The 72,089-nt window shown below is 43.6% G+C and overlaps 1 long non-coding RNA gene across 1 annotated transcript; it reads right to left on the reverse strand.

Annotated features, from left to right (window-relative positions):
- Positions 1 to 28,779: 28,779 nt before the first annotated feature.
- On the reverse strand, positions 28,780 to 31,826 carry LOC125520025 (uncharacterized). Its single transcript, XR_007288395.2, has 4 exons — positions 31,420 to 31,826; positions 30,233 to 30,336; positions 29,542 to 29,880; positions 28,780 to 29,424 (listed from the first exon to the last, which is right to left on the reverse strand). It is a non-coding gene; the product is annotated as an uncharacterized LOC125520025 (long non-coding RNA).
- Between the last annotated feature and the right edge of the window lie 40,263 nt (positions 31,827 to 72,089).

Here is a 72,089-nt window from a genome sequence, read left to right on the forward strand (position 1 = left end):
CCTTCTATCACAGATCTGAAGGCAAGATGATAGAGGCGAGGGTGTCCTGATCTTTCGATGAGATGATAACTATCGATTTGGTGGAGATGACTTTGACGATCCGACTACAAACGTGCACGACGTTGCGCCTTAGTAATCGCTAAACCAATCTCTTGAGGTTACTGACGATGCCGGAAGCATGATCAGCCTGACCACGAAGGTCTCTTCCTGTAAGCAATTGAAGAACGAGCAAGAATATGGTAAAAGCAATATGAATATTGCGAATATATATATGAAGTATTGATAATGGTGGGGATCCGTAAGCGGTCTTAGTCTGGTCGTTGGACACAAACGAAGTACACGAAGTTGCAATGGCTAACTTTTAACTAAACAAATCCCAAGGAAAAAGCTACTAGATGGATCAACTTATATAGGAGCAAGGGGTGGCGTCCAAGGAGGTGGGAGGACGTCCCAAGGCAGCGTAAAACCAACCCTAGGTCGTACAAGGCTCATGGGCCCAAGTGGAGGTGATGCAACACCTTTGGACTTGTTGTTTGACTCGGATTCTACTGAAGTGTCAGATTGTTTCGTCCATATCTCAACGCTCCGGACGAATTTAAAGGTGAATCCAATTGGGTTGGAAAGAGGACGAAATCTACTTTCCAACAAAAAAAGAATCACCCAATTCGGAGTCCGTATGAAAAAGTTGTTGGCGTTTTAATTCAGGTATGTTTGTGCAGTCCGAATCTGAATCCAGAACGTAAGAGACATGGACTCTATCTTCTCTTGGCCCAAAAGTGAAGTGAGAGGACTTTTTGAACAGAACCTAAACTTCTCCTTTTGCCTTATCTTCATATGTGGATTGTACAAATGTCCCATACACCTGCAATTAGACAAAACACAAAAGTGTGTGAAGTATTTTTGTTCTGGATAACATAAATAGATTATTGAATAGTTTGCACTAGAGATCACCTGACAAATATGCATGTATGCAATATTTTTGGTCGTATCCAAGGTAGTCATGTCCTCATCATCCTCCCCTTCTTGAAAATAAATCCGTCCTCGGCGTTGCTTAATCTGAAATGTGGCTAACAAAAGAGACAAGGTGTACATGTTGTATATGTATATGTCATCCATTTTTACTTCCCGTGGATTTTGCACATATGACACATTTATACATGAGTAACTTTCATAGTTAATAAAATATGAAGTCAAAATATTATCACAAGAAGTAGAAGGCATGAAAGTATTGCAACTCAGTGTGCACATATAAGTGAAGCTCTTATTCATATGAAAAGATTGACAATATTCATCATTAAACCATCCCAACATTGGTGAATAAACCTTACTTGCATCAAATTTACATGCTACAACATGCTTAAATAAGCAAACATGCAATAAGTCATTTGACACAGAATCATCACCAAGATTAGAGGTCATATCAAAATGATTAAACATTGGTTCTTTTGCATCAACAGTTAATTCATTGGGTGCACTCAAAATTGTTGGTATTTCAGTTGTTTGATCACATGATGCATTCATGATAGTAACATGATTCTCTAAAATAGGTGATGCGCTCAAATCAACAGGTAACTCAACACATGACGTATTCAAGTTAACTAGGCATGCATCATTCTCATGTGAAGTTATATCATCAATACCTTTACAGTTACCTTGTCGCAAAGATGTAGCTGATGTAGGTACGGATGACGGCAATGTACCATACTCTTGAGATGATGTCACGCACACAATCTGAGGTGTGGCTGCTCTAGTAGGTGCAACGGTGGAGGAACCAAGCGGTGGTGGTGAGCATGAACTAGAATAGTAGTTGTTGTAGTCACCCAATGCATCCTCCTATAACTGTCTCTCAAAGGTACAAGCACGAACATACATACCAGTAATGCAACGAGGAATATACTAAAATCATGCCTGAATATCATGGTTCAAACCACCAAAAAATCTATTCATTATATCATCCTCAGATTCTTCTATGTCACAATGATGTACATAAGATTTGAACTCTTGGTAGTAAGCATGAACAGTGTTGTTGCCTTGTTTAAATTGTTCAAATTTGCGAAGCAATTCACGACGATAGTAAGGAGGGAAAAATTGTTGTCTCATTACATCTTTCAAATCTTTCCAAGTTGTGGGTTGGTTATCAATGTTTTTCTTACAATGCACACTCCACCAAACAGAAGCAAAACCAGTAAATACTCTAGTGGCAGCTCGTACTCGCTCAAGTTCAGAAAAGTCATGGTGACTAAAAACTTGTTTTACTTCAAGATCCCAAGCTAGATAAATAGCAGGATTAAATCTACCCTCAAATGACGGTAAAGAGATAACCTAGACATGTGCTTGTGTGTGTTGTCCCAACTCTCGTGATGGTGATAATGTGTCCGTCGTCCAAGAACTTTTATCTCCGGAACCTGTCATGATTAGTAGAAACAAGAAACAAAATTCGAGAATAATGTTCTGATGAACTACTAGGATGTGGTTGTAAAGTGCTGACAATAAAGCAAATATCAATATCTTACAAGTTCTTACCATGCGGCAGGTGGTGACAGGCAACCAAGGGTGTCAAATAACTCCAAAGATTGTGCAAAGCGATTGCCAGGAGAACGTACGTATACATGGTGTATAAATATGTGGAGCTGGGTTCCCTATATATGGTAGCAAAATATTAGCAATAATCAATTCAAGGATGCAATGTTGAATAAACGCGCAACGACGGTACTGTGCTGGTCTTAGGCTAGACCCGAACTAGAGACGCGGGCCTAGAACACTAATAAGGTCACGGCGTAGCACAACTAGCATCAATAAAGGATATGAAGTAGCTCTGAACAGCAAGATATAAGTGAAGATCACAACGGCGGTAAAGATAATGATGAAAAACAACTGCCAAGCAGGATATACAACAACTCTCTCTCCAACTTTCCTCTTGAAAAGTTTGAGCCAATTTTCTGCTAACTTTTCTCAAATAATGCTACTAACATTAGCTTTCCAATGCAAAAAGAATCACTCAATTCCGAATTGATATGAGGAGTCAAAGAATTCTAAAACTGGCCTGAAAAACTGGAATAAGCTGTGTCCACGAACTTCGGAGGGCAAAAAGACCTATTTAGAAGACGATTTTGAGGTGTCAAATATTGAACAAGCCTCTGCAACTATTTATATGCGGCTTGTCGTTAGCTTTCTTTTGAGTACTCGCGGAGCCAAAACGGACTTCGTATGAGGAAGTTATGCCTGTTTTACTGAACAGTGCACAAAACAGATTCCAATCCGCATTCAACTATGAGATTGAGTCTAGATAGATCCGAATTTTTTTTTCTTCTCTTTTTTTTCTCACACTTTTTTTCTTTTTCTTTCTCTTTTTTTTCTCTGACTTTTTCTTTCTTTTTTCCTCTCTTCTTTTCTCTGCCTCTTTCCAAGACAAACTAGATAAGATGCAGATTGGATCAAGCGAAGATGTGAACGACCTCAACTATGATTATGATAATGAACTATGGGTAGCACGTGGTGGTGATGGATGGTGTGATGGACAGCGGAAGGGATAACGATGCAGCGCCGACGTGACTAATGTGAACAGAACTCGAAACTCTAAACGAACTAAACACTAAGACCAGCAACTCGACACGACGATGCAACCGATAATTCAATAATGCAAACAATGAAAAGAAAATTGCAAAGGCTCAGACTGGCTTGGACAAAAGGATGAATAGATCTAACTTTTTGTGGTTTTTCTTGGACAATAGGTAAGAAATAAATCTAATCTTGGGGAAACTGGAAATTCTCACCGAGCAACCTGAAAACTGATACCACTTGATAGAGGCAAAGGCGTCCCGATCTTTCGATGAGATGATAACTATCGATTTGGTGGAGATGACTTTGACGATCCGACTACAAACATGCATGATGTTGCGCCTTAGCAATCGCTAAACCAATCTCCTAAGGTCACTCACGATGCCGGAAGCACGATCAGCCTGACCACGAAGGTCTCTTCCTGCAAGCGATCGAAGAACGAGCAAGAATATGATAAAGCAATCTAAATATTGCGAATATGGATGAAGTGTTGATAAAAGTGGGGTTTCATAAGCGGTCTTGGTCTGGTTTTTGGACACAAACGAAGTACACGAAGTTGCAGCGATGGCTAACTTTTAACTAAATAAAACCCAAGGAAAAAGCTACTAGATGGATCTACTTATATAGGAGCAAGGGGTGGCGGCCAAGGAGGTGGGAGGACGTCCCAAGGCAACCTAAAACCAACCCCAGGTCGTACAAGGCTCATGGGCCCAAGTGGAGGTGATGCAACACCTTTGGACTTGTTGTTTGACTCAGATTCTACTGTAGCATCAGATTGTTTCGTCCATATCTCAACGCTCCGGATGAATTTAAAGGTGAATCCAATTGGGTTGGAAAGAGGGCGAAATCTACTTTCCAACAAAAAAAAGAATCACCCAATTCGGAGTTCGTAGAAAAAGTTGTTGGCGTTTTAAGTCAGGTATGTTTGTGTAGTCCGAATCTGAATCCAGAACGTAAGAGACTTGGACTCTATCTTCTCTTGGCCCAAAAGTGAAGTGAGATGACTTTTTGAACAGAACCTAAACTTCTCCTTTTGCCTTATCTTCATATGTGGATTGTACAAACGTCCCATACACCTGCAATTAGACAAAACACAAAAGTGTGTGAAGTATTTTTGTTCTGGATAACGTAAATAGATTATTGAATAGTTTGCACTAGAGATCACCTGACAAATATGCATGTATGCAATATTTTTGGTCGTATCCAAGGTAGTCATGTCCTCATCACAAGACTTTTGTTGCTAAATTCAGAACATTTCTAGAGAAGGAGTTTCTCTCGAAAGAAGTGAGTGGGAGGAAAGTAGAACTTGATGAGGTAACCATACCTGCTCCCTTATTGGAAAGTAGTTCATCGTAGAAAACGGTTTCTACGACACCTACACATATTAGTGAGGAAGTTAATGATGATGATCATGAAACTTCAGATCAAGTTGTTACTGAACCTTGTAGATCAACCAGAGTGGTACGGTAATCCTGTTCTGGAAGTCATGCTACTAGGTCATGATGAACCTACGAACTATGAAGAAGCGATGGTGATCCCAGATTCCGCAAAATGGCTTGAGGCCATGAAATCTGAGATGGGATCCATGTATGAGAACAAAGTATGGACTTTGGTTGACTTGCCCGTTGATCGGCAAGCAATTGAGAATAAATGGATCTTCAAGAAGAAGACTGATGTTGACGGTAATGTTACTGTCTACAAAGCTCGACTTGTTGCGAAAGGTTTTCGACAAGTTCAAGGGATTGACTACGATGAGACTTTCTCACCCGTAGCGATGCTTAAGTCTGTCCAAATCATGTTAGCAATTACCACATTTTATTATTATGAAATTTGGTAAATGGATGTAAAAACTGCATTCCTGAATGGATTTCTGGAAGAAGAGTTGTATATGATGCAACCGGAAGGTTTTGTTGATCCAAAGGGAGCTAACAAAGTGTGCAAGCTCCAGCGATCCATTTATGGACTGGTGCAAGCCTCTCGGAGTTGGAATAAACGCTTTGATAGTGTGATCAAAGCATTTGGTTTTGTACAGACTTTTGGAGAAGCCTGTATTTACAAGAAAGTGAGTGGGAGCTCTATAGCATTTCTGATATTATATGTGGATGACATATTGCTGATTGGAAATGATATAGAATTTCTGGATAGCATAAAGGGATACTTGAATAAGAGTTTTTCAATGAAAGACCTCGATGAAGCTGCTTACATATTGGGCATCAAGATCTATAGAGATAGATCAAGACGCTTAATTGGACTTTCACAAAGCGCATACCTTGACAATGTTTTGAAGAAGTTCAAAATGGATCAAGCAAAGAAAGGGTTCTTGCCTGTGTTACAAGGTGTGAAGTTGAGTAAGACTCAATGCCCGACCACTGCAGAAGATAGAAATAAAATGAAAGATGTTCCCTATGCTTCAGCCATAGGCTCTATCATGTATGCAATGCTGTGTACCAGACCTGATGTGTGCCTTGCTATAAGTCTAGCAGGGAGGTACCAAAGTAATCCAGGAGTGGATCACTAGACAGCGGTCAAGAACATCCTAAAATACCTGAAAAGGACTAAGGATATGTTTCTCGTTTATGGAGGTGACAAAGAGCTCATCATAAACGGTTACGTTGATGCAAGCTTTGACACTGATCTGGACGATTCTAAATCGCAAACTGGATACGTGTTTACATTGAACGATGGAGCTGTCAGTTGGTGCAGTTCTAAACAAAGCGTTGTGGCGGATCTACATGTGAAGCGGAGTACATAGCTGCTTCGGAAGCAGCAAATGAAGGAGTCTGGATGAAGGAGTTCATATCCGATCTAGGTGTCATACCTAGTGCATCGGGTCCAATGAAAATCTTTTGTGACAATACTAGATCTATTATGTAACTCCCTCGATGCGGCTATATCTCCCACGTGTCGAAGCACGACTTAGAGGCATAATCGCATTGAAAGCAATGTCGCAAGCGAGGTAATCTTCACACAACCCATGTAATACATAAGGGAAAGAGATACATAGTTGGCTTACAATCGCCACTTCACACAATACATGAATAAAGCATTACATCATCCAAATACAATCAAGGTCCGACTATGGAACCAAAATAAAAGAAGAACCCCAAATGCGACAAAGGTCCCCGATCGACCCCAACTGGGCTCCACTACTGATCAGCTAGAACGAAACAACACAAGGGACAAGATCTTCATCGAGCTCCTCCTAAGCTTGGTTGCGTCACCTGCTCGGTTCAACGGCAGCTGCAAACTGGTTTTGGAAGTATCTGTGAGTCACGGGGACTCAGCAATCTCGCACCCTCGCGATCAAGACTATTTAAGCTTATGGGTAAGGTAAAGGTATGAGGTGGAGCTGCAGCAAGCGACTAGCATATATGGTGGCTAAACATTCGCAAATGAGAGCGAGAAGAGAAGGCAAAGCACGATCGATAAACTATGATCAAGAAGTGATCCTAGAACAACCTACGTCAAACATAACTCCAACACTGTGTTCACTTCCCGGACTCCGCCGGAAAGAGACCATCACGGTTACACACGCGGCTGATACATTTTAATTAAGGTCAACTTCAGGTTTTCTACAACCGGACATTAACAAATTCCCATCTGCCCATAACCGCGGGCACGGCATTTGAAAGTTCAAATCCCTGCAGGGGTGTCCCAACTTAGCCCATGACAAGCTCTCACGGTCAACGAAGGAATAGACCTCCTCCCGAGACATTTCGATCAGACTCGGTATCCCAGTTCTACAAGACATCCTCGACAATGGTAAAACAAGTCCAGCAAGACCACCCGATGCGCCGACATCCCGATAGGAGCTGCACATATCTCGTTCTCAGGGCAACACCGGATAAGCAATCCGTACAACTAAAACCAGCCCTCGAGTTTCCCCGAGGTGGCGCTGCAAGGGGCTCTAGTTTGGACCAACACTTAGACAAGCACTGGCCCGCGGGGGTTTAAAATAAAGATGACCCTTGGGCTGGCCTAACCCGAGGGAAAAAAGGCTAGGCGGCAAATTGTAAAACCAATGTTGGGCCTTGCTGGAGGAGTTTTATTCAAAGCGAACTGTCAAGGGGTTCCCATTATAACCCAACCGCGTAAGGAACGCAAAATCCGGGAACATAACACCGATATGACGGAAACTAGGGCGGCAAGAGTGGAACAAAACACCAGGCATAAGGCCGAGCCTTCCACCCTTTACCAAGTATATAGATGCATTAATTAAATAAGATATATTGTGATATCCCAACAAAAAAAATATCCATGTTCCAACATGGAACAAGCTTCAATCTTCACCTGCAACTAACAACGCTATAAGAGGGGCTGAGCAAAGCGGTAACATAGCCAATCAACGGTTTGCTAGGACAAGGTGGGTTAGAGGCTTGGTTTAACATTATGGGAGGCATGATAAGCAAGTGGTAGGTATCGCAGCATAGGCATAGCAAAAGAGCGAGCAACTAAGCAAGCAAAGATAGAAGTGATTTCGAGGGTATGGTCATCTTGCCTGAAATCCTGCAAGGAAGAAGAACGAGTCCATGAAGAAGGCAAATGGACGTAGTCGAACGAATCCTCACAACCGTGACGTTACCGAAACCAACCCGATGAAGCAAACAACGGAAATAAGCACACAACATAGTAAACAACCAACACAAGAACATGGTATGATATGCGGGATGCGGTATGCAATGCATATGCATGATTTGACAAGGAATGAATGAAGCTGGCCTCAAATTGGAAATCCAAGTGTGCCACTGGAAAGGCGAGATGAAATCTCTTGAAAACGATATAAAGATCACCGGAATCGGAGTTACGGTTTGGAAATGGCAAGCAATTCAAATATGGCACCGGTCTGCGATATACAGCAAGTGACCATCTAAATGCAACAAGAAGAACATGCTACAGCACTCAAACATGGCAAAAAAATGCATGGCAGGGATCCATTCATGAAGCTTAACAAAAGATGAACAGTGAGCTACGGCCAATTCATCCATTAACAGGTTCAAACAAGCATGGCAAAAATGCATTTGGTAAACAGATTTCAGACTTAGTAAAATTAACACTTGTCTGGAATTTCAGATCAGGTAGCACACTTTGGAGCATGAAAACAATATCTACAGGACCTAAACATGGTAAAGTAAAGCATGGCATGGAGCTACTCAAAGAGCTTAACAAAAGTCCCTTAGTGACCTTGAGCCAAAAGGGATCAGAAAATACATTTGCAAGCATGTGAACATGGCAAAAACATAATCAGTTCTCAGACTTAGTGAAAACCGGAGCATGCTGAAACAGATATCAAGTAGGCATGTTTACGAGCTCGATGCACTCACTACAGAGCAAGTCATGACAATCTAAGCATACACCCATCAAGAATACATATTATACCAGCTAGACATGGCAAGAACAATAACATAGCATGCACGGATCAACTACAACATCCTCGGCAAAATCGCTAACAAGTAGACAATCTGCCCAGATTCACGAAATGGCAAAAGTAGAGCTCGATTGACTCAAGCTAGGGTGCTCCATAATTGCAAACAAAGACATGGATGGATAGAGCACTACAAGATTAACAAAACATCCTTACTGATCATCCTCAAAAGAGGCACGGATCACTAGGAAACAACATGAACATATGGCATATTGAGATAAACAGATCAAGAACTTAGTGGAAATGCTAAGTCCCTGAAATCAGCATTAACAAATGCCTCACTTTACAAGTTTGTGCTAGTCACCACACACATCACAAAAATACATGGGTTGCACCTCTAGAAAGATGGCAAAACATATAACAAAACACATGTAGAGCTCATGGGCATATCATGCACACAATAATCATGGCAAAAATGACAAATATCTAAATGGAGCAGCAGATCTGACAAATAACTCAAGTAGCACTCTTCCAACAGCATTTCGGGCATCAAGATGAACTCAAATGAAAATGATGCAATGAGATGAAATGATGTGCTCGCTGAGATGAACATTTTCATATGCTATATGCCCAAAACGGATCTACGGATGATGAGTTATGGCATGATGAACATGGGCATTTGAAACGTGGGAAACTCGAGGTAAAAGTCAACGGCGCGGAAACCGAGGTTCACCAGCACGGTTCTCGCCGGAGACGGTGGGGAGAGAGATGGGCCTCGCCGGAGATGGCAGATCCAGGACGGATCTCGCCGGATCCGGCCGGATCCCGGCGCGGGCGGCGTAGGAAGGTCGGCGGCGGCCGGTTGGCGATGGCGCGCGGCGACGGCGACCTGGGGCGAGCGGGGCGTCGTGGAGGAGCCCGCCGGCGGGGCGAGGTTGCAGGAGCAGCGGCTCCGTGGCGGAGCGACGATGAGACGGCCGGGCGGAGCGCTCCGCGGGCGGCGCGTGTCTCGGGAGGCCGCGGGCAGGCGGCGGCGACGGATGGGCCCGCGCGGGCCTGCGATGGGCTCGGCGGGCCGCGCGGTGGAGAGGCGGGGCGCCGGGACGACGTGGCGGTGCGCGATAGGTGGAGGGAGGCGGCGGCGCTGAGGTGGAAGCCGGCGATTGGCCGGGGTGAGGTGGAGGCTGGACGCGTCCGGCGGCGGAGTGGGAAGAAGCTAGGGTTTGGACTGCGCGAAAAATCGGGGAGAGCCACATATATATAGGTAGAGGGAGCTAGGAGAGTCCAAATGAGGTGCGGTTTTTGGCCACGCGATCGTGATCGAACGCTCTAGATGATGGAGAAGGTTTTGGTGGGTTTTGGGCCAAATTGGAAGGGTGTTGGGATGCAACACACGCGAGGCCTTTTCGGTCCCTCGGTTAACCGTTGGAGTATCAAACGAAGTCCAAATGGTACGAAACTTGACAGGCGGTCTACCCGTAGTAAACCAAGGCCGCTTGTCAAGTCTCGGTCCAATCTGGAAATGTTTAATACCCGCACACGAAAGAAAGGTAGAAATGGCCACCGGAGGAGAACGAAGCGCCGGAATGCAAAACGGACAACGGGGAAAATGCTCGGATGCATGAGACGATCACGTATGCAAATGAAATGCACATGATGAAATGATATGCAATGCATGACACGCAAGCAATGATAAGGCAACAACAGCGAATAACTGGAGGACACCTGGCACATCAGTCTCGGGCCGTTACATATTGCCTTGGCGAAGGAATCCAGATTTCACAAGAGAACCAGGCACATCAAGAGACGCTTCAATTTCATCCGGGATTTAGTCCAGGTGGGAGACATAGAAATTTGCAAGATACATACGGATCTGAATGTTGCAGACCCGTTGGTTAAGCCTCTTCCACGAGCAAAACATGATCAGCACCAAGGCTCCATGGGTGTTAGAATCATTACTGTGTAATCTACATTATTGACACTAGTGCAAGTGGGAGACTGAAGGAAATATGCCCTAGAGGCAATAATAAAGTTATTATTTATTTCCTTATATCATGATAAATGTTTATTATTCATGCTAGAATTGTATCAGCTAGAAACATAATACATGTGTGAACACATAGACAAACAGAGTGTCACTAGTATGCCTCTACTTGACTAGCTCGTTGATCAAAGATGGTTAAGTTTCCTAACCATTGACATGGGTTGTCATTTGATTAACGGGATCACATCATTAGGAGAATGATGTGATTGACTTTACCCATTCCGGTAGCTTAGCACTTGATCGTTTAGTTTATTGATATTGCTTTCTTCATGACTTATACATGTTCCTATGACTATGAGATTATGCAACTCCCGTTTACTGGAGGAACACTTTGTGTTCTACCAAACGTCACAACGTAACTGGGTGATTATAAAGGTGCTCTACATGTGTCTCCAAAGGTACTTGTTGGGTTGGTGTATTTCGAGATTAGGATTTGTCACTCCGATTGTCGGAGAGGTATCTCTGGGCCCTCTCGGTAATGCACATCACTTAAGCATTGCAACTAATGAGTTAGTTGTGGGATGATGTATTACGAAACGAATAAAGAGACTTGCCGGTAATGAGATTGAACTAGGTATTGAGATACCGACGATCGAATCTCGGGCAAGTAACATACCGATGACAAAGGGAACAACGTATGTTGTTATGCGGTTTGACCGATAAAGATCTTCGTAGAATATGTAGGAGCCAATATGAGCATCCAGGTTCTGCTATTGGTTATTGACCGGAGACGTGTCTCGGTCATGTCTACATAGTTCTCGAACACGTAGGGTCCGCACGCTTAACGTTACGATGACAGTTATATTATGAGTTTATATGTTTTGATGTACTGAAGGTTGTTCGGAGTCCCAAATGTGATCAAGGACATGACGAGGATTCTCGAAATGGTCGAGACATAAAGATTGATATATTGGAAGCCTATATTTGGATGTCGGAAGTGTTTCGGGTGAAATCGGGATTTTACCGGAGTACTGGGAGGTTACCGGAACCCCCCGGGGGCTTAATGGGCCTACATGGGCCTTAGTGGAAATAGAGGGAAGCAAGGAAAGTGTGGGGTGCGCCCCCCCAAGGCCCAAACCGAATTGGTTTAGGGCAAGGGGGCCGGCCCGCTCTTTCCTTCTTCCCCTCTTTCTAACCTTCTCCCGAATCCTATTCCAACTAGGAAAGGGGGGAGTCCTACTCCCGGTGGGAGTAGGACTCCTCCTGGCGCGCCCTCTCCCTGGCCGGCCGCACCCCCCCTTGCTCCTTTATATACGGGGGCAGGGGGCACCCCATAGACACAACAGTTGATCTCTTGATCTCTTAGCCGTGTGCGGTGCCCCCCTCCACCATAGTCCACCTCGATAATACTGTAGCAGTGCTTAGGCGAAGCCCTGCGTCGGTAGAACATCAACATCGTCACCACGCCGTCGTGCTGACAAAACTCTCCCTCAACACTCGGCTGGATCGGAGTTCGAGGGACGTCATCGGGCTGAACGTGTGCTGAACTCGGAGGTGCCGTACGTTCGGTACTTGATCGGTCGGATCGTGAAGATGTACTACTACATCAACCGCGTTGTGCTAACGCTTCCGCTTTCGGTCTACGAGGGTACATGGACAACACTCTCCCTTCTCGTTGCTATGCATCACCATGATCTTGCGTGTGCGTAGGAATTTTTTTGAAATTACTACGTTACCCAACACGGTTGGTCTGGCACGCTGCTCTTCGAATGGAACACGTGTCATATTGCGTTTGCACAAACATGTGGGGCCGTAATTGAGAACCGACCATAGGCACACTCCCCGGCCCCGCAAGTCGGCTGAGTTAATAGAAGAGAGAGACAAGCGATAGTACTGGAACAGTGTTGTACAGACGTCTGTGCCTGGACAATCCCTACATGACATGGAAGATCAGTTCGTCCATGGATGTGACCAGACTCCAGCAGACGGTTGGATTGGCTATCGTCTACATATCGTGTAGGATGTGTTGTACATGGCTGTAGTTCTGATGAGAAATCTAAAAAAGGTTTCTTGTCATCTCACAATATTAGGTGTCATGTGCGTTGGATCACTGCGAGGTTTAAACAGCGACAACTGAGTTCCGCCAAGGCGCTGGTCATTGGGGGCACATGCACGAAGACTACTCGGCCGCCATCTAGGTCAAGCTGGGTATGTTAATTAGGACATCTATCGATGGACCCCTTTTCTATGAGTTTATCTTTAATTTGAGCTTTGATCCTTGTCCAGTTTGTCCGTCGGGATTCATGTTGTCTCCTTGGGGTAGTGAGGTTATGGTTTCTTGTCATGTGAAATTTTTCCGTGTTATATATTAATCCGGTGGTTCAGATCAAAATGACGACAATTGCGCCTCCACTGCACATGCATGAAGACTTCTCGACATTCATTGATGAGGTCAAGCCGACTCCGGTAGACAAAAGAAAACCACTCCACTATATAGGCAGGAGCCTCCGCGCTTGCTTGCTAGTGTTGCTCTCTTCACACGGTCTCGTCCTCTCCAGATCTAAACACGACAGTGGTGGCCACACTCTCTCTCTACTCACCGCTAGTCACAGATCCAGCCAGATCCCCTCCACTAGGGAAGGTGAGAAGGTGCAATGTTCATGCGGTCGTCCTGTATGACGGCTCTTACCCACTGCCGGTGCGTCCTGATCAATGTGCCTTGCTGTTCTCTCCCACGCAGTGCCGGCTAGGGAGGACCTCCGACCCCTTCTTCCTCGCTGCCATAGTGTGGGCAGATCCGGCCTCTCGCCGCCCGCCTAGCGACATCCCCGCGACCCTCAGGTATAACTTCCTTCGAAACCGGCCTTGCTCTACTTCCCCAGCTCCCGACGTTGTTGCATTTGTATCTTTTACTATTTCTTAGGCCCCCTCATAGATAGGATCGATCGACTGTTCGAAAGACCTAAATTTTTACTGTGAAGAGGAAAAACTAGTTCATGCTGTCGAATCTAGTACTACTTGGTACAAACAAGGAAGAAAGGGGGTGGGGTGGGGGAAGATTTGTTACCTAAATCTAGGACTTGGTCGAAAGAGGAAATAATGGGGGCAAAAAGTAGTAGGGACTGGCTATCCAACTGGTCTCTTGGTCTAATAGGGAAATAAAGGGAAACACAATACAAACTCAATATAAACCGATCTATTGGTTGAAAAGGGAAATAAAGTGGGGACTGGGGGACAAGTCAACAGAGTATGTCGAGCACTAGATTTGCTAGCCTCACACAGTTTAAGGTGGCTATACCGAACAAAAATGGGACCAACCCAGATATCATGTTCTGATATTTGTTGCCCCGAGCCCCTCTTATGTAATGCCACTGGTAAAATTTAGCAGTCGCACTGTTAAAAGTAAGGACATGATAAACCAATGTTGTTTTCAATGTAATGCCTCCAGTAATATGAATCAATGGCACTGTTTTTCATGTCCTGCTAAGTTTCCCATTAAGATAAGTTGCTTCTTTTCATTAGAAATGCAACTGTCCTGGTCCGCCTACTCTCCCATGCCCAAATACCAACTCTTTAGCAGCTGTTAATGTAATGTTGCTGGTAAAATGAAGTAATGGCACCATTAAAGTAATGTCGTATTTAACGTTTGTCATATTTAATCCTAATGCTCACACTAATATCTAGCAATGGTGCTACTTTAGAAATTGCTACTGTCCTTGTAGGATCGCCATTTAGATAAGGAACATGCTTCTTTTTATTTGATGTATGTTTCATCACTTGTTAGTCACCCTCCTTGATCTTAGTTGAGAAGAGGGTCGAGCAGGTGGCAAGCGAGTGTCCTCTCTATCATTTCATTTCCAATGTAGATAAAGAAAGTGCTTCTCTTTGTTAGTATATGTTTCATCAACTAGTCCCATTGTTAATGTTTAAGTGTTTCTACAAACTAGGGTGCTTAATTTTAATTGGTCTACACAAAAATAGAGATTGGAATGTCTCAAGGCCCCTCCTTGTATTACCGATGTACACTGATGTTCATCACTGGCAAAAGGTGTATCGAGGAGAATTGGGTCGATTTCCAGTATGAGGCCTATCATATGAAGCATCGCAGGGCCCATCTCGCCCTCGCAGCATGGCATACTATGATACTATCACAATATTTTCTTCTATTTATTAGTGTATGTTTCATCAACTAGTGCCACTATAATGTAATCACGCTTTTTCATTATCTGTGCAAACAGGGTTATTCAGCTGCATTTTGGTGGAAATGTAGAAATGTATGAATGGAACCGGCATATATGCAGAGTGCGAGGTGCCAAGTAAAAATTAGCGACACCAACATGCTCCATCTAAGCATTGGCATCCACCACAACCAGTGGGATGGGTGGTGCTCTATGTGAGACGGATCTTTCTCGAGAGCAAATCCTCTAATCAAATACTAGTAGCTTATATTGGCACTTTTCTAGGGAGTACTCTTTTTTGAAAGAAGCACCAATCTATTTTTCTTTATTTGTACACAGTGTCACAACTTTGTTTTTGGTCTAATGCTATTTTAGGGTGATTGGTGTAGTACTTCGACACTGATTGTAAGCATGATTTTCATTAGCCGTCATACTGATTGTAAGCGTGAGAAGATGGAAGATTAGGTTAGTGCGAAGCTTACCTTAAACCCTGCCGCCGCCGTTGAAATGAGGCGAGCAGCGAGGGAACCATGGAGAACGGAGGGGTAGCGACATCGCGCCATCCGGCCTCCTCTTGTGGTGGGAGAACGAATACTCCTGTGGCTCCGACTCGCTCTGTACCCTCACGAATGGCACACCGTACTCGATCTATTTGTTATCCTCTCGATGCTCGACCTTCGACCTGTACGCCCACCACCTCCGCCTGACTTTCGCCTCAGGCGAATCTGTCTGCTCCATCACCCAGAAGAGATACTCGATGAACTCGAAGGACTGCGGCGTGACTGCTGCCGAGGAGTACATCTTCGCCCTCATCGCCGTCGTCTCGCTCTTTCGCATACATTTCCACATGGCCCTCACCCTCCATGGAATCTCCCACTCGTTGTCAAACCAAGTAAGGATCTCCTTCAACCTGGCTAACTTTGCCTGGTCGTCACCGGCGATCTGCCCGTTTCGCTGCTGCATCCTCTCCATAGATGTCCTTTTGAGAGGTCCAGTGCTAGCTTTGGAAGATGGGAGGACAGACGGTGGTCTTGCAATGGAGAAGAGGGAGAGGCGACACAATGGTTTTGCAATGGAGAAGATGGAGAGAAGAGTGGGTGGTTTTGCAATGGAGAAGAGGGAGAGGCGAGACGGTGGTCTTGCAATGGAGAAGAGGGAGAGGCGAGACAGTGGTTTTGCAATGGAGAAGATGGAGAGGAGAGGGGTGGTTTTGCAATGGAGAAGAGGGCGAGGCGAGACGGTGGTTTTGGAATGGAGATGATGGAGAGGAGAGGATGTGGTTTTGCAATGGAGAAGAGGGGGAGGAGCGTGCGGCAATGATTTAGGATTGGACGAGAGGGCCAACACGCTGTGACTGGATCAAAATCAAAATCAATTTACCCTTCAATTAAGAAAGCGACCCCACATTAACCAGTCTCCCTTTTATTTTGGGTCATAATTGACCATGATTTTCACAAATAAAATATATGTTATATGTTGCAAAAATAATATAATTTGAAAGTACATTCAGATACGAACCAAACGATACAATTTTTGGTGACATGTATTCACATTTTGCTTGTTAAATACAGTACGTGGTCAAACTTTGACAAAAAATATGCAAAACAAAAAAATACTTCGAAGACTAGCGCCGCTCCTCTCCTCTTAAACCACCGCCACTCCTCTCCTGTTCCAATCCAAATCCAGCACTGCTCCTCTCCTCTTCCATTTAAAAACCACCACCCCTCCTCTCCTGTTCCAATCCAAAACCTGCGTCGCTCCTCTCCCGTTCTAATCCAAAACCAGCGCCGCTACTCTCCTCTTCCATTCGAAAACCACCGCCGGCGAGTCAAGGTGCTAGGGAGAAGTAGATCGATGGAGGAGTAAAACCGATACATGAGGATCACAAACGGTGCTACTTCTTGAGCTTGTGTTGGTTTTCCCTTGAAGAGGAAAGGGTGATGCAGCAAAGTAGAGATAAGTATTTCCCTCGGGTTGAGAACCAAGGTATCAATCCAGTAGGAGATAACGCACAAATCACCAAATACCTGCACAAAAAATCAAACAACTCGCACCCAACGCGATAAAGGGGTTGTCAATCCCTTCACAGTTACTTGCAAAAGTGAGATTTGATAAAGATAGATAAACGATAAAGTAAATATTTTTCGTATTTTTGGTTTATTGATCGGAAAGTAAAAGATTGCAAAAATAGTAAACCAGAAGCTAATATTGTAGATCAAAACTTATGTGATGGAAAATAGACCCAGGGCCATAGGTTTCACTAGTGGCTTCTCTCATGATAGCAAATAATAGGTGGGTGAACAAATTACTGCCGAGCAATTGATAAAAAAGCACAAAGTTATGACGATATCTAAGTCAATGATCATGAATATAGGCATCACGTTCGTGTCAAGTATACCGAAACGATTCTGCATCTACTACTATTACTCCACACATCGACCGCTATCCAGCATGCATCTAGAGTATTAAGTTCATAAAGAACGGAGTAACGCATTAAGTAAGATGACATGATGTAGAGGAATTAACTCAAGCAATATGATGAAAACCCCGTCTTTTTATCCTCGATGGCAACAATACAATACGTGTGTTTCGGCCCCTACTGTCACTGGAAAAGGACACCGCAAGATTGAACCCAAAGCTAAGAACTTCTCCCATTGCAAGAAAAACCAATCTAGGTGGCCAAACCAAACCGATAGTTTGAAGAAAATTACAAAGATATAAAATCATGCATAAAAGAATTCAGAGAAGATTCAAATAATATTCATAAATAAGCTGATCATAAATCCACAATTCATCGGATCTCGGCAAACACACCGCAAAAAAGTATTACATCGAATAGATCTTCAAGAACATCGAGGAGAACATGGTATTGAGAATCAAAGAGAGAGAGAGAGAGAGAGAGAGAAGAAGCCATCTAGCTACTAGCTATGGACCCGTAGGTCTGTGGTAAACTACTCACACTTCATCGGAAGGGCAATAGAGTTGATGTAGAAGCCCTCCATGATTGAATCCCCCTCCGGCAGGGTGCGGAAAAGGTCCCTAGATGGGATCTCACGGGTACAGAAGGTTGTGGCGGTGGAAAAGTGTTTTTGTGGATGCCTCTGGTGGTTTGGGGATATTTGGGAATATATAGGTGAAAGAATTAGGTCAGGAAGTGCACGAGGGGCCCACAAGGGTGGGGGTGCGCCCTCCTTCCTTGTGGTTGCCTCGTGGCTCCTCCGACTTCATCTCCAAGTCTCCTAGTTTTCTTTTGGTCCAAGAAAAATCATCGCGAAGGTTTCATTCTGTTTGGACTCCGTTTGGTATTCCTTCTCTATGAAACTCAAAAATAGGGAAAAACTGGAACTGGCACTGGGCTCTAGGTTAATAGGTTAGTCCCAAAAATAATATAAAATAGCATATTAATGCATATAATACGGGGATAAACCATGATTAGTAGCCTTGTCCAGCTCGAACAGGTGCAATCACCAAACCGTATAGGTATAGGACTAGTTTAGGCTAGCTTAGCTCCTATATATACTTGTACCCCTGTATGATTTTGTAACCCAGATCAAAGTAATACGAAACATAGGTGCGACACGCACCTATTAGCCATCATCTCGGTATCTCTGTGTTGGTTCGTGTTCGCGTGTGTGCGTGCTAAACTAGCCCTCGTATCAGGCAAGCCGGCGGCTAGTAGTTTCGTGCGTGCGTGTGCTAGCGTCCAAGAGAAAATCAATCCAGCAGTCTGCTAGGCTGCTTCGGTGTTATGTGCACCTCATCTACGTCTACGTCTCCAACCGCTTAGTTGGCAAGCTCGGAAAGTACTCGAGCTGTGTCGAACACGTGTATCGCCGGAAAATACTTGGCTACATCGGCGTCGACGTCGGGCCTGTGCCAACAATTGGTATTCAGAGCTTGGTTTGTCGGTCGTGATCTTCGGAAAGCACTCGAAGGATCACGTCGAACACATGCAAGGAGATCATGACGGCGGCAACAGGAGCACAAATGCCGATGGTGGGGGATCACAGTTCCCCCGTCTGGATCAAGAGGACTACGCACTATGGGCGATGAACATGGAGGTCGCGATGAAGGGAGCTAAGTACTGGGAAGCCGTCGACCCCGGCGGCGCCGAGTACACGAAGGGTGCGGCGAAGTACCAGAAGGATCATCAGGCGTTAACGGCGACCTACTCCGCCATGCCGAAGGATGTGCTACAACACCTCATCGAAAAGAACTTGGCGAAGGAGGCATAGGAGACCATCAAGATCCTGCACCAGGGTCATGACCGTGTCAAGGAAGCACACATTCAGTCCCTGATGAGAAGCTACGAGTGCCTGAATATTGATGAAAGTGAGACGGTTGATCAGTTTGCCGCCCGTCTCAAGACCCTCGTCAACGGCATACACAACTATGGTTCAACCCTACAAGAAGTTGCGATCGTCCGATGATTTTTGCGCGCCGCACCAGCACGCTACATCCAGATCGTCACGTCGATCGAACAATGTCTCGACCTGAAAACTCTCACGGTTGAGGATCTCGTCGGAAGGTTCAAGGCCCATGACGAGAGAATTCGTTTAAGTTTCAGCGACATGGAGGCGAGTGAGGACCTGATGCTGACAAAGGTGCAATGGATCGCCCTATCGAAAGAAAAGCAAGGCGGATCCACGAGCAGCGACAAGAAGAAGGGGAAGGGGAAGCAACGCTCGGCGAGAAAGAACTTCGCCGACTCGGACGACGAGGATGTGCCTGCACCACCGAGGAGGAGTTTGACATCAAAAAATGAGGTGCCATAAATGTGGCTTCCTCGGTCACTTCAAGGCTAACTGCGAGGAAGCACCGAAGCAACGGGCGCTCATGGCCAAGGAAGGAGACGATGGGGACATGATGCTGATGTGCGAACTAGTGGATGAGGAGGAACAAGATGATCACGATCAGCTGGACACATGCCTGGTTAGTGCATGCGCGGCAGTAAACCTAGGCGATATCATGGCGCCAGAAGACCACACTACTAGGGAAAAGCTTATAGACAGACGCTTACTAGTAGCGCGGGTTTATACCCCTTGCTACTGCTACTTACTAGTAGCGGGGGTTTTTACCCCTCGCTACTACTAAGTTGATAGTAGTAGTTCGGGTTTTTACCCCTCGCTACTACTAAGCGGTCTCTACCATGCCTCCCTGAGACATGCCATAGTAGTAGTGAGGGGTATAAACCCGCGCTACTACTAAGTGAATAGTTCGGGTTTTTACCCCTCGCTACTACTAAGCGGTCTCTACCATGCATCCCTGAGACATGCCATAGTAGTAGTGAGGGGTATAAACCCGCGCTACTACTAAGTGAATAGCCATAGTGCAGGTAAGATACCCACGCTACTACTGAGCATATCCCTCCCTTGCCGCACCACTCCCACCCCACCAAACTCTCTCTATCCAACCTCACCCCACCCCTCAGTTGACTCATCTCCCCCATGACCTCCTCGCTGCCGCCAGCACCCACGCTGGCCGGTTCCAGCGAGCTCTGGCCGCGCGGAATACACCACCAAGCTCCGCCCCTCCCTCCCCTCCTCCCAAATCCGTGCCTCAAGGCCTACACCCTTGCCTTGAGGCGTCGAGGGGGAAGGCGGCGGCGGAGAGGCAAATAGCAAGGAGGAGCAGCACGTCACTCTTCCACCGAATGGCCGCGGGGTCGTCGGTGCGAGCCGTCAGCGTCACCGAGAAGAGGAGCAGCATGGCGGCAAGGATGACGAGGGAGAGGAGGTTGTGGCTGAGGACGAGGCGCGCGTACAGGTCCCTCTCGTAGGCGTTGTAGGAGCGGAAGGCGTTTCTGATGACGAAGAAAGCGGTGAGATTAATCCGGAGCTACTCCCTAGTAGCGGTGAGAATCCTGAGTTGTTTAAGAACTTCAGATCTCCAATCATCTCGCTATCCCTCAGTTTAATATATTCTTCTTCAATTGAGGATATGCAATTTTTCTTGAGTTGCTGAAGACATTGGAGTATGTCTCCGGTTAATTATCCTGAGCATAAGGGAAAATGTTTAGCCTGCGAACTTAACATACATGCAGTATGCATGTGCCCTGCATGGCAGTCCATGTTGGCTGAGTCGTGGATCATTTAGAACCGTCTAGTTCTGTCCCTGCCTGTTTATGAGCTTCACATGGCCTCCCATGGCAGTTTCTGAAGGCAGGGCAAACCATGTGAAAATGAGAACAGATGTACATGCATGGTTCTGTACAGGTGTTAGGTAAGTGTTTTTGCTGATTGCGTGAAATTTTGCAGGTACTGGTAGCATGCTATATTAATTCTTTGGACAAAATTACATTATTCGTCACCCCTGCTCAGCTCAGAGAGGTACCTCATCCCGTCGTCCCCTGATCTCTGAATATCAATGCTTTGGATGAAATTACATTATGAAACTTATATGCAGTAAGGCCTAGATTGGCAGTGTAGTTTTTAAAATACCGTAGTATTCGAAAAATTCGGCATCATGTTTAACTAGTGTGGAGCATGCTATGCAGAGGCCTAGTTTGCCATGTTGATAATTATGAGTTACAAACCAAGCTGTCAGTTTGAGAAAAAAGAGGTCTGGACCTCTTTTCCTAGAAGTTAGAAAAAAAACAATGTATCAGGAATACAAGTGAATATGAAACTACTGTTGTTGGTTTAGCCAAACACCTCACAGTTGTCAAAACTACAGTTTTGTAGAAACCAAAGTATTCTGATTGAGCTAAGCTAGCAGTGTATCTTCACCTATGGGAATCAAGGTGCATATGCTCCTTGTCTTTTTTCACTTTCTAGACTAGATTGAATAACAAGAATTTCCAATCAACTATTAAAAATAAATTTAATTACCAATCTGCATGCACAAGACATATATCTTTCTCATCATTTTAAACAATAACCATTGATACTCCACGTATATATTTTCTGAGAATTACTTCATATATGTAGGGTGGCAGCGGTGTTCACAAATCATCACGGAGAAAGTAAAGATCTCGAGAGGATTCCGTTTGTTTGCTCTATGTATTGTCTTTCGAAGCGCAAGAAAAAACACAAAAAAAATGCTAGTTCATTTTACTGCCTTTTGTAGCAAAAGAAAATGAAAACACAAAAAAATGTTTGTTTCTCTACCTTTTGTAGTAATGGAGAATGAAAGTCACAAAAAATTGTTTGTTTTCAGGGTCGAGTAGTCTGTTGGTTTGTTGTTCGCTCAGAAATGTTTTTGGTTTTGGGGGGTTCGATGTGTACATTGTGTATCAGCATACACTGCTAGCTACCCGTGGAGATCAGCACTAATGAATAAACAAATCCTGGTTGTTCTTTCATCAAGGATTCTTATGCCATCAAGAGCAATGAGCATGGAATAGCAGCTCGAGACAGAGGTGCGTTTGATTGGGAACTTATTCCAGTGTGTGCATTATTTGAGGACCCCAAAACTCTTCTTCTGTATGAAATATTGTCTCTTAGTACCAGTATGCTATCACAATCTTGACTAAAGCATTTGAATTTAAGCTAGTAGATATTGATCTTTGTGATCGAAGTGTGTCTGTTTAATACCTCTAAACTCGCAATTTCATTCAGAATTATGATACTTCTTAGTGTAGCATTGTAGCTTTATTTTTGAACAATTAGATTACCTTTGGTATGCAGCATCAGCCAAACTATGATGTATCTCTTTAGTAGAAAATGTATCATCTTAAGAGTGTACTGAAGCTATATTAATTTGTAGCTCGAATTTTAGGCTTTCTCCATGGTTAATATAAGTTATGTAAAGTAATGTTTACTTGGAAGTGTAACTGTAGTGCCATTCTCATCTTTTAATGTACAAGGACGGTGCTGCTGCACTTGTACTAGCCAGTAGGGACAAAGCTAAGCACCTTGGCCTTCAAGTTCTTGCAAGGACAAGAGGGTATGCTGATGTTGCTCAGGTAAATCTTACATGCCTCGTCATTAATTATTGTTGGTGAAACAAATGTCATTTGAGAAATCTCGGCCTATTGTTCTTGTTAATGGATACGGTTACCAACATTATCCTTTCCCATGTCTCAAAACTGTCAACCTGACTCATAGAATGATCTTTTTCTTTAGGATTCATGGTTTTTTTTTCTTTTTTTCTTGTTATTATGCATTACTATGAGTTCATTGTATTAAGATTCCTTACAACTTCAGGCACCTGAGCTATTTACAGAAGGAGGGGACCCGGCGTTCTTCATGGCTCGCGGCGGTGTCTTCCTTTGATTCGTTCGTGCAACAAGGAGGGGACCCGCCCTTCTTCACGTCTCGTGCAACAAGTAAGGACCAGCCTCCGGCTGTTACTATTGATTTGTGTGCATCTTCTAAAAAGTAAGAAAATACCCTACTGGATTTGGACGCTGACGAGCACTAACAATTTTTCACTTTCCCGACGTGGCCGCAGGGGTGATCGACGTGGAGTACCGCTGCCCGGTGGGCGCGTGTTCTTCAACCACTCGGAGGTGGACTTCGCCGTGAAGCCCGGCAACTGCGTTGCACAGATGATCATCCAGGCGATCGTGATGCCGGAGGTCACCGAGGTGGAGGACCTCGATACCACCGTTTGGGGAGAGGGAGGATTCGGATCCACCGGCATCTGAACTCCTAGCCTTGTAGATACATCTAGAGAAGTGGTATGTTTAGGCTGCTGGTGGAACACTAGGAAAGGTACCCACCTTTGGTTGTGTGCGTTTAGTGTTGAATGAAATCTCGTGATCTCTTCTAGTTGAGATATTCAATGTTGCATCCATGAACGTGCAAGTGTTAAAATGGTCATGTGACGTTAATTTATTTTGCACTGGACGTGTCTCTGATCTTCATCCATGAATATTGCATCTAATTTTTATTTTATTTTTTAATTCCTAATTTTTAGTAGTAGTGGGGGGGGGGGGGGGAATGTGCGCTACTAGTATTTATGATACTAGTAGCGTGTGGTATAATAGATGCGCTACTACTACTTTGTTATTAGTAGCGCGGGTTCCAAATAGTAGTAGTGTGGATGACACCCGCGCTACTACTAACTTTTTAGTAGTAGCGTGGGTGATACCCATGCTACTACTAACTTTTAGCTATAGCGCGATACTAGTAGCGCGGGTACCCGCGCTACTAGTAGCTAATTTACCCGCGCTACGAGTAGCCTTTTCCTTAGTAGTGCCAGGACACAATGCGTGGTGGTGTGATCGTGCTAGAATACGGTGAAGATGTGTCGCCAGAAGAACAAGTCACAGGGAGTGACCGTGTGGTTGCGCAGGAAGATGGCGAATACATTTCGCCAGAAGAACATGACGCGAGGTGTGATGAATTGGTCACCCCAGAAGAACGCAACACGCCGCGAGCAACACTCGGGCCAAACAAGCATGTCGCGTACATTGTGTCAAACAGTGTAGCTGCAGGTTGTGCATACGTCATTAGCCACAGCGCATCCGACGTGGCAACTCAAGGCGCTAGTGGCGTTGTATGCGATGTAGCGAGCGACAAGCAAGTCATCCCGCGTGAGAAGGCAGCCGACACATGACGCGAGGTATGATGAATTGGTTACCCTAGAAGAACACAACACGCCGTGAGCAACACTTGGGCCAAACAAGCATGTCGCATACATTGTGTCAAAGAGTGTAGCTGCAAGTTGCGCATACGTCATTAGCCACAGCGCATCTGGCGTGGCAACTCAAGGCGCTAGTGGCGTTGTACGCGATGTAGCGAGCGGCAAGCAAGTCATCCCGCGTGAGAAGGCAGCCGACACAAGGTGTTGTGTGTACGCGGCTGGTGCGGATTTGTTCACGTGCATATGCAACCCAGCAGAAGGGTCGGATGATGGTAGCCCGTCCAGCAAGATGGCTGCAGGAAGTTTCCAGCAAAGGAGCAAACCACCACGTGGTGGCCAAATAGTGAGAGAAGGGAAGCAAAGCCCAAAAAAATTGCAAGGTGCATCTAGCACATGAAATAGTGCAGAAGAGTGTTCAACACCACATGGTAGATCGGAAGATGGGAACGAGACAGAAAAAGGTGACAGGAAGCAGCGATGCAGCCCAGCAAACAACAGGCTTGTAAGCCCAGTAAAAAGAAACTTTGGCAAGTTCAGAAGCAAGTGTTTCTTCTCCGACAGCACGAGAACGACCCTTGTTGGATCACTCTCCAACGAAAGTGCTTCAAATAAATTCGGTGAATATGAAAAGTAAAGGGCAACGATGTTTGCACATCGAGGTACTGGAAAATTTTGAAGATGCAAAAGTGGAGTGTTGGCGTCGTGCTATGGATGAAGAGTTGGATTCGATCTGAGACAACAACACATGGGAAATTGTGGATCTTCCCAACGGATGTATTGCCATAGAGCTCAAGTGGGTGTACAAAGTCAAGAAAGATGCCGAAGGGAACTTGGTGAAGCATAAAGCAAGACTCGTGGCTAAACCAAAAGTGCAAGAGCAAGGTATGGACTTTGAAGAAGTGTTCGCTCCACTTGCAAGGATGGACATGGTGAGGCTACTTATAGCTGTCGCGGCTCAAGAATCTTGGAGGATACATCATATGGATGTGAACTCCGCATTTTTGACTGGGGAGTTAGAAGAAGAGTTGTATTTGAAGCAGCCACCATGGTACATCCAAGAAGGAGAAGAGCACAAGGTATTGAAGCTATACAAGGCGGTGTACGGGATACGACAAGCTCCTTGGGCATGGAGCAGGAAGCTTGACAGTACATTGATTTCTCTCGGGTTTGAGAAAGCCCCACTGGAGCATACGATGTATAAATGAGGTAAAGGAAAGGATCGTCTCTTAGTGAGCAACTATGTGGATGATCTGATGATAACTGGAGCAAACGAAGAGGTGATTGCAAACTTCAAGCTACAAATGAAGGAGTTATTCAAGATGACTGATCTAGGGCTCTCGAGTTACTACCTTGGGATCGAGGTACAACAAAAGCCGGAGGAGATCACATTATGCCAGGAGGCATATGCGAAGAAGATAGTTGAAATTTGTAGCATGGAAGATTGCGATCCCTGTCATGTTCCGATGAAGCCTCGTCTCATACTAAGCAAGAAAAGTGAAGCACCCGCGGTTGATGCAACGGAGTATAGAAGTGTGGTCCAAAAGTTGAGGTATCTCATGAATACAAGACCGGACTTGGCCTATTCCGTTGGCATAGTGAGTTGCTTCATGGGAGCACCCACGACAGAACATTGGGCAGCTGTGGAAAATATACTCGGGTATATCAAATGGACAACAAACTTCGGTTGTGTCTATTTGAGAGAGAAGATGAAGGAGATGGTGGAGCTACTTGGCTATAGTGATAGCGACCTCGCAGGAGATGTGGATGACGTAAAAGTACCTCGGGTGTGTCATATTTCTTGGGAGGAAGGATAGTGAGTTGGCTATCACAAAAGTAGAAATTGGTCGCATTATAATCCCATGAAGCAGAGTATATTGCAGCTGCTATTGCGGTGTGTCAAGGTGTGTTCCTAGGAAAGCTAATCGGTGACCTCATAGGTAAGGAACCGGAGCGAGTGGTGCTCAACATTGATGAAGAGTCTAAATTCTCTCGATGGAAGAATCAAATGCATTATGGTAGATGCAAGCACATCAATATGAGGTATCGATACCTAAGGGAGTGTGTGGAACAAAGCAAGATCGACATCAACTATATTTGCACCAATGACCAACTTGTAGATATCCTGGCCAAATCTTTGGGACGACAGAAGTTCGTGCAAATGCGGAAAAGGATCAGTGTTCAAGCTGTGAAGAGAGGACATCGTGTTTAGGGGGGTGATTGTTGGAATAAACAACGATTAGTAGCCTTGTTCGGCTCGGACAGGTGCAATCACCAAACCTTATAGGTATAGGACTAGTTTATATATATATATATATATATATATATATATATATATATATATATATATATATATATATATATATATATATATATATATAGGAGCTAAGCGAGCCTAAACTATACTTGTACCCTTGTATGATTTTGTAACCCAGATCAAAGTAATACAAAACATAGGTGCGACATGCACCTATTAGCCATCATCTCGGCGTCTCTGTGTTGGTTCATGTTCGCATGTGTGCGCGCTAAACTAGCCCACGTATCAGGCAAGCCGGCGGCTAGCAGTTTTATACATGCATGTGCTAGCATCCAGGAGAACATCAATCCAGCACTCTGCTAGACTGCTTCAGTGTTACGGTGCACCTCGTCTACGTCTACATCTCCAACCGCTTAGTCGACAAGCTCGAAAAGTACTCGAGCTGTCTCGAACGTGTGTATTGCCGGAAAGTACTTGGCTACATCGGCGTCGAGGTCAGGCCTGTGCCAACATATAGAACATCCAAAACAGATAATATAATAGTATGGAACAATAAAAAATTATAGATACGTTGGAGACATATCAAGCATCTCCAAGCTTAATTTCTACTTGTCCTCGAGTAGGTAAATGATAAAACATAATTTTTGATGTGGAATGCTACATAACATATTTATTCGTGTAATTTTCTTTATTGTGACAAGAATGTTCAGATCCATAAGATTCAAAACAAGAGTTTAATATTGACATAAAAATAATAATACTTCAAGCATACTAATAAGGCAATTGTGTCTTCTCAAAATAACATGGACAAAAAAAGCTTATCCCTACAAAATCATATAGTCAGGCTATGATCCATCTTCATCATACAAAAAATATTCAAATCATGCACAACCCCGATGACAAGCCACACAATTGTTTCATACTTTTGATACAATTGTTTCATACTTTTGATGTTCTCAAACTTTTTCAACTTTCACGCAATACATGAGCGTGAGCCATGGACATAGCACTATAGGTGGAATAGAAGGTGGTTGTGAAGAAGACAAAAACAAGGAGATAGTCTCACATCAATTAGGCATATTAACGGGCTATAGAGATGCTTGAATAGATATCAATGTGAGTGAGTAGGGATTGACATGCAATGGATGCACTAGAGCTATAAGTTTATGAAAGCACAAAAAGAAACTAAGTGGGTGTGCATCCAACTCGCTTTCTCACAAAGACCTAGGGCAATTTGAGGAAGCCCATCATTGAAATATACAAGCCAAGTTCTATAATGAAAAATTCTCACTAGTATAAGAAAGTGACAACATAGGAGACTCTCTATCATGATGACCATGGTGCTACTTTGAAGCACAAGTTTGGTAAAAAGATAGTAGCATTGCCCATTCTCTCTTTTCTCACATTTTTTATTGGGCCTTTTCTCATTTTTTGGCCTCTTTTCTTTTATCTGGAGTCTCATCCCGCCTTGTGGGGGAATCATAGTCTCCATCATCCTTTCCTCACATGGGACAATGCTCTAATAATAAAGATCATCACACTTTTATTTACTTACAACTTAAGAATTACAACTCGATACTTAAAACAAAACATGACTCTATATGAATGTCTCCAGCAGTGTACCGGGATGTGCAATGAATCAAGAGTGACATGTATGAAAGAATTATGAATGGTGGCTTTGCCACAAATACGATGTTAACTACATGATCATGCAAAGCAATATGACAATGATGGAACGTGTCATAATAAACAGAATGGTGAAAAGTTGCATGGCAATATATATCAGAATGGCTATGGAAATGCCATAATAGGTAGGTATGGTAGCTGTTTTGAGGAAGGTATATGGTGGATTTATGGTACCAGCGAAAGTTGTGCGGCACTAGAAAGGCTAGCAATGGTGGAAGGGTGAGAGTGTGTATAATCCATGGACTCAACATTAGTCATAAAGAACTCACATACTTATTACAAAAATCTATTAGTTATTGAAATGAAGTACTACACGCATGCTCCTAGGGGGATAGATTGGTAGGAAAAGACCATTGGTCGTCCCCAACTGCCACTCATAAAGAAGACAATCTTCCCTAATAATAAAGCAACTACTGTTTCTGGTCGTCCGTCGTCGCACATTTTACAAAAAAGTCCTTATGTTGTTTTGAATTAAACCCACAGTCCCTCTTTAAGTGGTATTCTGAAAAAACGATTCGGTTTTATAAATTAGCCCCTGAATTTCTTAGAATTCAACCCGCGCTCCTTTCTTCTATCTTATCCAGTGACAGAGAGGGGGAGAGGGCACGCCGTAGGAGGCTTCCTTGCGTCGGCGGCTGCCCCCGCCTCCACTCTCCCTTGGGCTCCGACTCTCCCTTTCGCCTCCGACCCTCTTGGTCTCTCCTCCGCCCAGCGCCTTGCTGCTGCTGCTGCTGCTGCAGGGGAGGGAGAGGACGAGAGATACGGCTGGAGGGGAGGGGAGGGACTGAGAGAGAGTGGGAGAGCCGGAGAGGGCCGGCCGGCCTGAGCCGGACCTGCAGAACAGCGGCGCGGCGTGATCTGGAATACACACCTACAGAAGGCGGCCGGACAAAATAGGTTAGCGGCAACGACAACTCCAAATCTGGCAAGCTCCTCTGCAGATTGGTGCTAGACCGCCACCGAACATGAAAGCATGCAGTACACACACCTACGAAAGGCCAAGCCTGATGGGCAACGGAGGATGGCGGCAACAAGAACTCCAAATCTGGCTAGCTCCTCTTGGTCGGGCTCACATGGTGCAAGAAATCAGCATGACCCCATTGAGGCACTTGGTCGGTGTATGCAGGAACACAAAAAACAAAGGTCAGCCAAAACTGACAACTCCAGACCTACGAAATCGGCATGACCGCAAGTGAAAGGAGTTGTGTCAGCCAGGCTTAGTGTTTGAATTTCTAGGTCACATACCTTCTTTACCCAGCTCTAATTAATTAAACTTGACCACTTCGGATGTTGGAAGATGGAGTGCAAATTTCACCAATTCTGTAAACTGCACAATCAATCTAGCGTTATTGTTTATTGATAACACCTAGGATTTAGCAAGTGGTCATGTTGTAGTTGAACAACATATTTTTTGTTTAGAACTGATCGAGTTATAAAGCTGTCAAAATTAGACCAATGGAACAAGTCAATCTTCTTGTGCTTTGCCATGCAGGCAGCATGGTGTGCATTTCTGCAACACATGGTTTACTATTACAGGCTACTTTAGTTTGCCTTTGTAGGCAATATTTCTGTCCCAGTGAAAAATTGGTCTATATAAAACAGAGGCGACACATTTTTTTGCCATGCTTTAAATAAAGGACACCAAAACGAGATGGGGGTGAGGGTTTGAGTTTTTGTACTTTTGCACGGAAAGATGTTGGCAGCTTTGTTGAATTGAACTTCTAAGTCGCGGACAGTCCCACGGACAGGTTGCATCCATTGTTGTGCTGGACTAAGCCTTCAGCTGCGACAAAAAAGAGAAAATAAAGAGTAGTGGCCATGACCAGTTAGCCCTGCAGATGGTAAAGGGGAACAAATTGGCAAGTATACGGGGGATGGCACAAGATAAAGGGGAAAAAGGTTTTAATGACAGTAAAAAGTTCCTACTCTGTTAGCCAAATCCAAAATAAAATGGCCCCCATCTGATGAACAAAATGTCCCTCCTCTGTTTAACATATACTTGCATAGCTGATGCATGTTAAGGACTCTATGAAAAAAAATCATGTACTAATTAAGGCCTGCAAGAACGAACCAGTACATGCATCATACCAAGTATAATTGCATAACTAATGCATGTTAACAACTCTGAAAATTTCCCATACAGATTCAGGCATGTGAGAGAGAACCAGTACATGCAACAAACCATTGTAAGGACTCTTTGTGATGATTCTTCAATCAATATTGAAAAGAATACCAATATCAACGGAACTTCGCAGCAGGCAGTGCTACATGCAGCAACATATATGATTGTGCAGGCAACCTTGCTCAGGCCACTATACAAAAAATATAATTGAAATGTCTTGCCTTGTTCAGTTCAGTTCACACAACCTTGTTCTTACCCCAAGTGTTATTTTGGAAAATATCATCTGCCAAGCATATAATTGCCTAACTAATGCTTGCAATAATGCACAGAATCAATAAATAGCCCCAGGTATGTTGAATAAAATTTCCAATTCATTGTCTGCAAAAAAAAAGTCAAAATAAGTTTGCCTCTCAATCTCAATCCCTGCATATATCCCCATGGTCGCTAGCTATGTGAATTCCCAAAAAAATGTCCATCAAATAAATGAAATCCATTTGATGGATAGGAAAATTGCATCTGAATGCTCCCTGTGAATCCACATAGCCTAGCTGTTGCTATGTAACTACTCAACCCACGGGATTGATGAACAAAAATGTCTCCCGCTGTGTGTGCCTCTTCCTCTCCGGGCTCTCTCCTCTCCACACCCTCCCCCAGCACCACCCCACACACGACTGGGAGGATAACAGAGGGAGCGATTAAAAACAGAGGGAGGACAACACGAGCGTAGTTTTTGGAGGGACTCACCTAGCGGCTTAGCTCCGTAGTCGTGCGGACACGCCTCTGCTGCACAGGCCGCAGTCGCGCGAGCTGTCAGCAGCAAGCAGCTAGGCTCCCTCCTCGCGCGGACGTCTCTTCCCCGATGCGGTCGCACGAGCTATCGACGCAACAACGACTGAAGTTCCTCGCCGCACGGCCTTGCTCTCCCCCGTCTCGGTCGCACGATTTATCGCCGCCAATCAGCTGATCCTCCACTCGCCGTCGCGGCCGCGCGAGTTATCGCCGCCGAGCAGCTTGCCCTCCACCGGCCGCCGATTTTGTGCTGAAGAACCTTATCACAATGGCAGAAAGAGGAAAGGGAATGGGTGAGGAAAAAAGACTGGAAACGACAAATTGTGCCGATCGGGAACTGCATTGTGTCGCCCAGGCTCTCTCACGCAAATCCTACGGCTCACGTGCAACCACTAGGATATGGAGTAATTTGGTGGTTGATACTTCTAATGTAAGACCAGAATGATAACATTTTAAGTAGTACTAATTCAAACTAATCTGTATATGTCAAGCTCCTTTATTATTTTTATCTGTTTCTTCTGAAATCAAGTGATTTTCTTGAGATACCAGTTTACAAGAATTTTTCAGATTGTAATTTTAAAATAATTCTTCATGAAGAACATACTATGTGGTCAGTGTAACAGTTAAGCTCTAGAATCTAGATATAGAGTCACCGGGTATTGCGATGCAGAGGCCGGGGGATTTTCTCCTTTTTGGAAAAAATGTCTCTGGCATGTAACTGTGAAATAAGGTGTTCTGTATGTTCTATTAGCTCATTTCTTTCTATTTGGTGTCTTACATGGTAAATATTGTTTGATATATATGCAATGCTTCCATGCATAGGATTCAACGGCTACACACGTCATGATTGTAAGTATGAACACAAGAGAGTATTGATAGTTGAACCAATGAACACCAGCAATTCAGAGTGTATTCATTTCTTTGTAGGATGTCTTTTGGTTGCTATAATAAATAAGAATTGACAGTTTTCAACAAGCCTCAACATAGATTTGCTAGAACTTCAAAGGAAAAATTGCATGAATTCGAACTTGTGTGCTACATTGGGATGGAAGCATTGTACTTACCAAAGAAGCATATGTAAGCATTTGATATTTTTCTACTTATTTTAAAATTACATGTGTTGCACTCGATGGAACTCTTCTCTACTATCCAAACCGTAGCAACGCACGGGCATTTTACTAGTCAATAAATAAATCATGCTCCGACTTCATCACATAACGGTTCACCATACGTGCATGCTACGGGAATAACAAACTTGAGCACAAGTATTACTCAAATTCACAATTACTCACTAGCATGACTCTAATATCAGCATCTTTATATCTCAGAACAATCATAACGAATCGAACTTCTCATAGTATTCAATGCACTTTATATGAAAGTTTTTATTATACCCCCCTTGGATGTCTATCATATTAGGACTAATTTTATAACCCAAGCAAAGTACTATGCTGTTTAAAGACTCTCAAAATAATATAAGTGAAGCATGAGAGTTCAACAATTTCTATAAAATAAAACCACTTCCGTGCTATAAAAAGATATAAGTGAAGCACTAGAGCAAAATTGCCTAGCTCGACAGATATAAGTGAAGCACATAGAGTATTCTAATAAATCATGATTCATGCGTGTTCCTCTAAAAAGGTGTGTACAGCAAGGATGATTGTGGAAAACTAAAAAGCAAAGAGTCAAATCATACAAAACCCTCCAAGCAAAACACATATCATGCGGTGAATAAAAATATAGCCTCAAGTAAAGTTACCGATAGATGAAGACGAAAGAGGGGATGCCTTCCGGGGCATCCCAAGCTTAGGATCTTGGTTGTCCTTGAATATTACCTTGGGGTGCCTTGGGAATCTCCAAGCTTAGGCTCTTGCCACTCCTTATTTCATGATCCATTAAATCCTTACCCAAAACTTAAAAACTTCACAACACAAAACCGAACAGAAAATTTCATAAGCTCCGTTAGTATAATAAAATAAATCACCACTTTTGGTACTGTTGTGAACTCATTCTTTATTTATATTGGTGTAATATATACTGTATTCCAACTTTTCCATGGTTCATACCCCCCGATACTATCCATAGATTCATCAAAATAAGCAAGCAACATAAAGAAAACAGAATCTGTCAAAAACAGAACAGTCTGTAGTAATCTGTAACTCTCGAATAATTATGTAACTCCAAAAATTCTGAAAAATTAGACGACCTAAGAAATTTGTTTATCAATCTTCTTCAAACAGGATCAACTTAAAAGCACACTTCTGTTAAAAATGAAAATTATTTTCCAGGGCGCAAAAGTTTCTGTTTTTCCAGCAAGATCAAATCAACTATCACCGTAAGCTACCCCAAAGGTCTTACTTGGAACAAACACTAATTAAACACAAAACAACATCTAACCAGAGGATATATGAAGTATTTATTGCAAAACAGAACCTAAAAAGCGAAAACAAAAAATAAAATTGGGTTGCCTCCCAACAAGTGCTTTTCTTTAAAGCCTTTTATCTATGCATTGATAATTTTAATGATTCTCACATGAATGACAAGAATTTAAGCACAAAGAGAGCATCACAAAACACGTGACAAACACATCTAAGTCTAACATACTTCCTATGCATAGGTATTTTATAAGAAAACAAATTATGAAGACAAGCAAAAACTAGCATATGCAAGGAAGAAGAAAGAAACAATAACAATCTCAACATAATGATAGGTAATTTAGTCACATGAAAATTCCTACAACCATATTTTCCTCTCTCATAATAATTACATGTGTGATCATACTCAAAGTCAACAATATAGCTATCATAAAACATATTCTCTACATGATCCACATGCATGCAAAGTTGACACTCTTCCGAAATAGTGGGATTATCATCAAATAAAGTCATGACCTCTCCAAACCCACTTTTATCAAAAATTTCATAAGATTGATCAATCTCCAAAATAGTGGGATCATTATTTCCTAAAGTTGACACTCTTCCAAACCCACTTTCAATATTATCGCAAACATATTCATCATGAGGCTTAAATAAATTTTCAAGTTCATAAGAAGAATCATCACCCCAATCATGATCATTGCAATAAGTAGAGGTCATAGCAAAACTAGCATCCCCAAGCTTGGGGTTTTGCATATTATTGGCACAAGTGACATTAATAGAAGTTATAATAACATCATAGCAATCATGCTTTTGATTCAAGGAACTATGAAGTATGGGTGCAATAGCAACAATCTCATGTTTAACATAAGGGACTATTGAGCGAGTCCTGGATTAAGGGTTCCTCGGGCGTCTGGCCTGTGTGACATGGGCCGGACTAATGGGCTATGAAGATACAAGACAGAAGACTCTCTCCCGTGTCTGGATGGGACTCTCCTTGGCATGGATGGCAAGCCTGGCGATCGAATATGAAGATTCCTTTCTCTATAACCGACTTTGTACAACCCTAGTCCCCTTCGGTGTCTATATAAACCAGAGGGTTTAGTCCGTAGAGGTAATCATAATTATACATGCTAGACTTCTAGGGTTTTAGCCATTACGATCTGGTGGTAGATCAACTCTTGTAATCCTCATACTCATCAATATCAATCAAGCAGGACGTAGGGTATTACCTCCATCAAGAGGGACCGAACCTGGGTAAAACAGCGTGTCCCCTGCCTCCTATTACCATCGACCTTAGACGCACAGTTCGGGACCCCTACCCGAGATCCGCCGGTTTTGACACCAACATTGGTGCTTTCATTGAGAGTTCCACTATGTCACCGTCAGAAGGTTCGATGGCTCCATCCATCATCTGCAATGATGTTGCCCTAGGGGAGGTTTTTCTCCCCGGCTAGATCTTCGTATTCGGCGGCTTCGCACTGCGGGCCAACTCGCTTGGCCATCTAGAGCAGATCGACAGCTACGCCCCAGGTCACCATATTAGTTTTGGAAACTTGGATTATGCCGCTGATATCCGAGGAGACTTGATCTTCCAAGGATTCACGACCCCAACCTCCGCTCTGGCCTTAGAGCCGGAGCGCCTCGCTAGGACCGAAGACGGGATTTCTGAACCCGCCGAACTACCTGTGGCCACTAGGCCCAGTACTGGAGAGCCGGAGGAAGTAGTGTTGCCGGCAACCATCACAAAGCTAGACTCTTCCCCGGATGCTGGCTTCGAACTCTTGGAGTCAGCATTGTGTGAGCTTGGCCGAGAAATTCCCTCCCCGCCATACTCCACGGATTCTTTTCTCCCTCGACAAACCTCGCCTTTAAGCGAGGCTCTGGACTTGATGCGATCCCTCATGATTACAGAGGAGCAACATCCAAACTATGCCCAGCCCGGACTAGGGGCTGAGAGCGGGGAATTTTACGTCTTCGGATCTCCGGACAACTTCCGAAGCGAGGACTTGATCTTCGATATCGTCCCCTTCCGCAGTGGCTATCACGCACTGCTCGGATGAACCGCATTTACGTGATTCAATGCGGTGCCACACTATGCTTATCTCAAGCTCAAGATGCCCGGACCATGCGGTGTCATCACAGTCAATGGAAACACGAAGCATTCCCTCCATACCGAGGAGCACACTGCAGCCTTGGCAGTAGAAGTACAGAGCGGCCTTAACAAGAAGAACCTTAATTCGGCGGCCACGCTCCCGGACACTGTCAAACGAGTCCGGACTACTCTGTAGCAGGACAGTCCAGCTCGTCAAGAGATCGACTAGCAATTCGGCCTCCGTCTCAACCAAATGGCGGCATAGGTACCGCACGTACATAACTACGCACTCAAAATACCATGGGCATAGATGGAGGCGTAACTTGACTGTGGTCCATCATACGGCTCCCACACATACTTTTCCTTTTCCTTTTTACCATTTTTGGTCTCTTATCCACAGGCCCCTCTCGATGGCCTGATCATCGGTCCTTTTGAAGGACGGATATACCAAGGCGGCAAGCAGCACAGACGTGTGGGGGAATCTCTAGATGTTCTTCTTGATGATCATTCTACCTGCTTTTAGGACCCGTACGCAGCTCCCCCTTGGTCTTGGCATGTTAAATAGCCCTGTTTCTTATCGCACTATTTGTACAAATATGCTTTGGCGTATTAATCAAAATTATAATGAACATAGTTTGCGGTCCAACTCATGTGGCACTGGTTTTTTACTTCATTTTATTTTGCTATTCTTATCGATTGCATCCGTACACTTTGGTACGCCGTAATTCGCCAGGGGCTTTATTGCTCTCCATACTACGGCAACAAGTCCGAACACTTCTACAACATAGTTCGGCCCCCGAATTTAGCATTATATGCATCGGCTCTGAATCATGTCTTTGGTCAATAGTTGGGTTGCCCGGCTCCTATGCTTACTACCTTACGTTTCGCTCTATCGGCTAGGGTAGTAAAGGGGGAACTACTGCGATTGTGTCCTAGTTTATCCGGATGAGCACCTCAGTAGAGAAAGCCGAAAACTGACTATCATGATGCGGCGTGAGCCGGTCAGCTCTTCGGAGATTAAATCTCTTGAAATTTTCCCGCATTATGCGACAGATCGGCCTTCACCTGATCAGGTGTCTACATCACCCTAGTCCAGACTAACGAATACTAGGGGCTGCGCCTACATTTGTATTGTCAAACTCCTATGGCTAAGTTAGGGTGATAAAGCCACATAGTCCGATTGCCTGGTTCGTTGCGCTAAACACCTCCTTTAAGGACCAAAATTTTAGATCAAGAGTGTTTACGTTTCAACCCGAATACCCCCGTACTTCCTACGTGGGGGCTGAAGCCGACGACTAGCCAACTCTCAGATTTAATAAAACGGCCGCACAGGAGGTAAATTTCCAAAATAAACAGCAAGCATTATATTACATATCAGTCTTGTTTTCATCATACAGGGCGGGATAACATGAAGGTATTCATTCAAAGATAATGTCTTTTGAACACTGGCCCTCTACAATGCGGGATCCCTTGAGGACATCACCAAGATACCGCTCCGGCGTGCGGTGCTCCTTGCCAGCGGGCGGTCCCTCGATCGCGAGCTTGACGGCGTCCATCTTCGCCCACTGCACCTTGACACGGGCGAAGGCCATCCGGGCACCCTCAATGCAGACTGACCGCTTGATGACGTCAAGCCGGGGGCAGGCATTAGCCAGCCGCTTCAGGAGCCTGAAGTAGCAGCTGGGTATGACTTCGGTAGGCCATAGCCGGATTAATAAATCCTTCATGGCTAGTTCGGCCACCCTATGCAGTTCGACCAGCTGTTTTAGCTGATTGCTAAAGGCCACCGGATGTTCTGGCGCAAGGTATTGCAACCAGAACAACTTCTCCGTCGAGCTCCCCTCTTCGGCTCGGAAGAACTCCACAGCGTCGGCAACACTGCGTGGCAAATCCGTAAATGCTCCTGGAGAACTCCAAATCCGGGTTAGTAAGAGATACCTCTTCTACACATATTTGCTCTGCATAATGGAGGCCTTACCCACCGCGATTTTCCTGGCCTCTTGGATTTCCTGGAGGGCGCCCTGGGCTTCAACCCGGGCATCTTGTGCGCTTTGGCGGGCCTTGGCGAGTTCGCACTCTTGATCCGCAATGGTGCGCTCCAAGGACTCGTATTTCCTCACGGCGTCCTGGAGCTCCTGCTGGTCCTCACTGACCCTGGCCCCATGTTTTTCGCAGGCGGCTTGTTCCTTTGCCGCTCTCTCCTCGGCCTCGGCTAGCGCCTTCTTGAGGATCTCCACCTCGGTCGCCGCTCCTAACAAATATCATGGCACTATGGTCAGCACAAATCATTCATCTCTTATGGATCTACAAAAGGTCATTTCATACCTTGCTTGTCTTCTAGCTACTTTTTTACACGGTCGAGCTCTTCCTCGGCCCGCTCTAGACTCTGCTTCAGTCCGGAGACTTCGGCAGTATGAGAGGTCGCAGCCAACAACGACGCCTGCTTATTCACATAAGACATATTTGGTTAGTCTCCTGCAAAAATTACTTCATCCTCTGTCCAACTTTTCCTTCCGAACACCGGACAAAGTCTTAGGGGCTACTGTCTATACTATGACATTCTTTTTATACAATTGCGTCGCTTACCTCAAAGCCTGTTAGGAGGCTGGTGCAGGCTTCATTCAGTCCGATGTTAATGGACTGAACCCTCTCAATCATCGTACCCATAAGGATACGGTGTTCCCAACAATGGAAGCGCTTTGCAGCGCTTTCAGTAGAGTATCTGGTGCCTCTGGATGGACAAAGGTCACCGGTGGAATTGGTGCACCTCCTTCTTTCGAAGTAGTCTGCTTGCTGGATTCCGGAGCCGTATAAGTCTCCGGGATCGTATTCGGCTCGGGGCCGAATTGGATATGGCCCCCATCGCCAGTCTCCATGGGGATCTGCTCCCCCATGTGTCCGGCGGCCGAGGTATCATCCTCCGGCGCCACCGTGATGGCCTCCTGTGCCTCCCCCTGATCTGGGAGGGTCCTTCAGGATAGCACTTCAGGGTCCTCCGTAGTCTTGGGAGAGGAGGCCGCCGGAAGGGAACCGTTGTCCATCACCTTCAGATCCAGCGAATTTCCCGAAGATGAGGATCGCTCGAGGTCTAAACGAGCCATACTGCAAGTGCATGATTTAACATGTTAAAATTATGAAGTAAAGAGGCTGGGTATATGAATGCGTCAGTGCCTTTGAGTACTCATGATTCGGACAGGGGCTTATCTCTGGCATGCCACTCCGAGCCGCTGCCGATGTCCCACGCGGAGTTGTCCATGAGGGAAACCTTCCCCTTCTTGGACGCCTCTTCCTCCAGATGCGTGGAGGCCGCCCTTTTCTTCCCTCCCCATCCGGGGGAGAATCGATTTCCTCCTCCTCCTCATCGTTATCGGTGTGGGAGGAGTGGGTCTCGGCGTCTTCAGACATTACGTCCGAAGTGCCCTTACGGAGGAGACCACTCCTAGTCTCCTTAACCTTCTTCTTGACCTTCTTCTCCGGCGCTTGGTAGGGTGCCGGAACCAGCATCTTCGTCAGAAGAGGGATTGCTAGGTCTTCGGGTAGCGGAGCCGGACACTGGACCCACTCCGCCTTCTTTGTCCAGCCCTGAAAAAAAGAATGGGGAAGCTTAGATGTCTTCCTTGAATATGCAAGTAAAGGATACACCTTGAAATACGGAAAACCTACCACACTAGCGGGATGGGCCAGGTCATGCCCGCGGTCCTCGGTCATCGCCGGCCATGTCTCGTTGGCCTTGAAGAGCACCTTCCAGATGTCTTCATGCGTAGTGCCGAAGAACTATTGCAAGGTCTGGTGCTTGGCCGGATCGAACTCCCATAGATGGCAAGTCCGGCTTTGGCACAGAAGGATCCGGCAAGCAAGCATCACCTGGATCACATTGACAAGCTTGACATTCTTGTCCACCATGCTCCTGATGCGCGTCTGAAGCACTGTCAGCTCGTCCGACGAAGACCAGTCAAGGCCCTTCTCTAGCCAAGAGGTGAGCCGCATCGGGGCGCTGGACTGGAATTCAGGAGCCGCGGCCCAGGTGGCGTTGCGAGGCTCTGTGACGTAGAACCACTTCTGTTGCCACCCTTTGACGGTCTCCATGAAGGTACCTTTGGGCCATGTGACATTGGGAAGCTTGCTCACCATGGCGCCTCCGCACTCTGCGTGTCGACCGCCCACCATCTTCAGCTTCACATTGAAGATCTTTAACCACAATCCGAAGTGGGGTGGGATGCGGAGGAAGGTCTCGCACACGACAATGAATGCCGAGATGTTGAGGAAGGAATTGGGGGGCCAGATCGTGGAAATCAAGACCGTAGTAGAACATGAGTCCGCGGACGAATGGGTGGAGAGGAAATCCCAATCCGCGGACGAAGTGGGGGATGAATACCACCCTTTCATGGGGCTCTGGGTTGGGATGAGCTTCCCCGTTGCTGGAAGCCGGTGGGCGATTTCTTTGGCTAAGTACCCGGCCTCCCGGAGCTTGGTGATGTCCTTCTCCTTGACGGAGGAAACCATCCACTTGCCTTGCACTCCAGATCCGGACATGGCTGGAGTGCTTTTTTGAGGTAAAAGGATGGAAGTTTGGGCGCGGGAGCTCGAGAATGGACGGGCAGGGAGAAGAAGACATGGGTGAAAGAGGTGAATCCTTATCCCTTTCTAAAGGCAGTCAATATCAAGTGCCTCCCCACTCGCCTTAAAACTCGCCTATTCCCCAAGGGTCATGCAGGTGACACGGTTGGATTACCCACGCCTGTATTGATGAGAATCCCGCAATAAGGGGACACGATCTCTGCTTCGACAAGACGTGCCAATAAAACCGCATCTTGAAACATGGAGCAGGAGGCTAAAGAAGAAAAAATGGTTCGAAATAATGACCGGGTTGTGACGTGATGTCACGCTACAAAAGTTGTTAGTGGATTGGACTCGTAAAATATTATATTCTCTCTCTGTGTGTGTGGTAGTCGTTTTGCAGAGCCGGACACATTTTCTGTATTCGAAGGCTGGTTTGGAGTACTCGGAGGAGGAACCCGCCTTGCAATGTCGAAGACAATCTGCGCGCCGAACACATCATCATTGAAGCCTGGTTCAGGGGCTACTGAGGGAGTCCTAGATTAAGGGGTCCTCGGGCATCCGACCTGTGTGACATGGGTCGGACTAATGGGCTATGAAGATACAAGACAGAAGACTCTCTCCCGTGTCCGGATGGGACTCTCCTTGGCGTGGATGGCAAGCCTGGCAATTGGATATGAAGATTCCTTTCTCTGTAACCGACTTTGTACAACCCTAGTCCCCTCCGGTGTCTATATAAACCAGAGGGTTTAGTCTGTACAGGCAATCATAATCATACAGGCTAGACTTCTAGGGTTTTAGCCATTACGATCTCGTGGTAGATCAACTATTGTAATCCTCATACTCATCAATATCAATCAAGCAGGACGTAGGGTATTACCTCCATCAAGAGGGCCCGAACCTGGGTAAAACATCGTGTCCCCTGCCTCCTGTTACCATCGATCTTAGACGCACAGTTCGGGACCCCCTATCTGAGATCCGTCGGTTTTGACACCGACAACTATAGCAAATTCATCTCCATAAATATTGGTATCATGGCCACAAGAATAGCAAGCATCATGTTCAAGGGATATTTCATTCAAATCATCGGAATCATAACTATCTATGGATTCATGCATATCATTATTTTCTTCCAAAGCAACGGTCATTCTCTCAATAAATTCTTTGACATAGGAATTATGAGCATAGTTTTCATAGCAATATTTAAGTATGTCAAAATTTTCATATTTCTAGAGAGTAATATCATACTTTTCGATCAAAGAAGCAACTTCATAAGCACCCTTAAAAGCAACAAATTCTTCAATTTGTTCGATATTATAGTAACTGCAAACACCCTTTTCATAAGAAGATAATATTTCAATATCATTAAACTCACATAGGTAGGGAAGGCGTTTTTTAGGGTTCTTAGAGCAACAAGTAAAATTACAAATTTCATAAAGATTCCAAGCATATCAAACAATTTATTTGATTCCATAAGAGTTTCCCTTTTTCAGACAAACGATGATGCACAAAATGAACATGCTCATCTAAAGATTTTCCTTCAACTAAACTAGTTGTGGTTTCAGCACGAGCACATATGGATCGAAGATGATCCAAGTAGAAAACGTTAAGTGGATCCGTATCAATAGATTTTTATCAAGCAAAGATGCAAGCAAATAGAAGGCACATGGAATCACAAGCAAAGATAGCAAAAGAGCAAAAAGGCATATGGAAAGAAGGGCGACGAAAAGGCAAATCTTTTCGAAAATCATTTTAGAAGTGGGGGAGAGGAAAACGAGAGGCGCATGGTGAATAATGTAATGCAAGAGATGAGACTTTATGATGGGTACTTAGTATGTCTTGACTTGGCGTAGATCTCCCCAGCAACAGCACCAGAAATTATTCCCACTACTTCTTGAGATTGCGTTGGTTTTTCCCTTGAAGAGAAAAGGGTGATGTAACAAAGTAGAGATAAGTATTTCCCTCATTTTGAGAACCAAGGTATCAATCCAGTAGGAGACAACGCACAAATCACCAAATACATGCACCAACAATCAAACAACTTGCACCCAACACGAGAAAGGGGTTGTCAATCCCTTCATGGTTACTTGCAAAAGTGAGATGTGATAAAGATAGATAAACGATAAAGTAAATATTTTTGGTATTTTTGGTTTATAGATCGGAAAGTAAAAGATTGCAAAAGTAGTAAACTGGAAACTAATAATGTAGATCGAAAATTATGTGATGGAAAATAGACCCGGGGCCATAGGTTTCACTAGTGTCTTCTCTCATGATAGCAAATAATATGGTGTGTGAACAAATTACTGTCGAGCAGTTGATAGAAAAGTGCAAAGTATGACGATATCTAAGGCAACGATCATGAATATAGGCATCACGTCCGTGTCAATAGACCAAAATGATTCTGCATCTACTACTATTACTCCACACATCGACCGCTATCCAGCATGCATCTAGAGTATTAAGTTCATAAAGAACGAAGTAACGCATTAGGTAAGATGACATGATGTAGAGGAATTAACTCAAGCAATATGATGAAAACCCCATCTTTTTATCTTGATGGCAACAATACAATACGTGCCTTGCTACCCCTACTGTCACTTGGAAAGGACAATGCAAGATTGAACCCAAAGCTAAGCACTTCTCCCATTGTAAGCCAACTAAACCGATAGTTTGAAGAGAATTACAAAGATATCAAATCATGCATAAAAGAATTCAGAGAAGATTTAAATATATTCATAGATAAGTTGATCATAAATCCACTATCCATCGGATCTTAGCAAACACACCGCAGAAAAGTATTACATCAAATAGATCTCCAAGAACATCGAGGAGAGCATTGTATTGAGAATCAAAGAGAGAGAAGAAGCCATCTAGCTACTAGCTATGGACCCGTAGGTCTGTGGTAAAATAGTCATGCTTCATTGGAAGAGTAATAAAGTTGATGTAGAAGCCCTCCATGATCGAATCCCCTTCCGGCAGGGTGCTGGAAAAGGTCCCTAGGTGGGATCTCACGGGTACAGAAGGTTGCGGTGGTGGAAAAGTGTTTTCCTGGATGCCTCTGGTGGTTTGGGGATATTTGGTAATATATAGGCGAAAGAATTAGGCCAGGAGGTGCATGAGGGGCCCACAAGGGTGGGGGGCATGCCCTACCCCCTGGGCACTCCCTCTGTCCTTGTGGCCACCTCGTGGCACCTCCGACCTCATCTCCAAATGTCCTGGTTTTCTTTTGGTCCAAGAAAAATCATCGTGAAGGTTTCATTCCATTTGGACTCCGTTTGGTATTCCTTTTCTGCGAAACTCAAAAACAGGGAAAAACCAGGAACTGGCACTGGGCTCTAGGTTAATAGGTTAGTCCCAAAAATAATATAAAATAACATATTAATGCATGTAAAACATCCAAAACAGATAATATAATGGCATGAACAATAAAACATTATAGATACGTTATGTATCTATAATTTTTGATTGTTCCATGCTATTATATTATCTGTTTTGGATGTTTAATGGGCTTTATTATGCACTTTTATATTATTTGTGGGACTAACCTATTAACAGAAGGCCCAGTGCAAATTGCTGTTTTTTGGCCTATTTTAGTGTTTCGCAGAAAAGGAATATCAAACGAAATCCAAACGGAATGAAACCTTCGCGAGGATCGTTTATGGAACAAATTTAATTCAGGAGACTTGGAGTGGACATCAAGGAAGTAGCAAGGAAGCCACAAGGCAGGAGGGCGTGCCCCCACCCTCGTGGGCCCCTCGAGGCTCCAATGACCTACTTCTTTCGCCTATATATACTCATATATCCTGGAAACATCCAGGAGCACCACGAAACCCTATTTCCAACGCCGCAACCTTCTGTACCAGTGAGATCCCATCTTGGGGCCTTTTCTGGTGCTCCGCCGGAGGGGAAATCGATCATGGAGGGCTTCTACATCAACACCATAGCTTCTCTGATGATGTGTGAGTAGTTTACCACAGACCTTCGGGTCCATAGTTATTAGCTAGATGGCTTCTTCTCTTTCTTTGGATCTCAATACAAAGTTCTCCTCGATTCTCTTGGAGATCTATTCGATGTAATTCTTTTTGCGGTGTGTTTGTCGAGATCTGATGAATTGTGGGTTTATGATCAAGATTATCTATGAACAATATTTGATTCTTCTCTGGATTCTTTTATGCATGATTTAAATATCTTTGCAAGTCTCTTCGAATTATCAGTTTGGTTTGGCCCACTAGATTGATCTTTCTTGCAATGGGAGAAGTGCTTAGCTTTGGGTTCAATAATGCGGTGCTCGGTGCCAGTGATAGAAAGGGAAACGACACGTATTGTATTGTTGCCATCGAGGATAAAAAGATGGGGTTTATATCATATTGCTTGAGTTTATCCATCTACATGATGTCATCTTGCCTAATGCGTTACTCTGTTCTTATGAACTTAATACTCCAGATGCATGCTGGATAGCAGTCGATGTGCGGAGTAATAGTAGTAGATGCAGAATCATTTCGGTCTACTTGTAAAGGACGTGATGCCTATATACATGATCATGCCTAGATATTCTCATAACTATGCACTTTTCTATCAATTGCTCGACAATAATTTATTCACCCACCGTAGATTATGCTATCTTGAGAGAAGCCACTAGTGAAACCTATGGCCCCCGGGTCTATTCTCCATTATATTATTTTCCCGTCAACTAGCTATTTCTGTCACCATTTATTTTGCAATCTTTACTTTTCAATCTATACAACAAAAATACCAAAAATATTTATCTTATTATTTTTATCAGATCTCACTTTTGCAAGTGGTCGTGAAGCGACTGACAACCCCTTTATCACGTTGGTTGCAAGGTTCTTGATTATTTGTGCAGGTACGAGGGACGTGTGTGTAGTCTCCTACTGGATTGATACCTTGGTTCTCAAAAACTAAGGGAAATACTTAGGCTACTTTGCTGAATCACCCTTTCCTCTTCATGGGAAAACCAACGCATGCTCAAGAGGTAGCATGAAGGATTTCTGGTGCCGTTGCCGGGGAGATCTACGCACAAGTCAAGACATACCAAGTACACATCACAAACTCTTCTCCCTCGCATACCATTATTTGCCATTTGCCTCTCGTTTTCCTCTCCCTCACTTCACCCTTGCCGTTTTATTCACCTCTTTTCCGTTCGCCCTTTTTCCTTTCACTTTCTTTCGCCATGGCCGAATCAAAAAGGGCTAAGGGTTCTCTCCCCGGTTCTAATACTTTGGATAGTCCCTCTGTCCTCTCTAGGCTCATAAATAATGATGCTATGGAAAGACCTATCGGGGTTATCAATGAGGGTTTGAATATTTTCGATGAAGATGATCCCAGAATTTTTCGTTATTTACTTCATGAGTCTTTAAAAGATGCTTGGGATAGGTTATTAAGGATCCGAGCTAGCTATGTGCCTCAATATCAAATTGAGATATACCTAAAAAGCTTTTATGTTGGCTTACCCTCTTCGTTCAAGCAAGTTTTAGATTCTATTTTTGAAAAAGGTTTTCTTTAGGGGGATCCCATAGATACCTATGAAAAGATGAAAACTATATTTGGGCACCCCATGAGTGAGAAGGTTGAATCCACCTCTCTTTTGTGCTTTTATCAAAATGAAATTATCAAAGAAATGAAGGCTAGCTTAGATGCAAGTTTCCGTAGCGTGCTTAACCTTTCTTCCACCATTAATGGCCATGTGCTTTATCAAAATAGAAAGATAAATGCTATAGATAATAAATTTTCTCTTTTCTTTCCCAACACCAAAGATGGTAATACCTAGATCTATTTTTGCTTTTATGCCTAGCTAGGGGTGTTAAACGATAGCGCTTGTTGGGAGGCAACCCAATTTTATTTTTGTTTCTTGCTTTTTTCTGTTTAGTAATAAATAATTCATATAGCTTCTGTTTAGACGTGGTTTTATGTTTTTAATTAGTGTTTGTGCCAAGTAGAACCTTTGGGAAGACTTGGGGAAAGTCTTTGCGATCTTGCTGTAAAAAACAGAAACTTTAGCGCTCACGATATTAGCTGCCATATTTTACTGGAGATTGATATTAGGTTGATTATTTTTTCAGATGATTAATAGACAAATTACTCACGTCCACCAGTTTATTTCAGAATTTTTGGGGTTACCTAAGTATACGTTTGATTCAGATTGCTACAAACTGTTCTGTTTTTGACAGATTCTGTTTTTCGTGTGTTGTTTGCTTATTCTGATGAATCTATGGCTAGTATCGGGGGGTATGAAGCATAGAGAAGTAGGAATACAGTAGGTTTAACACCAATATAAATAAATAATGAGTTCATTACAGTACCTTGAGGTGGTGATTTGTTTTCCTATACTAACGGGGCTCATGAGATTTTCTGTTGAGTTTTGTGTTGTGAAGTTTTCATGTTTTGGGTAAAGATTAGATGGATTTTGGAATAAGGAGTGGCAAGATCCTAAGCTTGGGGATGCACATGGCACCCCAAGGTAAAATTCAAGGACAACCAAAAGCCTAAGCTTGGGGATGCCCCGAAAGGCATCCCCTCTTTTGTCTTCGTCCATCGGTAACTTTACTTGAGGCTATATTTTTATTCACCACATGACGTCTTGTATAATTTGAGTCTTTGCTTATTAGTTTACCACAATCATCCTTGCTGTACACACCTTTTGGATAGACACACATGAATCGGAATTTATTAGAATACTCTTTGTGCTTCACTTATATCTTTTGAGCTAGATAATTTTGCTCTAGTGCTTCACTTATATCTTTTTAGAGCACGGTGGTGGTTTTTATTTTATAGAAATTATTGATCTCTCATGCTTCACTTTATATAATTTTGAGAGCCTTTTAGAAGAGCATGGTAGTTTGCTTTGGCTATAAAATTAGTCCTAATATGATAGGAATCCAAGATGGGTATAATAAAAACTTTCATATGAAGTGCATTGAATACTACGAGAAGTTTGATACTTGATGATTGTTTTGAGATATGAAGATGGAAATATTAGAGTCATGCTAGTTGAGTAGTTTTGAATTTGAGAAATACTTGTGTTGAAGTTTGCAAGTCCCGTAGCATGCACGTATGGTGACCGTTGTGTGACAAATTTGAAACATGAGGTGTTCTTTGATTTTCATCCTTATGAGTGGCGGTCGGGGACGAGCGATGGTCTTTTCCTACCAATCTATCCCCCTAGGAGCATGGGAGTAATGCTTGGTTTTTGATGACTTGTAGATTTTTGCAATAAGTATGTGAGTTGTTTATGACTAATGTTGAGTCCATGGATTATATGCACTCTCGCCTTTCCATCATTGCTAGCCTCTCCGGTACCGTGCATTGCCCTTTCTCACCTTGAGAGTTGGTGCAAACTTCGCTGATGCATCCAACCCCCGTGATATGATACGCTCTATCACACATAAACCTCCTTATATCTTCCTCAAAACAGCCACCATCCCTAGCTATTATGGCATTTCCGTAGCCATTCCAAGATATATTGCCATGCAACTTTCCACCGTTTCATTTATTATGACACGCTTCATCATTGTCATATTGCCTTGCATGATAATGTAGTTGACATCGTATTTGTGGCAAAGCCACCATGCATAATTTATCATACATGTCACTCTTGATTCATTGCCCTTCCCGGTACACCGCCGGAGGCACTCATATAGAGTCATATTTTGTTCTAGTATCGAGTTGTAATCATTGAGTTGTAAATAAATAGAAGTGTGATGATCATCATTAATAGAGCATTGTCCCAAAAAAGAAGAAAAAGAAGAAAAAAAGAAACAGAAAAGAAAAGAAAGGGACAATGCTACTATCCTTTTTTCCGCACTTGTGCTTCAAAGTAGCACCATGATCTTTATGATAGAGAGTCTCTTATTTTGTCACTTTCATATACTAGTGGGAATTTTTCATTATATAACTTGACTTGTATATTCCAACAATGGGCTTCCTCAAATGCCCTAGGTCTTCGTGAGCAAGCAAGTTGGATGCACACCCACTTAGTTTCTTTTGTCGAGCTTTCATACATTTATACCTTTAGTGCATCCGTTGCATGGCAATCCCTACTCCTTGCATGGACATCAATTGATGGGAATCTCCCTAGCCCGTTGATTAGCCGCGTCAATGTGAGACTTTCTCCTTTTTGTCTTATCCACACAACCCACATCATTATACTCTATTCCACCCATAGTGTTATGTCCATGGCTCACGCTCATGTATTGCGTGAAAGTTGAAAAAAGTTTGAGATTACTAAAGTATGAAACAATTGATTGGCTTGTCATCGGGGTTGTGCATGATGAGAGCATTCTTGTGTGACGAAAATGAAGCATATCCAAACTATATGATTTTGTAGGGATAAGCTTTATTTGGCCATGTTATTTTGAGAAGACATAATTGCTTAGTTGGTATGCTTGAAGTATTATTATTTTTATGTCAATATTAAACTTTTATCTTGAATCTTTCGAATCTGAACATTCATGCCACAATAAAGAGAATTACTTTGAAAATTATGTTAGGTAGCATTCCACATCAAAAATTCTGTTTTTATCATTTATCTACTTGAGGACGAGCAGGAATTAAGCTTGGGGATGCTTGATACGTCTCCAACGTATCTATAATTTTTGATTGTTCCATGCTATTATATTATCTGTTTTGGATGTTTAATGGGCTTTATTATGCACTTTTGTATTATTTTTGGGACCAACCTATTAACCGAAGGCCCAGTGCAAATTGCTGTTTATTTGCCTATTTTAGTGTTTCGCGGAAAAGGAATATCAAACGAAATCCAAACGGCATGAAACCTTCGCGAGGATAGTTTTTGGAACAAACGCAATCCAGGAGACTTCGAGTGGACGTTAAGGAAGTAGTGAGGAAGCCACGAGGCAGGAGGGCGAGCCCCAGGGGGTGGGCACCCCCTCCACCCTCGTGGGCCCCTCGAGGCTCCACCGACCTACTTCTTTCGCCTATATATACTCATATACCCTGAAAACATCTAGGAGCACCACGAATCCCTATTTCCACCGCCGCAACCTTCTGTACCCGTGAGATCCCATCTTGGGGCCTTTTCCGGTGCTCCACCGGAGGGGGAATCGATCACGGAGGGCTTCTACATCAACACCATAGCCTCTCCGATGATATGTGAGTAGTTTACCATAGACCTTCGGGTCCATAGTTATTAGCTAGATGGCTTCTTCTCTCTCTTTGGATCTCAATACAAAGTTCTCCTCAATTCTCTTGGAGATCTATTCGATGTAATTCTTTTTGCGGTGTGTTTGTCGAGATCCGATGAATTGTGGGTTTATGATCAAGATTATCTATGAACAATATTTGATTCTTCTCTGAATTCTTTTATGCATGATTTAAATATATTTGCAAGTCTCTTCGAATTATCAGTTTGGTTTGGCCCACTAGATTAATCTTTCTTGCAATGGGAGAAGTGCTTAGCTTTGGGTTCAATCTTCTCATGCTCGGTCCAAGTGACAGAAAGGGAAATGACACATATTGTATTGTTGCCATCGAGGATAAAAATATGGGTTTATATCATATTGCTTGAGTTTAGCCCTCTACATCATGTCATCTTGCCTAATGCGTTACTCTGTTCTTCTGAACTTAATACTCTAGATACATGCTGGATAGCGGTCGATGTGTGGACTAATAGTAGTAGATGCAGAATCGTTTCGGTCTACTTGTCGTGGACGTGATGCCTATATACATGATCATGCCTAGGTATTCTCATAAATATGCGCTTTTCTACCAATTGCTCGACAGTAATTTGTTCACCCACCGTAGATTATGCTATCTTGAGAGAAGCCACTAGTGAAACCTATGGCCCCCGGGTCTATTCTCCATTATATTATTTTCCCGTCAACTAGCTATTTCTGTCGCTGTTTATTTTGCAATCTTTACTTTTCAATCTATATAACATAATTACCAAAAAATATTTATCTTATTATTTTTATCAGATCTCACTTTTGCAAGTGGCCGTGAAGGGACTGACAACCCCTTTATCGCGTTGGTTGCAAGGTTCTTGATTGTTTGTGCAGGTACGAGGGACTTGCGTGTAGTCTCCTACTGGATTGATACCTTGGTTCTCAAAAATTGAGGGAAATACTTTCGCTACTTTGCTGCATCACCCTTTCCTCTTCAATGGAAAACTAATGCATGCTCAAGAGGTAGCAAAGACGTATCAGATGGCGACCCTGTGAAGCTAGCTAGGATGTTGTTGATACCATCTTGGTTTGACAACAAGGACCAACTAGCGGCGACGGCGACATCCATGGCCAAATATCTGCAACAGAGCGAAAAGGCGGTGATACTCCCGAAGGGAGTCGCCTGGGAGTACATCGAGTTGCTCCTCTGGGCCATGGAGCAAACAGATTCACCGAATCCAATCGTGAGGCAGCGATGGTGGGAGTATCGATCCAAGATGGAGCATCCACCAGAGATTGAAGGATCAAGCATCTACAGGGTCCCATTTGTTAGGGTGATGTGCCAGAGCGAGCCGGTGGAGTCTTCATCGACCGAACCCAACTGCAAGAGAAGAAAAGAAGTTGGCCCGATGATGCTTCCCCGCCATCCTGTCCCTCGCCGTTCACATCATCTCACGGGGTGGCTGTCTGCCACCGAGGAATAGGAGGGGACCGCCCCCAACCCAATAGTCGGGCAGGTTGTGAATTGTCAGGAGGAGCTTAGGGTTGCCAATATTTGCAGGTTGTGAATTGTGTTTTGTGTTGTGTATTTTGAGAGTACTTTCAGATATGAATGTCTTCTGAATTTCAGATTTGCAGTATTGAACATATGAAGTATTATTTGAATTCTAGATATCTATTTTTAGCACTTAAAAATGTAGTTTCATATAAAAGTGCAGACAATGTGATTCTTAGAGAAGAAACTGCATGTTTCAGTTTCAGATAAGAAACTACAAGTTTCATAGGCAGAACATTCATATTAACACGCTCTTTTCAAACAGGGATAACATCATGTTGGAAGTTTTATTCATGGTAGAAAATGGAAGTACCAGCCAGTTAACATCATGCTGATCAACATTCATGCATAGCATGTCTTCATATGCTATTTTCAAAATGCCCACACAATGCCGAGTGTGCGAAAAATAGAAAAATGAGGGACGAAGTTTTGGCAAGTGTTGGACGTGGCCTGCTAGATGACAATGGGGACCCACATGCCAATAATGGCAGAGGCAAAAAAATTGGAGATATTGGGGACTCATCAGGTGGAATCAAACCCGGGCGGGACAGTGGTCGGGTAGTGTTTACTTGGCCACTAGGCTAGTTCAGTAGTTCCACTAGAAATAGGGCACAACATCTACCATTACTGTAGCATGCCTTCCTCGGCTCCGATTTGTTCTCATCCTCCGCCTTTGTGTGCTCGCCGCGGTGCCACTGTCTGCCATTGTGAACATGATGAACAAACGAGAGGAATCTGGAGAGGACTGTATGTGCAGCGGCAGAGAGTCGGGACCCGCCAGGTCTATGGCCGTACGCAAGCAAGTGCCTCATTGAAAAAAACACTTCCTCCTAATGCTATACTGACATTGGGGCCCATAGGTTTGTCAACATAGTTACATTTTTCTTAGGTGCTTCACGTACTCCCTTCGTCCCATAATGTAAGACGTTTTTTGACTCTAGTGTAGTGTCAAAAAACGTCTTACATTATGGGACGGAGGGAGTAGTTACTAAAGGAGATAAATTTACAACAAAGATGGGGAGCTGGAAGGTATCATTTATTATCAGTAGGCCAGCAAGTATCAGCTGGGTTGTGGGCTGCCCCATCTAGGCTTTCTTTTTAATATGTGCAGCCCATGACATGCCAGTTTGTATTTTCTTGAGGGCCGGCATGTATCGACCGGCCTATGGACTTCCTATACTAGGTTTTTTCCTGAAACACCCGCAGCCCAACTTATGTATTTTTTTGAAGAAAACACAGAGGTCTGTTCTATTTTTCTATATAAGAATAGGAACGCCAGGTCCAACTTATGTTTCCCTTCTAACTATATTATATATATTTATATTATTTTATATGTTATTATATATTATTGTTATTGTCATCATATATTTAATAGATACTTACATATATAAGAAAACAATATCCCACGTCTTATTAACTTATAAAAATAATTTTTTAACAATAAAATCCTAGATTTTTTTCATTAAGGCAACGAAAATCCTAGTGATTGTGTACAAAAGCTTGGTAACATTTAAGGACCAATGTAATAATAAAGCACTTATTATTTAAATATATTTATAATAAAATGCTCAGTCCCTGTTTATTTTTTGATAACATTGCTGCGCCCAACCCAACATTATAATTAGAACCAGCCCAGCAAAATCATGTATTTCGAGAAAGTGCAAATGACCTGTAATTTTTTAGGAAAAAAATAAATGGGCCGCATGGATGCTACATTATTTGTTCAGCCAACCCAGCAAATTCATGTATTTCGAGAAAATAAAAACTGGCTATAGTTTTTAAATGGTCCGCATGGACGCTACATTATTTGTTCACCCAGCGCAGCAAATGGATTGTAATTCTAAAAAAAGATCAAATGGACTGTAAAATCCGAAAAATGGGTTGAATTTGTGCCACACTTTTGGAGGCTGAAATATGGGCCAATAGGTCGAAGCCAATGCAAGTCGTTGTCAACTTAGTCAACAAATGATTCTGACATTGATAGCCGTTGGATTAACATCCAACGACCGGCATCCATCTTCAATCTCTCGTCTTCTTCCTCCAGCGCCGCCGAGACCACCTGCTCCCACCTCCTGCTGCTAGCAGCTCTTCTTAGCACGCTTCACTTTGAAGCGCTACCCCACCGCCGGCCAGGCCATCCCTCCACCCCTCCACACCTCCTGTTCTTCTCTACCGACTGTCGAACCACACCGCACCAGAACCAGTTAACCCTCGTACACCTCTCCGTCTGCGACTCCACTCCCACGTCTTCCCATCTCCGTATCGTTGTTGTCCGGGGCCTCGCCGTCGTCCACCACCTTGGATGCGCTCGGGGCAGCGTGGTCAACGTGGTCAACAAACGAGAGTCATCGGAAGAGGACTGTACGTGGAGAGGCTGACAGTGGGGATGCACCAGGTCCATGGACGCACGCATGCAACTGCCTCCTTATTACGCGAAAATAAAATTATTCCTCACCCTGAAACCTGGGACCCACCACGTATATCTTCGCACGGAAGGAAGTGCCTCCTCATTCCTGCCACTGACAGCTGGGACCCACCAGCTACATCTTCGCATGCAAGGAAGTGTGTCCATATTACAAAAAATGATTCTTCCCCCTGACAGTTGGGACCCACCAGCTATATCTTCGCACGCAAGGAAGTGCCTCCTTATCCTCCCTCTGACAGCTGGGACCCACCCGGTCGAACCGTACATAGAGTTGTTTGTCTGGTCATGAACGTGTACATACATAATGGTCGATCGGTCTCTCTGCAGCGATGAACCTTGACAAGTAACGAGCGGTACGTGTCGTAGTAGAGGTGCGGACGTAGCATGTCACAGAGTCCCTTCTATAGCATGTACATGTACGTATAGCCACGCTGCAAGAAAGTAAATACGGCTACGTACGTACATATGGGCGGGGTCTCAAACGCATACAGCGACGGTGTCCTGTTCATCGGCAGCCAACCGACTGGGTCGGAACGGAGAAACTGCGTCCTGTTCATTGGGAGGCAACGGAATGTGCCCCGTTCATCAGGAGCCAACCGACTTGGATAGAACAACCAAAATGAGGTCTGGCGTACCGCAGAACGGAGGAAACGGCCTTCTGTTCGACTGTCTATGGTCGAAACGGGATCCTCTTCATCGGGAGGGGTCTGGCGTACTGCAAAACGGAGGAAACGGACTTCTCTTCGACCTCCTATGGTCAAAACGGGGTCCTATTGATCAGGAGGCGTGTGGCGTACCGCAAAACGGAGGAAACAAACTTCTCTTCGACCTCCTACGGTCGAAACGGGGGTCCTGTTCATCAGGAGGGGTGTGGCGTACCGCAAAACATGACTACACGGGCTACTATTCATCCATCATTTATACTGCCTCGCTCCAGCCTCCACGGGCTACTGTTCATGCACCGTCGACCTCCTCCAGCCTCCACCTACGACTATTCATCCACAGCGTCCCCCTCCTGCCTCCACCAGCTACTGTTCATCCACGGGCTCCTATTCATCCAGCCTCCACCAGCTACTGTTCCACCAGCCCACCACGGGCTACTATACATCCAGCCCTCCACCAGCTACTATTCAACCATCCCTCCACGGCATCCTGTTCATCCACCCCCAACCGGCTCGATCGGGCTCCTGTTCATCCAGTGGCAATGACCTCTACTACCACGAGGTCCTGTTCATCCAACCCCCACCGGAACTGTTCATCCAACCCCCCAACAACGCTCATTGTTCATCAAGACGCAACAAGTTCGACCGGCTTCAGTTAGCAGCAGTGGTGAAGGAATCGCTCGATCGGGTTCAGTTAACAGCCAGGGATCAATCGATCGCTCGAGTTCAGTAACGCGTAGCCAGTGCAATCTCTCGGGTTCAGTAGGCGAATGCCTCGCTCGGGTTCAGTTAGAGCCCAACGCCTCGCACCCACATGCATACATATAAGATAGAAACACGTAATGCCTCCGTGCATCGCTCGGTCCCGACCAACCACCTAAACCGGGAACTCCCGGGCATTTTCCTAGCCCTCGCTTCTACCACGGTTTTTTCCGTCATGGACGGCCCAAAGAATGTCATGCAGCCGCGTCTCCGGTCCGCCCATGACAAAAAGCCTATTTTCTATCATGATCTTTTGTCATAGAAGTAGGAGCCCACCACATCTACGATGATACCGGGTTTTGTCACAATTATCATCATAGAAGTGTCATAAGCATGACATTATTTTTTTCGTTTGGCCCAAAATGTCATGGATGTGTCTTTTTTGTAGTGTATGTGCGGTGGTGGGGAGGGGGGTTGATGGAGAGACCTAAACACAACATTTGCATGTATGTAGTACTAGACTTAATATTCATGTTTCAGTTTACTGTGCATTTTAAATATTGAATTGAGGACCATGCATGGCTTAAATTTTACTCCCTTCATTCCTAAATATTTGTCTTTTTAGAGATTTCAAATGGACTACCACGTACGGATGTATATAGACATATTTTAGAGTGTAGACTCACTCATTTTGCTCCGTATGTAGCAACTTGTTGAAATCTATGAAAGACAAATATGTAGGAACAGATGGAGTATTTTTTAATTCATGTCATACATGCATGGTCTGGAAATATAGATGCACTATGCTTACTGGATTTTTGTTGTATTCGTGTGTGTGTGTGTGGTCATGTGCTTGATACATACAAAGTTTTCTCACAACCATACCGTTCTTCTTTTAAATTTGAATTTTCAATGAAAAACTTATTGGGGATACCATGAAATGTGAAATCCACGTTGAGATCACTATATCACAAACTCACTCTAATTCAAGAACTCATCATAAATCAATTACCATGCCTTTTGGAATGGCCAGTTATTTGCAAGGAAAATACGAGCATTGTAATACATATAGATTCGTTCAGCAATTTAAAAGATTCCTTTCATACTCTCAAATGGTAGCACTCGATGGTGAACAGCCAGACCCAGGCTCGTGTTGATCCTAAAAAAAGACCCATGCTCGTGTCCTTCTGGTGGCTTGCGTGGTACGCACATTAGCCAACCCCAACCACTCGAGCCTGCACTCGAACCTTAGCGTTTCGAGTCGAAATATCTGGCGGCCAGAACTCCAGCCCTAGGAAATTCCCCTCATGTCCCCGGTCCATAATGACTACCGATGAACAATGGAGGGATGCTTTAATAACTAACCACGTTACCTACCGTGCGGAGCATGATTCAATTCCCTCCGTCGCCGCTACCCAAGGTCACCCGTTGCCTAGTACTAATAGTACTACATTAGGATGAGCACATAATTGAGCCCCGTTTTTTCGTGCCTAGTACTAGAGTTACTATATCAGGCAATGCACTGCTATGGAGGGATTATCCTTTTACTCTGCATATAAAACTTATTTGAAGTCTAAATAAGAAAAATGTTTGACCAAATCTTTTCTTAAGAAATATTAACATCTACCGCAGTAAAGATGTATCGCTTGAAAATTTATTTCATGATGCAGGTTATGATATTGTTTTGAATCCTGGATTTTAAATTTCAGAAAATCCAAAAGTGACCTGAAATTCATGAAACTGAGCATGGTCTCATGATATGGCACAAATATGTTGTCGTATTCTTTTGTTCAATTTGAGACAAACTGCTTATGAAAAGTTACAAATGAAGAGCCAAGGTATTTTGGAATAAAGACCTGTCATGTTAACGTGAACAGTTTCACTATTCAAACTATGGGCGTTTACGTGCCGCCATGAGTCCCGCTTCTCATCGGCAGGTGTTGTCCGAGCAAGCATGTGAGTCGAAGGGAGGCGTGCGAATAGACCTCTGCACCGGTTGACGGGGAGGCGTGCGAGCAGGCCGCTGCGCAGGCTCACTGGGAGGCGAGCCCTTTGACCAGGCTCCGCCACCCACCTTCGTCCAAACTAGCCCCACTTTTAATGGAATCATCGCCGTAGTTTAAAATCACCTCCGCACTACCCGATATCGCTACAATATTATCTCTTCCTCTCCGATTCTCCTGTCGTCTACCTCCAACTAGCCTGACCTAACCGTACGCCATGCCACATCATGATGGGCTTCTTCCAGTTTCCCGATGAAAACACCCAGCCAGAGTCTCAAGAACATAAGGCACTTTGGGACGGGCTTGAACTGGCCTTGTGGGAAAACGCCGCGCCTGTCCCTGCTCCCATTCCAGCTCCCGTCGCCCCGACTGCGCCAACGCCCATCTCCATGGCATTGTTGGGCTGGGAGCCGCACATTGTCGCCGAGCTTGATGCCATGATGTTTCACGAGGTCTCCGCTGACTTTCACGTGCCCGTGCTCCTACCAGCACATGCGCCTGCGCATGCACTAACGCGTGCGCCCGTGCTCGTGCACCTACCAGCGCATGCGCATGCACTGACACACGGGCCCATGCCGGTGCCCGTGCACACGAATGTCTACGCCGTGCCGTTGCCAGCACCTGTCCCCATGCCGGTGCCAGTGCCTCCCTCAGCGGCATGGATCGCCGCCGTCGACTGCTTCCTTGCACCAACGCCAGTCTCCTGATGACCCACAAGCATAGGGGATCAATCGTAGTCCTTCCGATAAGTTAGAGTGTCAAACCCAACAAGGAGCAGAAGGAAATGACAAGTGGTTTTCAGCAAGGTAATTTTGGCAAGCACTAAAATTGTAGGTAACAAATAGTTTGATAGCAAGATAATTTGTAATGAGCAAATAACGATAATGGTGAGTAAATTGCAGCAAGGTAGCCCAATCCTTTTGTGGCAAAGGACATGCCAAAACGGTTTCTTATAATGGGCAAAGCGTTCTTGAGTGTACATGGGAATTTCATCTAGTCACTTTCATCATATTTATTTGATTCATGTTCGCTACTTTGAATATTTGACATGTGGGTGGATCGGTGCTTAGGTGTTGTTCTTACTTGAACAAACCTCCTACTTATGATTAACCCCCTCGCAAGCATCCGCAACTATGAGAAAAGTATTATGATAAAATCTAACCATAACATTACTCTTTTGGATCCAAATCGGTCCCTTACGAAGTAGCACATAAACTAGTGTTTAAACTTCTGTCACTCTAGCAACCCATCATCTAATAACTACTCCACAATGCATTCCCTTAGGCGCAAATATGGTGAAGTTCCATGTAGTCGACATTCACATGACACTACTAAGGAAATCACAACATACATGTCATCAAAATATCAAACACATATCAAGTTCACATGATTACTTGCAACAAGATTTCTCCGGTGACCTCAAGAACAAAAGTAACTACTCACAAATGATAACCATGCTCAAGATCATAGGGGTGTTAAATAGCATAATGGATCAGAACATATAATCTTCCACTAAATAAACCATATAGTAATCAACTACAAGATGTAATCAACACTACGAGTCACCCACAGGTACCAATCTAAGGTTCCCGTACAAAGATTGAACACAAGAGATGAACTAGGGTTTGAGAGGAGATGGTGTTGCTAAAGATGTTGATGGAGATTTCCCTCCCAACGATGAGAGGGTTGTTGGTGATGACGATGATGATGGTTTCCCCCTCCAGGAGGGAAGTTCCCCCTTCAGAATCGCTCCGCCGGAGGGCAAAAGTGCTCCTGCCCAAGTTCCGCCTTGAGACGGCGGCGCTCCATCCCGAAAGTCATCAACTTATTTTTTTCTAGGTCAAAATGACTTATATACCAGAAGAGGGGCACCGGAGGTGGGCCGAGGAGGGCACAACCCACCAGGGCGCGCCCGGGCTCCCTGGCGCGCCCAGGTGGGTTGTGCCCACCTGGTGGGCCCCGTCTGCTAGTTATTTTCTCCAATATTCTTCATGTATTCCAAATCATTCTTCATAAATTTTCAGCTCATTTGGAGATGTGGAGAATAGGTAACTCTGACGTAGCTTTTCCAAGTCCAGAATTTCAGCTGCCGGTATTTTCCCTCTTGGTATAAACCTTGCATATTATGAGAGAAAAGGCATTAGAATTACTCCAAAAAGCATTATTATGCATAAAAACATAGTAAATAACAATAGGTAAATATGATGCAAAATGGACATATCAACTCCCCCAAGCTTAGACCTCGCGTTTCCTCAAGCAAAAAATCGATAATGAAAAACATGTCCACATGCTTAGAGAGAGAGAGAGAGGTGTTGAATAAAACAAGATACATACATCGAATAATCGTGTACATTATTATAACAACAAAATATTTATCATAGAACTTTTTACCACATAACTTTTATCATAAACTTCTCGTGAACAAGTAACAATTCATCACAACATCGAAGTATAAAGCATAAACTCTATTGGAAACCAACAAACTATGTTCTCAGTTACCTTTGCAACTACAATTCATCATCTTTTCAGGAAGGGTCACGTATCAGAGCCTTATGGCAAGTCCACATACTCAACCATCACATAGTCTTCTATGATTGCTAACACTCACTGCATACCCATGAGCAAAAAGATTCAACCAGACACATAGAAAGATAGGGGTTTGTAGTTTTTCCTCCTAACGTATTCACCTCAAGGGTGATGTCAACAATAATAACTCATGCTCACCCATATCCAACTGGATATATGTGCCTAGATCTTTCCTCACCATATGATGCTTGCAAAAGAGAAAAATAAAAAGGAATAGGGAAGAATACATTGACTCTTGCATAAAAGTAAATACATGAAAGTAAAAGATAGACCCTTCGCAGAGGTTGTCATGCGCTTTTTGGTTTGTATGCTCAATCTCTTAGTGCAAAAGAACATCACGATGTATTGCTCGTTACGATAGCAACCTTTATTACTCAGTCTATCTCCTTTGTTATTTTGCCATCACAAGTTCATACAACGCTCAATTTTCTCTTACGCTGAATGATCCAACACATTTAGAAGCAATTTTCATTGCCTTATTGCACCGATGACAACTTACTTGAAGGATCTTACTCAATCCATAGGTAGGTATGGTGGAATCTCAAAATAAGATTGGTTTAAGGATTTTTGGATGCACAAGTAGTATCTGTACTTAGTGCGGAATTTTTGGCTAGCAAAGATAGGGGGCAAGAACCACATGTTAAAGGATCTATAACAATATAACTTCTATGTGAATATGAACAAGCATAAATCATTACGTTGTCTTCCTTGTCAAACATCAACAAATTTGGCAAAAAATATTTTGATGGGGGCTCACAATCATAAAAAATGTCTTTTCATGAATTAGTTCTTTCATGAATTGCATGTGAATCTTCTCTTCCCTTATTAATTCTTTCATGAATTGCATCATTGACCAATGATGTGTTTGTCAATCTCCAATAAGTTTTACTACTTATACTATTCCTTATGTGATATCATTACTTACCATAAGATTAACATATGATCTTTCTCATTATTTCTTTTCTTTGTTTCGATTGAAACAAAAAAGTAAAGAAAGCAAAACTCAAACTAAACTTTATTAAATATCTCGCACACGATTACAAAGATAGATAGATCACAAAGCAAAACACTCGAAAAAGATCAGACTAAACTTTTATTCAACTAATTCAAAAGATAACTAAAGATCGAACTAAGATAAATAAAGGCAAAAGAGGTGGTGTGATACGATACCGGGGCACCTCCCCCAAGCTTGGCTCAAGACAAGGGGAGTGCCCATACCATGAACTCAAGTCTCCTTTGATGATGAAGAAGGTGATGGTGGTGGTGATGAGGTAGTAGAGAGCTTGTCCTTCAAGCTCAAAAGATACTCCAATCTACGGATGATGCTCTGGAGGGCAATGATGTGCTCTTGCAATAGAATATTTTCATGAGTGAGGTATTTGTTTTGAACATGAACCATTTCAATGGTCCTAAAAGCTTCAATTTCAGAGGGGTATGATATTCATAGTATGGTTGAAGGATATATTCTTCTTCTTCTGCGGGCAAGGCCTGCTCTACTGCTGGAGCTTGATCTCCATGAGCTTCCTTGCTCTTGTCCCCCTTGAAGGCTTCTTTTGGTTCTTCTCTCTTCAGTTCCATCTTCATCAACCAAGCATCCTCTTCTACGTTATTGGAGGAGGGAGAAGACATGATGCCTGGTTTGACAGATCTAACAGAAAACAGAAGATTTCTTCGCAATGCGGTGGTCAATAGATTCGGGGGGTATATAAAGATTTTATATTGGGAAACAAGCAAACGGGAGAAAAACAGAGTCCGGAAGGTACCCAAGGTGGGCAAAACCCACCTGGGCGCACCTGGCTGTCTTGTGCCCTCCTCGGTTGCCTTCTGGGCTATTTATTATTTTCTTAATTTTTGTAATATTCCAAAACTGACAAAAAATATTTTTTCAGATTTTTTGGAGTCCGTTTACTTATCGTACCACGTACCTCCTTTTATTAATGATTCTGGAGTGTTCGAGAAGGTTTCTTTTATGTGTTCCTCCGGTGTTATAGTTTTCATAATATTGCTTTCAACATTAATAGGCGTACCTAAGATATAGTGTTTGATTTTTTGCCCATTGACAACCTTCGGGTTAGTACCTTCGGCATTATTTATTTTGATAGCTCTAGAGTGGTAGACTTCTTCGATAACATATGGTCCTTCCCATTTTGAGAGAAGTTCTCCTGCAAAGAATCTGAAACGAGAGTTGTAAAAAAGAACATATTCTCCAACTTTAAATTCCTACTTTTGGATTCTTTTATCATGACATCTTTTAACTTTTTCTTTAAATATTTTGGCATTTTCATAAGCTTGGGTTCTCCATTCATCTAGTGAGCTAATATCAAATAACCTCTTTCACCAGCAAGTTTGAAATCGTAATTGAGTTCATTTATTTCCCAATATGCTTTATGTTCTAACTCAAGAGGCAAATGACAAGCTTTTCCATAAACCATCTTATAAGGAGACATACCCATAGGATTTTTATATGCTGTTCTATAGGCCCACAGTGCATCCTATAATTTATTAGACCAATTCTTTCGAGGCCTATTGACAGTTTTTTGTAAGATTTATTTTCTTTCTCTATTGCTAGGTTCAACTTAACCAGTAGATTGAGCATGATAGGGTGATGAAATTCTAGGGTTAACATCATACTTAGCAAGCATTTTACAGAAAGCACCATGAATAAAGTGCGAACCACCGCCAGTCATTAAATATCTAGGGACTCCAAACCTTGGGAAAATAACTTACTTAAGCATTTTAATAGAGGTGTTGTGATCAACACTACTAGTTGGAATAGCTTCTACCCACTTAGTAACATAATCAACAACAACCAAAATATGAGCACACCCATTAGAGGAAGGAAAAAGTCCCATATAATCAAAACCCCAAACATCAAATGGTTCAATAGCAAGTGAATAATTCATAGGCATTTCCGGTTGCTTATCAATATTACCAATTCTTTAGCATTCATCACAAGATAAAACATACTTATGGGAGTCCTTGAAGAGAGTAGGCCAGTAAAAACCAGATTGTAATACCTTATGAGCAATTCTATCTCCCGCATGATGTCCCCCATAAGCTTCGGAGTGACATTTCCATAGGATTTGTTCTTTTTCATGCTCAGGTACACAACTAATAATACCACCTACCCCTTCTTTATAGAGGTGTGGGTCATCCCAAAAGTAATATCTTGAATCATAGAAGAATTTTTTTCTTTTGTTGGTATGTGAAACTAGGTGGTATATATTTAGCAACAATGTAATTAGCATAGTGAGCATACCAAGGAGTGTTATGAGAGACATTTATTGCAGCTAGTTGTTCATCAAGAAAGTTATCATCAATAGGTAGTGGGCCATCAAGAACGTTTTCTAACCTAGACAAGTTATTGGCTACGGGGTTCACAGCACCTTTTCTATCAGTAATATGTAAATCAAATTCTTGTAGCAAGAGAACCGACCTAAAGAGTCAAGGTTTAGAATCTTTCTTTTCCATAAGATATTTTATAGCAGCATGATCAGCATGAATAGTTACTTTAGAATGAAGAATATAAGATCTGATTTTATCACAAGCAAACACAAATTCTAAAAATTCTTTTTCGATAGTAGAATAATTTCATTGAGAACTGTCTACAGTTTTACTGGCATAATGGATAACATTTAATTTTTTATCAACTCTTTGTCCTAGAACAGCACCAACACTGTAATCACTAGCATCGCACGTGATTTCGAAAGCCAAGTTCCAATCAGGTGGTTGTACTACAGGTGCAGAAGTTAAGGCTTTCTTGAGTGTTTCAAAGGCTTCTACACAATCATCATGAGATACAAATGGAACATCCTTTTGTAAAAGATTTGTAAGAGGCCTGGAATTTTTAGAGAAGTATTTAATAAACCTCCTATAGAAACCAGCATGACCAAGGAAACTATGAATACCTTTAATATCATTAGGACATGGCATTTTCCAATTGCATCAACTTTATCTTTATCCACCTCAATACCTCGTTCAAAAATTTATGCGCCAAAACAATACCTTCATTAACCATAAAGTGGCACTTTTCCCAATTCAAGACAAGATTAGTTTGCTCACATCTCTCCAAAACTTGATCAAGGTTGTTTAAGAAATTATCAAAAGAAGTCCATAAACAGAAAAATCATCCATGAAAACCTCAACAATCTTTTCACAAAAATCAAAGAATATAGTAGTCATACATATTTGAAAGGTAGCAGGTGCATTGCATAAACCAAAAGGCATACGTCTATAAGCATAGGTTCCAAAAGGGCAAGTAAAGGTGGTTTTCTCTTGATCAGGTTGTGAAACATGTATTTGAGAAAAACTAGAATATCCATCAAGGAAGCAAAAGTGTGTGTGTTTAGAAAGTCTTTCTAGCATTTGATCAATAAAAGGCAAAGGGTAATGATGTTTTCCAGTTGCTTTATTTAATTTTCTAAAATCAATTACCATTCTATAGCTAGTGACAATTCTCTGTGGAATGAGTTCATTTTTATCATTAGGAACAAAAGTAATACCTCCCTTCTTAGGGATACAATGAACGGGGCTTACCCATCTACTATCAGCTATGGGATAAATTATACGTCCTTCAGTAAGCTTTAATATTCCAGTTCTTACCACATCTTTCATCTTAGGATTCAAACATCGTTGGTGATCAACAACAGCTTTAGCATCAGGTTTCATATTAATCTTGTGCTGACATAGAGTGGGACTAATGCCTTTAAGTTCATCAAGAGTATACCCAATAGCATCTCGGTGCTTCTTCAGAATTTTCAATATCTTTCTTATTCATGTTCTGAAAGGTTAGCACTAATAATAAACAGGATATATCTTTTTTTCATCAAGATAATCATATTTCGAAGTGTGTGGCAAATTGTTTTAATTCAAACACAAGATCACCCTTAGGTGGAGGAGGACCTCTTAGAGTTTCAATAGGCACATTGTGTTTGAGCAGAGGTTGTTGTTCAAAGAAATTTTTATCTATTTAATTTCTCTCATGAATATGCATATCATTTTCATGGTATAGCAAATATTGTTCAAGTGGATCAGTGGGAGGCACGACAATAGAAGCAAGACCAATTATTTCATCCTTACTAGGTAGTTATTTTTATGATGTTTTCTACTAAACTTAGAAAAATTAAACTCATGAGACTCATCCCCAAAACCAACACCGATAGTTTGTTTCTCACAATCTATTTTAGCATTAGCGGTGTTCAAGAAAGGTCTACCAAAAATACTGGGACAGAAGTCATCTTGTGGGGAACCAAGAACTAGAAAATAAGTAGGGTATTTAATTTCCAAAACAAGAATTCAACATCTCTAACAATCCCAAGTGGTGTGATGGTGTCCGTATTAGCAAGTTTAATAGTAACATCTATGTCTTCTATTTCAGCGGGCGCTATATCATCCATAATTTCTTGATATAAGGTAAAAGGAATAGCACTCACGCTAGCACCTAAATCACATAAACCATGATAACAATGATCTCCTATTTTGTCTGAGATAACAGGCATGCCAGCAACAGGTCTATGTTTATCTTTTTCATCGGGTTTGGCAATTCTAGTAGCTTCATCACATAAGTAAATAACATGTCGATCCATATTTTCTACCAAGAGATCTTTAACCATAGCAACACTAGGTTATCCTTTGATTTGTTCTGAAGGTCTAGGTGCTTTGATATTACTTTGGCGAACCACAGTTGAAACCTTAGAATTTTCCTTTATCCTAACAAGGAAAGGTGGGGTTTCAATATAAGCAGTGGGAACAACTGGATCAACATTGTAAATGATAGTTTCTTATTTAGCTATTACCGGTTCTTTAATTTCTTCTTTAATAGGTGGATGATATTTAAACCACTTCTCCTTAGGAAGCTCAACATGAGTAGCAAATGATTCATAGAAAGAGACTACTATCTCAGAGTTAAGTCCATATTTAGTGCTAAACTTGAGAAAAGCATCGGTATTCATAAAAGATTTAACACAATCAAACCTAATCTTAATACCTAACTCTTTACCTCCGTCGAGTTCCCAATCTTCAGAGTTGTACTTAATTCTTTCTAAATGATCCCACATGAATCCAATATTCTTCTTCATAAAAGAACCAATACAAGAAGTATCGAGCATGGATTTATCATCATGAGAAAGCCGATCATAAAAATTCTGAATGATAATTTCTCTTGAGAGCTCATGATTGGGGCATGAACATTGACTTAAGCCTCCCAGAAGCTAGAGTGATACTTTCTCCTTCACAAGACCAAAAAAAATTATATAATTCCGATCACGATGAACAAGATGCATAGGATAATTTTTTTGGGTGGAATTCCAATTTCACTCGATTCCTGTTCCAAGATCCAATATCATCGCATAGCTTATACCATTGTAACACCCCGAGAATCATGCTACAGTAATCTCCCCCTAATGGTGGCCATGTCACCGTGATTACTATGCAGCTTGCCACTTGTCCAAAATTGAAGTCAAATTCAAATTAAAATTTCAAGTGAAATTATTTTTTCTTCGAGCGGAAAAAACTAAAATGTTCGAATATTAGTATAAATTCCCCTGATCAATATTCATGTTGGGACCAGCATCATTTGAAACTTCAAAATTGCTCTTATCTATTTTTGAGTTGAGCAACCAACACTTAGTGGCTCCTTTAAATTCAAACTGAAAATAAAGCCTTTCAAAAATTATCTAAGACTCTGTGGATAGTTCCACGATATTGCAAAGTATTTATGAGACAAGTTTCCTATGTAACAAAATTTATTTGGATCGAAAACAAAATACAAAACAGTGAGCAAAATATAAAACAGTAAATATAAGCGGGAAAAGGCCTAATAAGCTACTGTGTGGGTGGGCTCTATGTAGCTATAGTGCATTCGGCCCAAGCCCACCAAGGCATTTCTCCCACCTCTCGCTAGGCAGAGGCAGAGGAGAGCGGTGGCGTGCATCCAGCCGCCATGGCTATGGATGGCCACCACGTGCCCTCCCCAACCCTACAAATATGCCCACGCGAAACCTTAGCTTGTCCTCTTGCAGTCCCCCCTTTTTCCCCCATCGCCCCTCCTCAACCGCTCTAATTCGACCTTGAAAGCTCGCGCGGTGACCGTGCTCGTCATCACGATTGTCGCGGCGACCGTGGTCGTCGTCGTGGGGGAAGGCACCTAGTAGAACCGCCACGACTGACTTCGTCCGTCCCGAGCACCGATTCGAGCAGAGGAAGCCCGTACATTCGCCATCGACCTCGTTTCAACCGCGTACGTCGTCGTCGTCCGTCGTCGATTGCCACCGCTTCGGTCCGCCCCTGACCTCCCCTGGCACACCTATGGCTCCAGGTGACCTTTTCCCCCAAATCCCCATTTTCCCTGCCTCGATCCGTCGCCGTTGAGGCCCGCCTTGTAATCAACCGCCATGGCCGCCGAAGTCGTTCATGCGCGCTCGCCCGTCCCGTTCCGCGTCGGCGCCATAACCTCGCGCCGCTGCGCGCCCGCACGGAAGCATCCGCGCATGCCCCGCGCCGCATCCAGCTTCCTCTGGCTGCGCCTCGAGCGCGCGTTCCCACGCCCGCGGGCCTGTTGCTTGCGCTGCTCACTGCTGCTCTGTTGCTGCCGTCGCCGTTGCTCTGCTGCTGCTCGTGCTAGATGTCGCTACTGTTGTTGCATGCCGCTGCCGCTGCTAGAACTATTGCTACTGCAGCCAGCTACTAGCCTACTACTACCGTTGGCCATGGCCATGGCCCTGGCCGTGTGTGCGTGTGTGTGGCCGGCGGTGCCACTAGATGTGAGGCCGGCCGTGTCTGTTTAGTTAGTAGTACTAATTAGGTTAGCTAGGTTAGTTGATTATTTAGTCCAGTGCGCCTATGGCATGTGGTCCCCTTTAATTAAGGTAGTTTTCATTTATTTACTTAGGTATAGCCTATGACATGTGGGCCACACACCCTGTTGACTGGTCAACTTTGACCTTTGACCTGCTGACTGTGCATGTTGACTCAGCCTCTGGACCCCACCTGTCATACTCAGTGGCTAGCTACTGCTGGGTATAGAAAGATATTCCACTGTTTAGATTCGAATTAATAATATTCCGAAAAATTCAAAAGGTTTTTAAAACTTTGAAAAATCATAGAAAAATATCCGGAACTCGAATGAAAATATTTTATACATGAAAGTTGCTCAGAATGATAGGACGGATCCGAATACGCTGTCCGTTCGTCTGTCACACATCCCTAGAATAGCGAACATGCAACCTTTCCCCTTTGTTTCATCTGTCCGAAAATGCCTAACACCGGGGAAACATTCCCGGATGTTTTCCCCCTTCGTCGGTATCGTGTAGTGCCGTGTTAGAACACCCCTAGCGATGCTTATTGATTGTCATGCATCTATTTTCTTGTATTTACAGTTTCTTCCCCCTTTTCTCCTTCGTAGACCCCGAGACCGCTGATGATGCCGCTGTGATCGACTATGTCGACGAAACTTCTTCTTTTTCAGCAGAGCTTCCAGGCAAGAAAAACCCTCCTTGAGCATTCTGATATCACCCATTTCTTCCCCTCTCATGCTTGCTTTAGAACTGCTACTGCTTTCTGTATGATCCTACTCTGATGCATAGCCTATTGTTATTACCTGCTTTCATACCTTATCTGCTTATCCTAAACTGCTTAGTATCGGTTGGTTAGAGATCCATCAGTGACCCCCACCTTGTCCTTGTTGCCCCTGCTTCATCATTGAAGACCTGATCAACGGGATCGAAGACGAGGCCCCGGCACCGCACATCACTTTCCCCTTAGTTGGTCGACACTACTGGGTTACTATCGAGTGCCGAGGGTGAGACCTCTTCAGCACTTCTGATGTTAACCTGTAGTGTAGCTATTCGGTCGTGGTCATCGAGGGTGATTTCCTCCTTAACCACTTCCGATACGACTCTGTCGTGCAACCCCTCAAGTGTGAACCTCGAGGGTGGTCCCACTTACGTTCACCTTGATGATTACATTGAGTGGAATTCACCGGGGGTGATTCCTCGGGTTTTCCCCTTGATGATTGGACACATGGTTACTATGGTTACTATGACTTTATACTGAACCATGTTACTAAAGACGAGTCGACCCTGAGGGGTACCCGCACGAGCTTAATTGCGAGTGATGTGGAGACGGGTGACCTGGAGGGTGCCCGCGAAATAATTACGAGGCGTGGTCGGGCATTCCTAGCCCTTGCCGCAAGTCCTCGAGACGGGGCAATGGGGTCACATCTTTCGTGAGTCTCTGCTTGTTACCGCGCATTCCTAATCCACTATGATTTGGATATTTGATCCGAGGGGCCTCTGGCCTGATAGCACTAACCATCACATGGACATAGTATGGGCATTCTGCGTCGTATACATCAGCCAAAGCTTAATAGACGTCAGCGACTGAGCGGCGTGCGCCGGGTTGGACTGGTAAGCACCTACCTTTTTGAAGGAGGTAGCTAGGTCTGCTCACTGGCCACCCACGCAATGTGCATGAGTTCCCGGGGAGATGGCCCATGAACACTGGGGGCATAGGTTTAGTCCGGCGTGCTGGCCTCTCTATTAAGCCTAGGTCGGGTTGCGGCGTATTGTTTGGCCGAGGCCGGGCATGACCCAGGAAAGTGTGTCCGGCCGGAGTTAATCGAGCGTGGTGGGTAAGTTGGTTCACCCCTGCAGGGAAGAAAACATCTATCGATAGCCTGTCCTACGGTAACGGACACTTGGAGTTGTATCCCGATCGATACTACTAGAATTGGATACTTGAGATGAGACATGGATATGAGAAATGGATAGTATGGCTCTGGGATTGCTTTTTCGCAGGGAGTCAAGAAAGGATCTCTGGCCGAGGTTGATAACACTACTGCTACTTTACTTTATGCTACTCTATTCCCTCCTGTTGCTGCAAGATGGTGCTTTCCAGAAGACGACAGTCTTTGATAGGACTAGCTTCTCCCCCTCTTATTCCGGCATTCTGTAGTTAGTCCACAGATACTATCCCTTTCATTGATACCGATGCATATGTAGTGTAGATCCTTGCTTGCGTGTACTTTGGATGAGTACTCACGGTTGCTTTGCTCCCTCCTTTTCCCCTTTTCCTTTCTTTTCGGATGTTGCAACCAGATGGTGGAGCTCAGGAGCCACACGACACCACCGACGATTACTAATAAACCAAGGGTGCCTCCCACTACGTGGAGTCCGCCGACGACCAGGAGTAGTTAGGAGGCTCCCAGGCTGGAGGCCTTGCCTTTTCGATCTTTGTTGCTTTTGTGCTTGCCTTCTTAAGGCAAACTTGTCTAACTTATGTCTGTACTCAGATATTGTTGCTTCCGCTGACTCTTGTGTATTCGAGCTTATGTATTCGAGCCCTCGAGGCCCCTGGCTTGTAATATAAAGCTTGTATTATTTTAATTCGTGTCTAGAGTTGTGTTGTGATATCTTCCCGTGAGTCCTTGATCTTGATCATACACATTTGCGTGTATGCTTAGTGTATGATTGAATCGAGGGCATCACAAGTTGGTATCAGAGCCAACTGCCTGTAGGATTCCCCTTTCCAACTCCTTGGCTGAAGTTGAGTCTAGAAACTGAAAACTGTTTTACTCACTTGGCTGTGTGGCTTATGGTCCCACGTCGCCATTGGGTGGTATTAGGATCTTTTATTCCTCGTCTATACTATGGGACTCTGATCTCTCGTCTATTCGGGTTAAACATTTTACTAACTCTGAGATTAGTTTCTCGAACCCACTTCCTCCCAGAGAGACCCTGACTCCAGATGATTGCTTGGTGCATCGAAGGATTCCGAAGATACCTTCTGATGTTCTCTCGAGACTTTGTGCCGTCGCTATTGCAATTCCCTTCCAAGGGTAAAACCCTATGGATTACCATGTACACTTTCCATTCATACAATCATTCCCCATTGATATTGTATTGCAAGATACCCTGAAATTCTCTCTTATGTTCCGAGAATCATTTGTGCCTACTGCCTTGCAGTTCTTTGACACCTGAATACCACTACGGATAATTTCTCGCATTTATCGAGTATCCGCTCATCCTTCGTTGATTTATGTACTTCACAAAAGTCTTCGTAATACCATTTGTTCTTGTGAAAAATCCTCAACAGCCTATTGTTCTTTAGTTTCTTGCTTGCTTGCATTATGGTTAATACCATAAGTCTAGTAATCTTATTGTCATCCTTTGTCTTTATCATTTTGAGTCCGTTGATATAATATGTTGTGAATGCTCGCAATCCTCAATCAGATCCTAGAATTCATCCTTCCGGCTCAGACGTCATTTTAACATGTGTTGGATCTCGACCAATCAAATCGCCGTCGATTGTACCCCTAAGGCTATTCTACCTATCCATCCCTAATCAGAGCATTGCTTCTGATCCCTTGTCTTGGAATTCATAATTCCTTTACAATTGAGCTTTGAGTTAGTCAGTTGTTTCTATAATCTGATCTCCTTGCATTCTTTCTCCCTCTGGTTGAGTACTGAAGCTCACATCAGATCCCTTGTGGACCATCATACCCCTTTTTCGGATTTTATTTGACAACGTCCTTCATATTCAATAAGATTGTGAGCCTTTCCTCTGATACATAATGCTTTTGGTAAATTGTATCCTCTGCTTTCTCAAGCATGCTTTACTACCGATCTTGTGTTATTTATTCTTGAAATTTATGATATATGTTTCTAAGATGCCCCGATGGCTTGAACCTATGCCTTCCCTAATCTGTGTGAACTTGAAAGTTATGCGGGTTTTACTCTACTGGCTTTTCGTTAGATAAAATTTTAATACTACAGCTTCATCAAGAGCGAAAAGTAAAATGAAAGGTTATGCATTGTAGAAGTGGGAGTCGACCCTGAACCTTTGTGTTCATGCCCACGGACACGGTGTGGAACTTATCATCAAAGCTTCTTGCAAGGATATTTAATCATTTGAATAATTCTTCCGGTATCGTAAATTGGATCCCTTGTAGTTATGGTCCCGACCATATTTCCTCCTTGATCCCATTTACTGGGTAAGTTAAAATTACTTATCCTTTGCAAATCATTTCCCCCGTCCAACCTCTACTCCGATTTACCTTCTGGCATTACACCTAGTACTTGATACTGAGAAACTTTATACCCCATCACATCATTCCTAGCCTGATCGGCTATATTTTTATCATGTCAACTTTTTAATTGTGCTACCTGGTACTTATGCCCGAAGCAACTTCCGACGATGAGCTAAGCTTACGCCGGTCTTCCTCATCTTATCATTTCACCTTGAACAACAAGCTTGACTTTGAGCTTGTGTCGAATCCGTGGTTCTCATAGCCTTTCACTTCATCCTTCATTTTCTGCTCGATGGCATCTTCGTAGAGTCTCTCGACAAAATTTGTCTTGATCACCGTCAACACTTTGGCTTCTTCAGAGATGTCAATTGAATTCATGGCTAGTAATACCATCCTTGCCTCTCGATGATTTGTGTCAGCATCAACAACATTCTTGTCTCCCCCCAACACAAACTTGAGCATATTAATTTTGGGGATACGTCCTTTTTGACATGTCGATG

This window comes from Triticum urartu, chromosome 7A (genome assembly GCF_056163025.1).
Source record: "Triticum urartu cultivar PI428250 chromosome 7A, HENAU_Tu73, whole genome shotgun sequence".
NCBI classification, from domain to species: Eukaryota; Viridiplantae; Streptophyta; class Magnoliopsida; order Poales; family Poaceae; genus Triticum; species Triticum urartu.